At 41.5% G+C, this 71323-nt stretch overlaps 4 protein-coding genes across 17 annotated transcripts; 2 read left to right on the plus strand and 2 right to left on the minus strand.

Moving 5' to 3' along the window:
- The first annotated feature begins 8898 nt into the window (after positions 1–8898).
- Positions 8899–11024, plus strand: LOC111845814 (hyaluronan synthase 1-like). The gene is made up of 4 exons (XM_023815494.2): positions 8899–9576; positions 9707–9932; positions 10052–10184; positions 10349–11024. The coding sequence occupies exons 1-4, from the start codon at positions 8899–8901 to the stop codon at positions 11022–11024; spliced, it is 1713 nt and encodes a 570-aa protein (XP_023671262.2).
- Positions 11025–27135: 16111 nt separating this feature from the next.
- LOC111845788 (guanylate-binding protein 1-like) lies at positions 27136–42687 on the minus strand. Of its 10 annotated transcripts, none has more exons than XM_023815446.2 (12): positions 42560–42687; positions 41048–41242; positions 40829–40956; positions 39730–39839; positions 39194–39405; positions 37396–37638; positions 36885–37159; positions 36591–36803; positions 36074–36176; positions 28249–28373; positions 27565–27976; positions 27136–27418 (listed from the first exon to the last, which is right to left on the minus strand). In XM_023815446.2, the coding sequence occupies exons 2-12, from the start codon at positions 41214–41216 to the stop codon at positions 27345–27347; spliced, it is 2064 nt and encodes a 687-aa protein (XP_023671214.2). In that variant the 5' UTR covers positions 41217–41242; positions 42560–42687; the 3' UTR covers positions 27136–27344. The 10 variants fall into 10 exon arrangements, 7 of the variants coding, with proteins under 7 accessions (XP_023671214.2, XP_023671217.2, XP_023671216.2 ...); XM_023815449.2 differs by having other exon boundaries at positions 27541–27976; XM_023815448.2 differs by having other exon boundaries at positions 41048–41239; positions 42560–42662.
- Positions 42637–59184, plus strand: LOC111845789 (guanylate-binding protein 1-like). 4 transcript variants are annotated; one of them, XM_023815453.2, is made up of 12 exons: positions 42642–42779; positions 46326–46369; positions 51595–51788; positions 51936–52063; positions 52834–52943; positions 53156–53349; positions 53495–53737; positions 53950–54230; positions 54882–55094; positions 55190–55292; positions 55552–55745; positions 55858–59184. In XM_023815453.2, the coding sequence occupies exons 3-12, from the start codon at positions 51599–51601 to the stop codon at positions 56074–56076; spliced, it is 1875 nt and encodes a 624-aa protein (XP_023671221.2). In that variant the 5' UTR covers positions 42642–42779; positions 46326–46369; positions 51595–51598; the 3' UTR covers positions 56077–59184. The 4 variants fall into 4 exon arrangements, with proteins under 4 accessions (XP_023671220.2, XP_023671221.2, XP_023671219.2 ...); XM_023815451.2 differs by having other exon boundaries at positions 42657–42775; XM_023815452.2 differs by lacking the exon at positions 46326–46369 and having other exon boundaries at positions 42637–42775.
- A 2421-nt stretch (positions 59185–61605) lies between these two features.
- Positions 61606–64359, minus strand: cox6b2 (cytochrome c oxidase subunit 6B2). Of its 2 annotated transcripts, none has more exons than XM_023815463.2 (4): positions 64252–64359; positions 62675–62793; positions 62224–62324; positions 61606–61836 (listed from the first exon to the last, which is right to left on the minus strand). In XM_023815463.2, exons 1-4 carry the CDS (start codon positions 64311–64313, stop codon positions 61783–61785), a joined length of 336 nt encoding a protein of 111 aa, XP_023671231.2. In that variant the 5' UTR covers positions 64314–64359; the 3' UTR covers positions 61606–61782. The 2 variants fall into 2 exon arrangements, with proteins under 2 accessions (XP_023671231.2, XP_072572720.1); XM_072716619.1 differs by lacking the exon at positions 64252–64359 and adding an exon at positions 63725–63748.
- Between the last annotated feature and the right edge of the window lie 6964 nt (positions 64360–71323).

Consider the following 71323-nt stretch of genomic DNA (forward strand, 5'->3'; position numbering starts at 1 on the left):
AATTATAATACCTCTTTCATTTTTAAGCCAATCAACATCAAACCAAATTCACTGTGTTCCTATGGCCCTACCTCATCTTTCACACCCTAAGAGGAAATTTTCACACCCATCTATTTTCCAGAACACCAGCCCTATGTGTCCTAAAAACGTGTATCAATATTGCAGTTGGATAAATTGTAATAACTTTATCATTTTTGAACCAATCAACATCAAACCAAATTCTGTGTGTTCCTCTGGCCCTCTCTCATCTTTCACACCCTTTCAGGAAGTTTTCACACCCATCTGTTTTCCAGAACACCAGCCCTATGTGTCCTATAGCCGTTTACCATTATTGCAGTTGGATAAATTGTAATAACTTTTGAATTCTTAAACCAATCAACATCAAACCAGGTTTAATGAGTTCCTCTGCCCCTCCCTCATCTTTCACACCCTTTCAGGAAAGTTTCACACTCAACTATTTTGCTGAACAACATTTGTATGTGTCCATATAACTGTATGAATATTCATTTACTCATTCAGTTTTACTTTCCTTGGAAATAAAGAATAAGCAATATTTTCTGTAGTTATTTAATACAAAACACCCATTTTTCATAATGTCATCAACAGTTGACATCAAACTAAGGGGTGTAGTATGACCATGATAACATTCCAAAAGCCTTTAGTGATTTTGGTGGCTCTTCACTCTGACATTATCCGTTGTCGATTTGCACTTTGTAGACGGTCCCTAAGATCTCCTTAGCGTACTGCTCATAGGGAGCAATGTTATCCGTATTTCTGTAAATACATATTGTTTGGACAAAAATCCGGTTGTAGCTCATTGTCTACCTTACCACTGTTAAATAGACCCGTATACTATGTTGTAAGAACGTTTTGTTTAAGATTTATTGAGCCGCGAAGTTCGAATCTGCCGATGTCTTTCCAACTTTACCGAAGTAGGGTCATATACCGCGGTTACACGCAGCCTTCGTGAAGTGAAACAGTGATAAAGGTCTTATAAATGTGCAAAAGCAGTTTAATATTTCTGTTGCACATTTAGATTCACGGAACTACATCTTTCCCCTCTTCGAATCGAAGTAAAGAGCGGTGCGCGCTCCCGACAGGGGGTGCATTTCACTGCAGGGGTGCAGAATTCGGCACAACACCTGTTTAATTTTTTTTCTGTATTGCATATCGCTTTGGTCCGTGTGACCAAAATTGCATCCGTCACGATTTAAGGCAGCTCAGTTCTTAACTTGTTCAGGACCCAAAATCCGCAATGGCAGAATATAAACAGTTACTGAAATAGTTGCTTCAGATAATCTGAGTAAATTTTGCTCTTTATGGTCTTTCTCTCCGACTCCTTTGCTATGAACAATAAAAGAAATTGTAAGAACTGAAATGCTGAGAATGTCTTGCATTGGACGTTCATGGCGATGTGCGCACGCGCAATAATCACATCGCATATGTCGGCACTGCTTTGTGCCTTTGACACAATTCGGGGCAACACCACCAGCCATGAACGTCATTAGGTTATTTTAAGCATAGCCCCGAGTATTTTACCCACATTGCCATTCTTCCTTAAAAAAGGAAAAAAAAAAAAAAAAGGTCAAGCCCCAGGTAAACTTCACTTGGCCCCTCTCTTGATTTTTTTTCCATAGCTAGAAACACCCCTTCCACCAGCTCATTTGACACGCTATATTGGTATGCAATACCGTATACGTCCTATTTGGGTAGTTTATTTCGGGGGAATCTTTGTTTTGCGTCTTAGGAATTTGTCAAATGCTCCCTCCGTCACCCGAAGAAGCGGTTTTCAGCTGATGACTAAATACAGCCACTGCTCCCCGTGAGGGTATAAAACCTCCTGTAGTACTTCTTGCTAACAGTTAATCAAGAAGGAACTCATCGTCAATCTCATCATTGCCTGCGCACTCTTCTGTAAAGGTACAGTATTGAATCAAGACTATGAGCTGTGGTTTCGTAGGACTTTACTATGTTCTACTTAAAATTTAATTTAAAAACTAAAATTGTTCCTGCTTCGGAGCTCCAAAATTCTGAACAATAGTAAATTACCACTTTCTCGTTGTCACCGATTGATCGTTTTGGTACCACTTTACAATAAGGCTCCCTTTTACCACTTGTAAATGGTAGTAACTCATTAATAAAAAGAAAACTGTTTTATAACTTTTAAATTTAAAATTGTGTATTAATAATTTACAAAGTGTTACAACCTAATTAATAACGAGATTATAAACCATTCATAAGCTCTTTGAATGGGTAGTCTTATTGTAAAGTGGCACCATCATTTTCTTTAGCAAAAACTGATGCTCATTCACAATACTTAAGACACTTATCAAAAACTGTTAATTATTTAACAGATACTTATTCACCTGGAAAACACCAGGTTCAACACCAGGCCAGGTTCAACATTGCAAGGCTCTACATTACAGTAGCCTATGTAAAGTTTACTGGCAAGAGAGAGCACTCGCATACACATGTAACTTCTTCAGATCTCAAGATACAGTACAATAGCAAACAAAAAAGTCACACATCACTGTATAACACAAAAACAACAACAGCAGCAAAATAAAATCACGTACTGTGGGAACGAAAAAAAAACAACAATGCCTTATCACTGCAATTTAATGAGTATATTTTGTAATCATTTTTAAAGCTTGGTTAATTGTTTCGCGTGTAGTGGCTAACACGATCAGTGGCGTCTCTGGTATATCAATATTCCAAGTATTTGTTAACTGAAGCCTAATGCAAAACACTTGATCAATTAAATCTAAAGCACGCTTTATTGCAACAGGGTCGGGTGTAAGCGGACATGGAGACAGAGATATGAGTGGCTTTATCAATAGCAGCATTTGAGATCACAGAACTGGTATATTGCCCTGTTGTACCGTATCGATATGGAGTTCTATTTGTGCTCAATATATGTCAAGATGCGCACTTTCCAGTTCGATTTAACATGTAACAAAACATTTGTCTGTGTCTATTCAACTTTGAACTGAACTTCAGCCGTGACAATATTGTAGTCTCTGAAGGTCTAGGGGTGTCCAGGTGTTTGTTATAGGGAAGTCCTCCTCGCCGTTTTCAGCCAATCCCTGGGGTGTTTCAGAGATACCGGGAATGGGGGTACCTGGGGAAAGAGGTGTCGGTCTCCTCACGACCCTACTGTATATATATACACTGGGGAACACCTGGGGTGTGGTGCAGGTAGGAGACAGGTCAGCGAGCAGTTAAATGACAGGGTTAGTGTTCTTCGTTCTGCTTCGTGTATGGCCGGACCCCACGCCAAACATGAAAGTCCATTAAGGTTCTCTCTTTATGGCACGCCTGTCGCGTGTTCATTACAATACCATTTAGAGAATGAGATTCTATATGCTGATTGTATATGTTGACTGCGTCGTTATGCATGTCATCCTGATGTGTTGTGTGACTGTTGTTATGAAGGTCGTCTTGATGTGTTATTTGTCTGTGCTGTTATTGTAGTCCTGCTGCATCATTCTCCCTGTTGTGTTTTGTTCTGCATATCGTCTTGTAACATTGTCAAATACACCAATCATTGTCCAATACGCTTTCGTTTTTCATAGGTATTCAGCGTTCTGTACCATGGTAAAGTTAGGCTTATATCTGATATTCAATTTTCTGGATTTAATATTTTTTAACAGAGACATGGTATGCAGTTCCCAGAATTTTGATGATCAGTACACAAACATCGATGCCCACCGATTACTTTTTGCGGTTCGAGCCATTTCGCAGTTTGAGCAAAATCTTGTTAATAACTAAGAAAAGTATAATTAAAAAGTACAATAATTAATTACTTTTACAGACACAGATAAACCAAAAATCCAAGGAGTTTGCATTTTCCCCTAGAATCCGCTGATCAATGCACACTTCACTAGATGTACTTATCTTTAGGTTTAAAGTTACTAACCCATTGCTGTATGGTCCCATTGCACGCTACGTACACTGTAAAAAAATCTGTTAAATTTACGGTAAATTACTGGCAGCAGTATGGAGTCAGAATAGTGCCATATGTACTTGTATGTGTACTTTCCAATTTGCACCCGTAAAAAGAAATTTGCTCGCACTGAACACAATTTTCATTCGCAAAAAAAAATATTTTGCAAATACACGTCAATATTTTTTGTAAATGCGAAACCAAACATCTTCATAAAAATATTTTTTACAAATAGAATGGTTTTCAAGTTCAAAACCTGTATTGCAAATCCAAGTCCTCTTGCAAATACCAACCTGCGAGTGCAAATTTACACTTGCGCACATAAATAATTTTGGCACTAACTTGCCTAGCGCTTTGCAGATATATATTTGCTCGCGTAGCCACCAATCAAATTAATTCATATTCTAGCCAATCATAAAGCTGCAGGTAAGGTAACAACCAATCCTGGCCTTCCAGTAAAAAAACATGCTGAAGATGAAGGTCTTTATACCAGAACTTTATACGGGAAGATAGTAGTCAGAATTTTGAATAAATCCAACGATTTGATATAAATTGTACTGACGTACATAATAAATTAGCTACGCTAGCTGTAATGATATGATAACGCCTTATCAATCTATGATGCAATTCTGTCATGACCTGCTCTTTCGATCCTCCTGTGTGCCACGCCCCCCTCGTTGCCTCGTGTTAATTCCCGATAGTAATCACAAATTGCCTGTTCTGTTTGGCCTATCGTGTGTATTTAGTCCGCGTCTGAGTCAGTATTCTCCAGATCAGTCATTGATGTCTGCCGTATTGTCCTGTCCGCTCCAAATAAACCCCGTTTCTACCTGTAATCACGGCTTGACTCGCCTGCTTCCCAGCTTGCCCGCACGCGACGCAACAAATTCTATTTTTAGCTGGGTATTTCAGCTGACATTTTTTTAAAATTAGCAATAAACTTTTTTGAATGCTTATAGGTTACTTGTTAAATAAGTGTTTCATACCAATTGAGTCTATTAAGACCGTGAATATGTTTTGTTTTTTAGTGTCTTACAACGTACGTAGCTAATCTAATAATAATAATAATAATGAATAGATATGTTGTTAAAAGGAGTGCTGTAGTATTTTATTCTAAGTTCTAATTAAGTTACATGAACATATGAAACAAGTAATTCATGATACAGTAATTATCCAGTAGTACGGTTATGGTATGCAGGACACCAGTGGTTTTATGATTGGCTAGAAAATGAATGAATTTGATTGGTGGCTATGCGAGCAAATATTTATCTTCAAAGCGCTAGGCAAGTTAGTGCCAAAATTATTTATGTGCGCAAGTGTGAATTTGCACTCGCAGGTTGGTATTTGCAAGATATGGAAGCCCATTTCCGCCAGTAAAAGAAAAAAAAAATGAAATAGAAAGTCGAAATAACGAGATACAAAGTCATAATTACGAGATACAAAGTCATAATTACGAGATAAAAAGTCGAAATTATGAGATACAAAGTCATAATTACGAGATACAAAGTCATAATTACGAGATAAAAAGTCGAAATTACGAGATACAAAGTCATAATTACGAGATAAAAAGCCGAAATTATGAGATACAAAGTCATAATTACGAGATAAAAAGCCGAAATTATGAGATACAAAGTCATAATTACGAGATACAAAGTCATAATTACGAGATACAAAGTCATAATTACGAGATAAAAAGCCGAAATTATGAGATACAAAGTCATAATTACGAGATACAAAGTCATAATTACGAGATACAAAGTCATAATTACGAGATAAAAAGCCGAAATTATGAGATACAAAGTCATAATTACGAGATAAAAAGCCGAAATTATGAGATTAAAAAATCGAAATTATGAGATGCAAAGTCATAATTACGAGATAAAAAGCCGAAATTATGAGATACAAAGTCATAATTACGAGATAAAAAGCCGAAATTATGAGATACAAAGTCATAATTACGAGATAAAAAGCCGAAATTATGAGATAAAAAAATCGAAATTATGAGATGCAAAGTCATAATTACGAGATAGAAAGTCATAATTACGAGATTGACGCCAATGAGGCGAAGACAGCTCTTCAGCTGGACTGGAGCGCATGCGTACTTCCTATCTCGTAATTATGACTTTGTATCTCATAATTTCGGCTTTTTATCTCGTAATTATGACTTCCTATCTCGTAATTTCGATTTTTAATCTCGTAATTACGACTTTACATCTCGTTATTTCGACTTTCTATTTCATTTTTTTTTCTTTTACTGGCGGAAATGGGCTTCCATAGCAAGAGGACTTGGATTTGCAATACAGGTTTTGTACTTGAAAACCATTCTATCTTTGTAAAAAATATTTTTTATTAAGATGTTTGGTTTCCCAATTACAAAAAATATTGACGTGTATTTGCAAAATATTTTCAGTGCGAGCAAATTTCTTTTTACGGGTGCAAATTAAAGTACACATACAAGTACATATGGCACTATTCTGACTCCATACAGCTGTGGTTGCCAGAATTTCACCGTAAAAAATACAGTAGTACCGTTTAATGTAATCCGGTACATATTATTATTCTGTATAAAACTGTTTAGTATTTTTCCAAACATTTTCAGATTAAAATATGTTTTTTTTATGTAAAACTAACAGTTTAAAAACGTAAAAACTACAAATGGTAACTGTAAAATGTACAGGTATTGATTTTCTACTGTAATGTAGTATTCATTGATTCTGCCATGATACCACGTCAGAAATATAATCTGGTGAAACGTCTTTTATTCATAGACCTCAACAAGACTGTGAATCACACCCATCACCACACCACCCGTTTGTATAATAACATATAAGAACAGGCATTACTTTTAAGTGGAGGAACAGGGAGAGGGTCACTGTACGAACAATGGGAACTACACATGGTGGGTAACTTATACACAGTCAAACACACGGGGATAAGGCTTAAACTTAAGCAGGGCACCAGTGAAGAACACACAATGCATGGAACCTGGAACATTAACTACATGCATGACATAGACAGCGGCCATTGTCAGCACGGCAGTGCGGCATGCTGGGACACATGCAAATAAGCCAGACGGCGCTTTGCTCACCGACGCTACAGTATAAATTCTACTGTAAAATTTCAGGAGCACTGCTTAATGTATAACGGTATACCTTGTTTCCATAAACTGTAGAACTACATATTTAAAACTGTATTTTAAGACGTATTCTCATGTCATTATCATGTTACAGATTACACCAGTAACTGAAGAAAAAAAAATAATGTTACAACTAAAAATTGTATTAAATAAAGATAAATTTTATACTTACTGTCAGGGTGCGGGGCAAGCGAGCCGGAAAGCAGGGGAGAGGAGCCAGTAGGTAGGGCAAGACGAGGATTTAATCAGATGACAGGACTAACCAACCAGGAACAACGCATGACACTACAATGACGGATCTGGGGAAAACACTAGACTCAGACTAAATACAAAAGACTATCCAGAAATAACAAGACACAGGTGATCACAACCAGGAATTGACACGAGGTAATGAGGGGGCGTGGCACACACAAGGATCGTACAGAGCTGGGCGTGACACTTACAAATATTTTATATATTTTAAAAAGTGTTTTACCTGATTGATATTTACTGCATTTTGCCGTTATTTAATGTATTTTTCAGTATTATTTACATAATTGTATTAAATACAGAAATATTTTGTATTTACATTTACGGTTCTTTTTCTGTATTTGACACGGTATTTTACCTGATTGTTTTTTTACGGTATTTTTCTGTCACCATTTAAGGTATTTTTACCGTATTTTTTTACCGGCATTTTTTTACAGTGTATGTCACGCCAAATTGTCTTGGTGATATGTGGATTCAGGCAAACATTCAAAGATGAATTAAAATTCATTAATAAAGAAATCTGGAAAACCAAGAGGTGTGCAACATTTGCCATGAACCAATAAATTGCTAAACCAATTTCTCGTTACAGCTGAAGTTACCTATTTTCGTAGCTATTAACAAGACTTTGCGTAAATTGTGAAATGGCTCAAACTGCAAAAATAATCGGTGTGCATCATTGTCTATGTACTGGACACCAAAATTCTGTCATCAAGAACTGCATATCTTAAAAAATGTTAAAATTGGTGCTGGCTATTTACCTACCATGTAGAGAAAAGGAACGTGGTTTAACAGATTTTAAATCCGCTGATTTTTAATTCTGTCATTGTCCGACTTGTCTAGCTGACCGCATTAACAGCGGCAGTGACATGCTGCCATTTGACAAAATTTTTTTGGAAGACCAGTTGGAAAGTGTTGTATTTAAGTTAGCAGGCTATAGTTAGAATTTAAAAAAAAATAGCTTTTATATTTCCATTATATATTTGTTGGTGGTGTTGAGTGCTGTGTGCAATCCAATTTGTCCCTTGGGGACAATAAATCAAATCAAATCCAATCCAATCCAATCCAATTTAATATAATCTTTTTATACCATCCTCATGATTTTTTCCAATTTTACAGTTTATCTGTGTCACAACCATTGGGACGAAGGACTTGGGGGCAGGTGTGGTGGAGAAAGAAAAATGAGTTCTACAGAACGCAATAACCAAGGGCTGGAAAGGAACAGGATTGCAAGGGATCAAAATGGGAGGACTGGAACAAGGTAGGGCTCGTGCAACAGGAAGGTACAACATCAGTGATTGGACTGGGGAACAGAGGACTGGGAAGCATGTATATATAAGACAAATGAGGGAGCTAATGAGAGGCAACTGGGAGTGATTAACACGAGGGTAGGAATGAGAGGTAAGACAAACAGGAAGCAGGCGTGTCTTGTTAGGGTCACGCTAGGGAGGAGACAGGAGGGTCAGGTGGACGTGGTGGGCAGGATGTGACAGTCTGGTCATCTAACCATATACAAAGTCCTTTAACAGTTTATAATCTCTGACATTGTTCTGAATTCTTTAACAGGGAGATGCAAGTTAAACCTGCACTACAGAAAGCTGTCACGGTTTTCCGGATTGTGATCACCCACTTTTTTTCCATTCTGGTTCTGGCAGTGATGGTGTGGGCTTATGTCAAGGGATTCAAGCTGTCTAGTTCTTTGTTCAACATTGTCTCCTTTGGCTTCTATGGTCTCGTCCTCACCTTCCATATCTTCATCCAGAGTCTTTTTGCCTTTGTGGAGCACCGACGTATGAATGCACGGCATGAACCTTGTAGCTACAGGAAAACTATTGGCCTCACTATCTCCGCCTACCAGGAAGACCCTGCCTATCTGAGAGAGTGTCTTAATTCCATACGTGCTCTTGCATATCCACCTGAGCTCCTGAAGATCATCATGGTCGTGGATGGCAACACAGAAGATGACCGCTACATGATGGAAATGTTCAGGGAGGTGTTTGCTGATGAGAATCCTGCCTGCTATGTGTGGGACAACAATTATCACGCATGGGACCCCAACAAGCAGACCAACAGTTTGCCAGCAGGGGATGCTGGCATGGAAATTAGAGGGGAAGATCCTCAGAGAAACGTGGTGGAAGATTTGATCAATAGCAAAAGGTGTGTGTGTATAATGCAAAAGTGGGGCGGCAAGAGGGAAGTGATGTACACGGCCTTCAAAGCATTGGGGACATCAGTGGATTACGTCCAGGTAAGTGGAGGAGTATTAATCACTCAATCACAGCTTGTTTCTAAATGGCTACTATATTAACACCCTAGTACATATGCTAATCATCACTAACCATGTTGTTGACTAAAACCTTCTGTTTTATTCACCACAGGTGTGTGATTCAGACACCAAATTAGACCCTTTAGCCACAGTGGAACTGTGCAAGGTGTTGGAGAGCAATGAAAAATATGGAGCAGTTGGGGGTGATGTGATGATCCTCAATTTGAAAGACTCCTACATTAGCTTCATGAGCAGTCTCAGATACTGGATTGCCTTTAATGTTGAGAGATCCTGCCAGTCTTTCTTCAACTGTGTGTCCTGCATCAGCGGTCCACTAGGTGAGTGATTCACCCCTAATGGTTCATAGCTGAAGGGAATGTTAATATTTTTGTACAATATCATTCTAAATGTGCCTTCATCTGTTTTTTTTCTTTTCCCTTTCGCTATCTGGGGTCAGGTCTCTATCGAAATGACCTCCTTCAGAAGTTTCTGGAGTCCTGGTACAACCAGAAGTTCCTGGGCTCACATTGTACCTTTGGGGATGATCGACACCTCACAAATCGTATGCTGAGCCTGGGCTATGCCACAAAGTGAGTTCCTTTCAACGTGCATTGACCCACTATTGATTACCTTAGGAAAAGTCTGAAGCCTCATGTGGAGAATTAGGAATAAAAATGACATCTGGCACTCAAAAGAGAGATACTGTATCTGCTTCTGCCTCACGTTATCTTTTTAATTGGCCTCACTCTTTTAGGTACACGGCTCGATCCAAGTGTTACACAGAGACTCCAGCCCAATTTTTGCGATGGCTGAACCAGCAGACCAGATGGACCAAGTCTTACTTCCGTGAGTGGCTGTTTAATGCAATGTGGTGGCATAAACACAACCTATGGATGACCTATGAATCTATTGTGGCTGGAGTCTTTCCATTCTTTGTCACTGGGACTGTTATTAAGCTGTTTTGGACTGGGACCATTTGGAACATCGTCTGGGTCCTCTGCTGCATTCAGATCATTGGCCTAGTCAAAGCTGTCTATGCCTGTTTCCTCCGGAGGAGTGTAGTTATGATCTTCATGTCATTGTACTCTGTGCTGTACATGACCAGCCTTCTCCCTACTAAGTATTTTGCCATCCTCACTATGACCAAGAGCACCTGGGGCACCTCTGGCAGACGTAAGATAGTGGGCAATTATATCCCACTTATTCCTCTTTCATTGTGGGCGGTCATTTTGTTGAGCGGGCTCGGGTACAGCATATACCACGAGACCACCCGGAACTGGAAATCAGAGAAGAAGCAAATGGAGATCAAGTTCTTGATTTATGGATCTGCTGCCTATATCTGTTACTGGATCTTCATGATATTTTTGTATTTTGCCTGGATCCGAAAATTATTTCGAAGACGGTCACAGAGTTACAATGTAAGTGTTTAGGAAAGTGTTTACCAATTATGTGATATTATTTTATGATGTATTTTATACTATTTATTTTCAATTTGTAATTTATTAATTTTACCATGCACATTGTAATGTATGATAGTTGACAGTTTATGTATAGTAGCATTAACAGTTGAAAAGTGCTCTGTATTGATGGAAATTCCGGCTCTTTTTAGTGAGCCAGATCATTTGGCTCAGCTCAGAACTAAGAGCTGACTCTTTTGGCTCCCAAAGGCTCTTCATTTTGTACTACTTCTGGATTTTATAATTGAAATTTAGTAGTGTTCTGACCTATGACTGATATGTGTGCATGTATATCACTTAAATATATATTATATATGCAATTATATTAAACCTCATAATTTCAAGAATACCATTATTTAACATTGTTTGGTATAAAGGCATTAATGTAAAAATATCAAACACTATTACACTTGTGTATTTGTTTTATTTATATTGAACATTGTAAATTAGTGTTTTGCTTTAAACACTAAACAGTGCATACGGTCCTTGTGCAAAAATCTGGGTTGTTGTGTCTGTCATTTAACACAACTGTATAATAACAATTCCGACTTGGACCAGAGTGCCGTCCTTTTTATTGCGGTCCATACATTGCATTTTAACAGTGAAACTATTTTATTTAAATGTCACATAATGCTGCTATGTCTACCTCTGCTTATAAGTACTGTTACTCTTCACATGCATTACACTTCCTCTATACTAAGATTAATGATGAAAAAATTTAACATAACTACACAACCAGCCAGTGAAGTGAACATCATTTCCCACAAAGCATTATACAACAACTCAGGTGAGATCCATTCAAGACCACACATTTCTCTTCAAAAACAGCATTGCTGGAGTTTGGTTGGTGGTAGGAGGGACAGAATTCCTGTATGCAAACAGAAACGTATCTATCTTGCTGTATCTGCTCCCAAGGTTTTTTCTGGCACAGATTAGACCATGCTTTGACTGATGTTTATACAGTATTTATTATCTTCCTTCTTAACTCCAACACCGTGAAAAACTGGAATAAAATAAAATATGATTCATAAACAAAAGCATATTTTATCTATACACAAAAATCTTCACAGGGCTATAATCATATTTACATTAACGTTGCAAAATAAAACATTTCCCTGGGGTCCCTCGCATGCTCCTTGGCTGGTTGGGCACGTGGTTGTCTTTTGGGCATGTGGTCGGGGCCCTTTGTTCTGGGGACAGCTGGGGACCCTCTTGGCTTGGTTTGCAGTGGCTTTGGCCGGAGGCTTGGGGTGGGGGGTGTTGCTGCTGCCCTGCACATTAACTACTACATCCATGGACAAATCGTTACATCTGCATACATACATAAATACATACATACATATAGGTACATAACCAAACACACCTCTATGCCACACACGTGTACACACACATAACCAATAGGACACACATACAAAGGCGTACGCACAATGTCATCACAGATGCACCTGCAGTTGTTATGAATGTTTTTATTACTGCTGTCATTGCCACTGATCTTACTTCAATATCCCTATTATTATTATTATTATTTTGTTTCTCAGTTTTGTGTTTTCTTTGTCTTTTTCAATGTTCTCCTTTCTTGTGTTCTCCTTTTGTGTAATTATATATTTTTTTTGCAATGGAAATTAAAAATAAAGCAGGAATATAAAAAAAAAAAATCAAAAATTCCCATGACTTCCCATCACTTGTGTTTTAGTGGTATACCTTCAAGATTGTCGTATTAGCCTTTTTGAAGGTCTGAATGAATCTCTCTCCTATACCATTACTGGCAGGAGGGTAAGGAGCAGAGGTAGTATGTTTGATACCATTGTTCTTAATTTTGAAGTTCATCATTACATGAAAGAAGACAATTCCCCACCCATATGCAAAACAAATTTAGTGTAAACTGCTTACAGTCATCAAAAACCTTGGGACTGAATCATTTTCGTATAAACACTGTTTCAAATAATTTGCTTATAGTCCTAAAGTAGTGCGAAAAATGAACCACCAAGATGCAGCGGCGAGATTACAATAAGCTGTATTTTATGTTCAGTACTGTACATAAGAACATAAGAACATAAGAAATTTACAAACGAGAGGAGGCCATTCGGCCCATCAAGCTCGTTTGGGGAGAACTTAGCTAATAGCTCAGAGTTGTTAAAATCTTATCTAGCTCTGATTTAAAGGAACCCATGGTTTTAGCTTCCACTACAATAGCAGGAAGACTATTCCTGCTATATATATATATATATGTACTGTATTATAGCGTATTTGAATTGTTACAGTGATTTAATTTGTACAGTACTGTAATTTGAGAAGTGTTTGAAACAGCTGTACTGTATTCTGATAGATTTGAAAGAGTCAATAAAATTCAGTAAATTGTGATGCTGTCCATTGTTTTACCTTACATTCATTTATTAAATATACAAATGTCAATTATATGGCAATGGTGTTTATTCAGTTTTGACCCTGATGGTGTTCCATCAAAATACGCATAGAATACACATAAAATACACTTACAATACTACGTGTTGTTAACATGTATTCTACATGTATTCTACGTGTTACAATTATTGTGTTTTTGACATGTTTGATGTTCCATATTTATTTGTGCAGGTTTTGAGACTAATTAAATGCCATAAAACTGTTACATACATGTAAATGCGTGTGCAGACTTGTCTCAAATTGAAAATCTCATGCCAGTTGTCACGTCCAGCTCCGTCCGATCCTCGTGTGTGTCACGCCCACCTCGTTACCTCCTGTTTCTGCCTGATTGTTCCCACCTATGTCTAGTTAATTCCAACCTGTCCTGTGTATATTAGTCCACGTCTCCCACTATCCCTCAGATCCGTCATTGTATTATCATGTCTGCTGTTCGATGTCTGCCCGAATCCCGTAATAAACCCTGTTTTGTGCTTATTACCGGCTCTGCTCGCCTGCTTCCCGGCTCGCCTGCTCGACAACATGACAGAATGACGGATCTCTCGAAAAGCACAAAGCGGCAGACCGAGCACCACCGGCTCGGTCTGCTGCAAAAATTTGTGTACTGGCGGTCCCAGCCCGAGGTCCAAGAAGACCCCGGAGCCCTGGAATCGGCCAACAGGGGCATGGACCTGCTCGCGGAGGAACGATCTCCCGGGCAGGACTATCCCCTCCGTAGAGCAAGAAGATGCCTCCGACTTCTGAGGCAGCGCATTACGGAGCGCGTTGCCTGGAGCCTGGGCAACTTACCCGAACCGAATCCGCCTTCCGCAACGTGCAGCCGGAAGAAGCGGGGAAGGAGAGACAGAGAGCAGCAGGAAGAAGCTTCCACGCTCTTCCTGGGAGCGTGCTCTCTGTCCCCCGCCTGGGAGTCGACCAGTGGGCACAGAAGCTCCCCGCTTACCTGGGGAGACACCGCCCCAACCCGCGTGGACTCTGGGGGATCAGGGCTGTATGGGACGCCATTCCCCGGGTCCCTAAAGCCCTTAAAGGGGCAGCTCCAGTCCAGTCTGCTAAGGACCTGCCTGCGGCGCCCCCTGCTGGCCACGTGTCGGCGACGCCCGCGGAGACGCCCCCTGCTTCCCGCACACCCGAGGTGCCTACTGCAGCACCCCCCAGGGTTCCTGAGCCACAACCCTGCCTGGAGGCTATAAGGAGGTTTCGCCTCCTGCAGGAACTGTACTGGCGGGTGATTGGGGAACCCGCTGTGAGAGACTCCCCAGAGGCAGCTCCGCTCCGGGAGCAACTCCGGAGGGAGTTTGCCACCGTCGCCCCTGACTCCCCGCTCCAGCAGCTAGCCCAGGTGGAGGAGACCCTGAGGCAGCTGCTCCGTTTGCGGCCTGCTGCCGCCGCTCTGCCCGCGGCACCGCCTGCTGCTGCTGCCGCCGTACTGCCCGCGGCACCGCCTGCTGCTGCTGCCACCGCACTGCCCGCGGCACCGCCTGCTGCTGCTGCCGCCGTACTGCCCGCGGCACCGCCTGCTGCTGCTGCCGCTCTGCCTGAGGTGCCTTCTGCAGCGCCCTCTGCTGGCCACGTATCGGTGGTGCCCGCCGAGGCGCCCCCTGCGGGCCACGTGTCGGCGGCGCCCGCCGAGGCACCCCCTGCTGGCCGCATGCCCGCCGAGGCGCCCCCTGCTGGCCGCACGTCCGCTCTGCCCGCCGAGGTGCCCCCTGCTGGCCGCACGTCCGCTCTGCCCGCGGCACCGCCTGAGGCCGCCGCTCTGCCCGCGGCACCGCCTGAGGCCGCCGCTCTGCCCGTCCAGCCCGGCTCTCCTGTCCTGCCCGTCCAGCCCAGCTCTCCTGTCCTGCCCGTCCAGCCCGGCTCTCCAGTCCGGCCCGTCCAGCCCGGCTCTCCAGTCCTGCCCGCGGCTCCGGCTGCACCGTCTGCTGCCACGCCCGCGGCTCCGGCTGCACCGTCTGCGGCCACGCCCGCGGCTCCGGCTGCACCGCTTGCTGCCTCGTTAGAAGCCCTGACTCCAGTCCCCCCAGCTCAGGTCCTAGTCCCTGAGGAGGTCCCGGACAGCCTGACTGCCACTCCCACCCCCATAGAGGAGGAGCTCGAATGGGACCCCTCAGGGACCTTCCTTATGACTTCTTCTCCCTCGCCTCGATGAGGGCGACCCCAACTAGGACCCCGCCTATCTGTGTCCCACAAGGGGAGGGGACATAGACGTCGGCATGGCTCGCCCTCGCTCGCTTTGGCTGGGGCCCGCCTGCGGTTCCTCCTGCTCCGGGCCGGCGGTCGCCTGCGGGTCCCCCTCCGCGGCCTCGTCCCCCGGCCTCGATCCTGCCTCCGACTCCGCGTCGGTTGCCTGCGGGTCCTCCTGCGCCGGCGCGTCGGCGGACAGCGCCTCCGCCCGCTGTGGCAGCGCCTTCGCTGACTGCGGCTTCCCCCTTCTACTTCCCTTTGCCGTTGGCCCCTCCGACTCCCTTCTTGTCTCCTTCGTCTGTCCCTCGTCCTGGCTCCTTGTTCCCTTCGTGGTGCCCTCCTGCTCCCTCCTTCCTGTCGCCTGCGGCCCCTCCGGCCGCCGCCCGTCTGGGCTCTCTCGGGCTCCCTTTTGTTCCTCGTCCATTCCTGTCTGGTCTCCCCTGTCTGTTCCTCGTCCTTTCGTCCCACCTGTTCCTGCTCCTTCTCCTCCTGTTGTTCCTCCGTTCAATCCTGGCCCTTTTGTTCTGCCTTTCTCCCCTTCTCCTGTGTCTCCTTTTTGTCGGCGTTTCCTGTTCTTTGTTGGGTTTTGTCTTTCTTCTGGTCCCTGTTCCTGTTCAGTGTTTCCGTTCTGTTTCTGGTTCCCCGTTAACGTCTTGCCTTTTGTCTTCCAGGTCCAGTTCCCTCCTCTCGTTCGTCGCCTCCCCTCGCACTCCGGGCGCGCCTTTGGGGGGGGGTTCTGTCACGTCCAGCTCCGTCCGATCCTCATGTGTGCCACGCCCACCTCGTTACCTCATGTTTCTGCCTGATTGTTCCCACCTATGTCTAGTCAATTCCAACCTGTCCTGTGTATATTAGTCCGCATCTCCCACTATCCCTCAGATCCGTCATTGTATTGTCATGTCTGCTGTTCGATGTCTGCCCGAGTCCCGTAATAAACCCCGTTTTGTGCGTATTACCGGCTCTGCTCGCCTGCTTCCCGGCTCGCCTGCTCCACAACGTGACACTAGTCAGTTGGCAACGCAATAATATTAGATTTAATAACATTTTCTGTGTGTGATATCTGCAGCAATGACTTCCAGCTCTCCCCCCCCCCCCATCAGGTAACCCTAAACCTTGCAATACATTATGGCGATTTAATTTTACAAACGTATACAACACTGAAAACAATGCTGGAATTCTGGAGTTAAGCTGCTGGCTCAGAGCAACCCACACAACGTCAGAAGGAACAGCTATACAGCTATTCATGACAATTTGATCCTGTGCTGTCTGGACAACCTCTATTTTCTCCTTGCTGATGCAAGGATTTTTGGGCATCTGTTTTAAAATAAATGGAAATGACTTCAGTATATGTATGTATTTTATCTGTATATATCAATAACTACTCGTTACTTTTTTCATTCAAATGTGTAAAAGAGCTTTGTGCTTGACCTTTTTCATATTTCACTTGAATGCTTATGTAGTCAGCTGTCTCATTATATTAATGACTTATGTCTTCATATGGTCTTGATTAATGTCGATCTCAAGCAACATTTTTTTCCTATTTTTTAAAGTGGTTGTCACGGCTACGTCACGCGGCCCAAATGCCATGCTTAAGGAAATGGGGGCAGTTATAAAGCAACACTGCTTTAACCCAATGGGTAGCCTAATCACGAAGCCCCCCAATAACCCTTGAAAGCCTCGATTACGCCACCTGATGTTACAATAGGGCACCAGGACCCTCCAATTTGGTTCAGACTGGTTGTGCTGGTATGAGTCGCTCCACACACATCCAAACACCTGACGGTTTGTGTTTTACCAATTTATTTTACAGGGAAATAAAAATACACCCTTTAAAAATACCAAGGCTAGCCAATGGCATACAAGGACATAATAAAACTTAATAAAAGTTTAAGTAACTATAAAAATAACTATCGAATCAGCGGGGCCAGGCGATGTCCGTGCAGTAGATGGTCCCCACTAGTGATGGGTTCGTTCATTTTGAACAAATGTTTAATGTGACTCAGGAAGAACGAGTCGTCTCGTGGGAGTGATTCGTTCAGTCGCGCATGCGCATTTGCGCAACTTCCTATAGTTTTTGTATTGGAATTATTGATTCACCTGTTTCGAGTCTTTGGGTTTTTCGAGTCGTTTGCTCATCACGTGACAGCCCCATAAGCTTAACCTAGTATGCAGTCTGAGCTGGAAACAGAATTGATTAGTTCATCTCTCGAGTCTTTCGAGTCGTTCTTTCTTTTGTCACGTGACCACTTACCGGCTCAGTACCTCAGTCAAATACTAACGTAAAATTCCATTTGTTGTATGTTGGATCATATTTAGAAATTATCATAAAATTATCAAAAATATCTAAAACGCATTTTCTTATAAATAAAAAAGGTCTGTCAATTTCTGTCACGATGATTTTGTTACTGTTTCTTGAGGATCTGTGGTGTGTTATTTTAGAAATAAATAATCCTGTTACAAATAAATTATTGATTAATTTGTCCTTTCATTGTCTTTGTCTATCAGTAAACAAACACTAGGCTATATAATAAAATAATCCAAGCCTACAATTACAAAGTACTTATAGTTAATAATCGCACACTATTCTATAGCAGTGCTCTTTTTTACTCCAATTTTGAGTTTCCTGGTATAATAATTGTTTTTCCTATGCAGACTTAACATATTGATGTAATATTTGTATAAAAAGATTGTTCAAAAAGGACATAATGACAAAGTAAAAGCAAATAACATTTTGAATTTGAATGATTAAGGTTAGTTTAAAATATTAAGGTTATGATAACTTAAACTAATTAATAATAATAATAATAATAAACTATGCACCCGTTTGTAAGGAAGGTTGTAAATTAGTAACTCATTTCTATATCCAGTGCTGTCACGTCACATAACACAAGAATAAACGACTCGAAAGACTCGAAGGAATGAACTAATCAATTCTCTTTCCGGCTCAGACTGCATACAGTAAGTTAAGCTTATGGGGCTGTCACGTGATGAATGAACGACTCAAACCCGAAAACTTGTCAGATAAGAGGCGAGGTGAGCGAATCATAGACTAAAGACCTAGGTAAACAGTGAATTCATATTTTCTGTTTCTTATAGCATTGTAGTTTTGTCTTGTTTGTAGTGTGATCAACATTTGTGTAAGCAGTAGATGTGTTAGGGAGGTAACAGGTAACATTTTAATTATATTTTGCTAAAATGAACGAAATGACTCGAAAAAAAGATTCGTTCATTTTGCTGAACGAGACTCAAAGGTCCGAGTCGGTAAAATGATACGAACTTCCCATCACTAGTCCCCACTAGCCCGGTTCCGTTCGCCCAAGCCTAAAAGGGCGACACACATACAGGGCGAGCAAAAACAGATTCCGCCAAGGCACGACCCACATTGGGTCCCAAAAATCTGCCATTACCATCTTATAGTAGGTATAACAGAGTGTAAGCAGACTTATTTTGGTGAATTTTTACTGTAGCATTTTTTAATAATCACCTCCTAAACTTGGCACCAACACTCCATTCTATATGGGTCTGATTGCATTTTTCATCTATTTTTACAGGCCCCTGCTCTTTCATTTCAAAACGTCCCAAAAATCTGCCATTACCATCTTATAGTAGGTATAACAGAGTGTAAGCAGACTTATTTTGGTGAATTTTTACTGTAGCATTTTTTAATAATCACCTCATTCTCTATGGGTCGGATTGCATTTTTCAGCTGCTGCATGCCCAGCTGACTTGAGGCTATGGCACTAAGGGTCACCCCATGGAACCTGAAGCTGCAGACTGGATTTTTCTAAAATGTGCAAAACCAAAAACACAAGAAGACAAACAGTCCATAAGGTGGAAGAACAAGCTGATTATGTTTTTGTGGTAAAAGACTGCTTAGTGCAAAATAAACTAACTATGCCTGGGAGGAGTGAACACAGAAATGCTTATAGACTCGGAGGCAACCTGTAACATAGTTGATGAAAACACATGGGAAACACTGAAGAAGGAAAAGATCAAATGCAGGTCATATGTCCTAGTGTCACACCCAGCTCCGTCCGATCCTCGTGTGTGCCACGCCCACCTCATTACCTCCTGTTTCTGCCTGATTGTTCTCACCTGTTGCTCGTTACCCTCAGCTTGTCTTGTGTATTTAGTCCACGTCTCGGTTAGTTTTCCCCAGACTTGTCATTGACGTTTGTAGATGTGCTACCCCCGGTCCAGTCTTCAGAATAAACCCCGTTTTGTTGACTTCCTGGCTTGGCTTGCCTTCTTCCCCGTTTGCCTGCAGCACTTTACATGACAGCTAGATGCTGACAGGAAATTGTATGCATACTCATCCAACCAACCTCTTTCTGTAAAGGGAGCTTTTAAGTGTGAAGCAAAAATCGGACGTGCTAGTGAATGTGCTGAATTCATTGTCATCAGAGGATGAGGGGAGCCATTACTAGGAAAAGAAACGCCAGTAAAACTGGGAGTGTTGAGAATCGGAATGGATATTGCAACAGTACAAGATCTGAAGCAGTCGCTGAGGGCACAATACCCTGACGTGTTCCAAGGTGTAGGAAAGCTAAAAACCAAGCAAATTAGCCTTTACATCAATCCTGACATTCAGCCAGTGGTGCAGCCTTTAAGGCGGATACCATTTAACTTGAGGGGTCCTGTAGAGAAGAAGATAAAAGAACTGTTAGACATGGATATAATCGAACCAGTCAACGGGCCTACTCCATGGGTCACCCCAGTAGTTATCGTGCCAAAAACAAATTCAGAAATTAGGCTATGCCTGGACATGCGTCAAGCAAACCATGCCATAATAAGAGAAAGATACCCTATACCTACTGTGGATGAAATCCTACAAAGCATGAATGGATCCAAAGTGTTCAGCAAATTGGATCTGAAGTGGGGCTACCACCAGTTGGAGCTGACCCCATCATCACGGCAGATTACAACATTTGCCATCCACAATGGAGTCTATAGATAGAAATGACAGATTTTTGGAGTATCTTCAGCTAGCGAGCAGTACCAGCATAAAATAGGTGCTGCACTAGCTGGAATAGAAGGGGTTGAAAACATCTCTGATGATATTGTTGTTCATGCGGCGGAACAAGAGATGCACGACCAGCATCTACATGTGGTTTTGAAGCGCCTACAGCAATGTGGACTCACCCTGAACCCAGATAAATGTGAGTTCAATATGGATCGCTTAGTTTTCATGGGAATTCTGCTAACAGATAAAGGAATTGGACCGACAGAAGAGAGGGTCAGAGCAATAATGGAGGCCAGAGAGCTGGAAAATTCTTCAGAGGTAAGAAGCTTATTAGGTCTTGTGTGCTACAGCAGCCGGTTCATTCCAGGATTTGCAACAGTATCTGAGCCATTGAGACGTCTGATAAGAAAGGACACTAAATTTGTGTTTGGTCCGGAGCAAAGAAAAGCATTCAATGCACTCAAAGATGCCTTGGCAAAGGCTGGAACTTTAGCATACTTTGATAAAGATGCAACAACACGAGTGATTGCAGATGCTAGCCCAGTAGGTCTTGGTGCTGTGCTTGTTCAGCATCAGCAGGGCTCGATGGTTCCTATATGTTATGTGAGCAGGAGTCTGAGTGATTGTGAGAGAAGATACTCGCAAACAGAGAGGGAAGCTTTAGCCCTTGTATGGGCCTGTGAGAGACTTCACCTGTATACATGTATATGGCCGACAATTCGAGCTGGTCACTGACCATAAACCCCTAGAGTCAATATACAGCACCAGATCGAAACCCTGTGCCCGGGTAGAAAGATGGGTTCTGCGTCTGCAGCCATACAACTTCAAAGTCGTTTATGTGCCAGGAAAAATAAACATCGCAGATCCATTATCACGCCTATTGGGGAAGACGGCCATGCAGGAAAAGCACGCACATGGATCGGAGGAATATGTGCGGTTTGTCACTGTGAATGCTACCCCCAAAGCTCTGACAACAAAAGAGGTGGAAGAAGCTTCAAAGACTGACCTAGAGCTGTCAGAGTTGAGAGCTGCTATAAATACAGGACACTTTGAGAAATGCATGGCATATGCTGCTGTTGTGAACAAACTATGTGTAATAGGCTATATTGTTTTACGGGGTACGCGCATTGTGCTTCCAAAAGCTCTACGTATCAGAGCACTCATGCTTGCACATGAGGGGCATTTAGGAATTGTAGGAACAAAGCAACACCTCAGAAGTAAAGTCTGGTGGCCAGGCATTGACAAAGCAGCAGAGAAATACTGCAAAGCGTGTCATGGGTGTCAAATTACATCACGGCCAGACACACCTGAACCCCTAAGGCCGACGTCAATGCCAGAGGGTCCATGGCAAGATTTAGCTATGGATTTACTCGGACCCCTACCATCAAAACACTCAGTCCTTGTTGTGGTGGATTATTACAGTAGGTACTATGAGTATGACAAAATGACCTCTACAACAACTGAGAAATTAATTGACAGTCTCGAAAATATTTTCAGCCGACATGGACTTCCGGTGACCCTGAAATCTGACAATGGGCCACAATTCAAGTCAGATGAATTTAGGAACTATTGTGCAGAAAATGGAATTGTACATCTTAAAACAACAGCAAAATGGGCCCAAGCAAATGGCGAAGTAGAGCGCCAGAACGGTTCAATAATGAAGCAAATCAGAATTGCGCAGTCTGATGGATTGGCAGAAAGAACTCAGAAGATATGTCACTGTGTATCGAGGAATTACACACAACACCACAGGGAAAAGTCCTGCTGAGTTGTTGTTCTATAGAAAGATGAGAGGAAAATTGCCTGAAATCACACCAACTCTCTTGGATTTAGAAGTAAGAGACAGAGATGGCGAACAGAAAGGAAAATACAAACTGTACGCAGATGAGCAGAGGAATGCTGGATACTCAGATGTGGACGTGGGAGACAAAGTCCTGATAAGACAAGACAAAGTGGATAAGTTCACCACAACCTTTAATAAAACACCACACACATTGGTCAATAAAAAAGGAAACCAAGTGACAGTGGAATCACCTGATGGAGCTCAGTACAGTCAGAATACAACCAGTGTGAAGAAATATCTTATAAATCAACACGGGACTGAGGAAGTAGAAGAGGGGAATGCTGGGTCATATCCAGAACACCAACAAGCCACAAACTCTTTCAGCTGCCTGGCTGTGCCATCTGGACATGACTATATAATGTAACACCCCTTCCTAGGCCTCAGAGACAACGAAAACCACCAGAAAGACTGAAAGACTTTGTTACTTGTTAAGGTGTTATAAATACAATAAAAAATGGGGTTTCGAATTAAACACAGTGTTTGGTAGTTACTAGATAGTGTTTAAGTCACGGGAATAAGTAATGTTTACAGCTGCGTGTTGCAGAGAACAGTGAAACAGTTAAAGTGTTAAGGTGAAGAAGATTAAGATTTGTTTCTGACATTAAGTTGATGTCCAAGTAAAGGGGGGGATGTCATATACTGAATTGTATGCTGTTACTTTAAGTGGAACCACATGTTGAACAGATAAGGTATTGGGGAATATGTTTAAGGAAATAAAAGAAAAGAGGTGCGTTCTGAAAAAAAAGAATTTGGTGATTAGATTCAGTAAGACCGAAGACGTGAATATAAATTCACAAAATATAACAGGTTCCTCCCCAAATTCTTCCACACAGAAAGACATACTGAAATACCTCTATTTAGTTTCAAATCAGTATAAAAAAACAGCAAATATGGCCAAAGCACTACCCCAATCTCTGTTAACAGGTAAACCCAGCATAAAATACCATGCCTACACAAGCTACAAAGTAGCATTTCCAAATGAAATGTACGAAGCTCCACAACAGCTATTTACCCTACCAGAAACCACAAAGGCGTACCACAAGCCGTGATGCAGGCACTAAAAAATCATGCATGCATTAGCCACTATCGTAACCAGTATAATGATTTGCCATTCACACAATGCTCTGTCAAACTTGTCATGAATTGTCACAGTTATTTTCTTGTTAGTTTAATTATTAGAGCAACCCCAGTACCTACTAAAACCCAAATTCTGTCTCAACCTATCTAGTCTTCAAAGGTGTACCAGGCTCACGGCGACATTAAACGCTCAAACTTGTAACAAATAGCTCCAAAAAGAATCCCTACCTGGGATAACCTACAAAACAAAACAAAACAAAAGAAAATAACAACTAGTCTTCGGTTGGAAGGCTTGCATTAATGCAATCCAGCTGGAACACTAACTAACCGGAGTTCTCTCCTTAATCAGCACACTCAAATTTTCCAGTCAACTTACCTACAACTCCTATCAGTAATCCAGACGATCATCCCGGACAAGCACCTAATTTATGTTACATACCAGCTGGTATGATCCGTAACATAAAGGGACAAAGCACAAAAACTGCAAAGCAACCAATATTTATTAAGGAAAAGCCAAAGATAAACAAGGATCAGATTTTTAAGAACATCAAATAGGAAAAACAAACTAACAAAGAAACACATCATGAGCAACTCCTCTGTGCACAGTTACAAAACGAGAGCCAAAGCACCCACAACACCCTTTTTATTAGCCACCCACTACCTAAGTGGAAATGACTAGAATAAGGAACCACCAGCCCTTTTGCAAAGCACTGCAAGACCAAATAGGAGTGAAGTGAGACGCGATTGTAACACAATACAGACCCTGAAACTCTCGTATATGCCCTAATCTCCAGGCCTGATTACTATACAGACACTCTTCAACTTACGAATGAGATACGTTCCAAACGGCCGTTCGTAACTTGAAATGTTTGTAAGTCGTTATTCAACATAATTTTAAGGGTATATGCAAGAACATAGAACAAAGACGCTGGGGGTACGACGCTACGCTGCTGCACAGCGGGAGTAGCAGCCAGAAGTTGTACTAGGCGGAATTGGCGCGCACAAAAAAATTGATGTTGCGGACAGGAAACGGGAGCCCAATGAACACAATTTGGCATTACAGTCCTCTTCGTTCGAATGTCTGAAAGTTTGTAAGTTGAAAGTTCGTAAGTAGAGGAGTGTCTGTATTTCCCTATTTATGGCTTCCTGCTAAGACACAAACTAAATTACAATATATACAAAATTCTGCAGCTGGAGTTCTCACTATCAATAAAATATCTTAACATATCATCCACCCCCAATGTAAACTTGACTGGCTACCTGTCACTTTCCATATAATGTAAACCCTTTTGTGGTTACACCACTTGACATGTTCAGGCACACTCAATCTTACCTTTTGCAAGAAATGGTGCAAATGTAATTTCAAATGACATGAAACCAACATGAATATGAAATGTACATTTTTTTTCTCTCTGAGGGATCATTTAACATGCTGCATTTTGAACACAAGTGTTTAATGAGTACTGTGTGCTCCTAGAAATAAGAGCATTACAGTAAGTTAATCCCTGAATTCAAAGGATGGCTGAACCCAAATGAAGGCTGTGCTTTATCATAGGAAAAATATTCTCTCACTTATAAGTATATAATTCACACTCATACCTTCTCTTTAAATTACTCAATATATGGACAAAAGTACTGGGACACCTGGCCATTACACCACAGGAACTTTTATGACATCCCATTGTAAATCAATAGGCATCAATAAGGAGTTGGTCCCCCCCTTTGCAGCTATAACAGATGCCACTCTTCTGGGAAGGCTTTCCACATAGTTTCCATATAGTGTATCTATGGAGATTTTGTCGGGTGATATCCTGGTTATAAAATCAGAATTAAAGCAGTGACTGCTGGTTAACATGTAGTCTTAATGGCCAGGTTTCAGTCACTTTATCATAGCAGTTCTGATGTCTGACAGTAGAAACAGAAAATGAGAACAGCTTTGTTGGAAATTTGGCTGTATCAATATACTGTATAAAGTGGAACCACAGTTTGCGGACTTCATCCATTCCAGAAGGCTGTTCAGAACTGATTTGGTCAAAAACCGAATCAATTTTTCCCATAAGAAATTATGTAAATTGGATTCCAGACCATCACATTTCAAAAATATTGGCACAAGGACAACAAAAGACTGGAAAGTTGTCTAATGCTAAAACAAAACACCAGGTTGAATATCTCACAACTAATTATGTTAATTGGTCAGTAAGATGATTGGGTATAAAAACAGCCTCCCAGAGAGGCAGAGTCTCTGCAATGAAGATGGGGAGGGGCTCACCACTCTTTGAAAGACTGCATGGACAATAGTGCATCAACTTAAGAATAGTGTTCCTCAATGTAATATTGCAAAGAATTTGGGAATTTAGATATTCTCAGTTTCAACATTTGATTTGTCATCTTTGTTCTATCTTTATTTAAATATGGGTTGTATGTTATGTTAGCGAAAAGCATATGGTCAATACTGTCGTCTATTGAAATATTTCTGTGAACCTCCACAGGGCAGAATGATCATACATTTTCACCACTTGTACAAATACAGAGGAGTTCTTTAGTTTTCACATATCCTATCTTGCTCTTCTTTAAGACATACACACATACAGACGTGAGAATAAGGCTTGGGGTACTAATCCTGTGCTCCTGGAGCAGTTTTTGGGGTTCAAGGGCCCATCCATCAATCAGTGTTATGCCTATAGATTTTCACAATATATCTTTTCTGCGCAAAAAGAGCATGGTCAGGACTGAGAACAGTTTGATAGTGTGATACGTTCATGTGCACTGGAACGGCTTGAGTGTCAGCCCTCTCTGTCCACTGGATCAACCCAGTGATGATGTTATGTGTACATACAGCAGCTCCCAAACACTGTCGAACTGAACACACCACAGGAGGTGACCTCTCTGTGTCAGCAGCCACAGGCAGAGCAGTTCCTCCCACTATCAATGATAGAAGGGTACGGGGGGGGGACACACGCTTCAAATCCTGTGATTGGCATAGTGAGCTTGTCATTGGGCCCTTGAGAAAGGCCCTTAACCCTAATTTCTCCAAGGACTGGCTGACCTTATTTGATCAGTTGTACATTACTTTGGATACAAATGGCTGCTAAGTTAAAAAAAAAAAAAAGGAGATAAAAAAACTATTACCCCAGATAGCCACAAATCTATTTCAGTATAGAAGCAGGGGAAGGCAATAGAGAATTTGAACAGAAAAACAACAAACCATTTTGGAGCGATTATTTCAAAGTCAATTGATGATCAATGCCCGTTAAAGGATTATTTTTTTTAAAAGATTTGATTTTTTATGTGGAAATCTTGTTAAAGTTCAGCAAATCATCAGGATGTAGGTTTGCATGGTTTTATTGTTTGTTCTGCAATGATGTGGGTGTTACTTCAGAAAGTAGTTTTTTTTAAGAAATGCTTACTGCATTTAACTAAAAGAGTGACAGTTTTATGCAATCAGATTTGAATAACTCATTTTTCATTTAGAGCAGGGGTCTCCAACCTTATTTATGGTGTGAGCTACTTCTACAAAGAATACAATCTGGGGAGCTATGCATTTCATACAAGATCATATCAATTCGGGGGGGCGGCACTCAGTAATTGAAGTTGAATTCTCATGCATTGAAGTTATTTTATTGGTCATGTATGAGTTTTCATTTTTACATAGTTCCACACAATTTATGTTCTCCAAGGCAAAGTATTTCTCCTGACCATAGATGTGGGGAGTTATGTCTCCTCTGTCTTGCACCTGTCCTTTACTCATGTCCACGAAAGCAACCATCTGGGGCTCTTTCTTTTCCTGTGAGATTTCCCATCTTACTTATGATATGGGGTGACCTTCAGTCTGTGAGGTCGCTTGGGAGTCCCAGGATACGTCCGGGTTTCCCGAAGACCCTATACAGGATAAAGAGTTATGAGTGCTTGGGTATTTCAGGCAGGTATTTCATGTTGACTTATCAATGAAACATTCCTATAATTTGTAATCTGGGAAAAGAAACTGATGCAGAAAACATTACTTCTTTGAAATCACACAGAAGTACCATCTTTCTGGCTCGGTGTCGACACCCCTTGGGCTGACTTATTTTGGTCAGATGACCCCGACCCGTTCTTTGTGGGGTTTGTGTCCTGCCTTGGGGTCTTTGCTCCCATAGTGCTCATTTGATGCTTCTGTTCCAGCAGTTTGCGCTCTTCACAGGTTTTTTTGTAACCGTAGTAAGTGTTTAAGCCAGTGGAGATGACAGTCATGAAGTCTTCGACCTTTCCCATCAAATCCATTTCCTGTCTCTGCTTGGCCTCGTTGATCCCCACTTGCAGCCTCTGAATCTCCTCTTGCATGGCTGCTTCCTTGGCTTTGAAGCCTGTAGCCATGAGCTCATTCTGCTCCTGAAGCTTACTCTGCAGAGCAAGCTCCATTTCTTGCTGAGCTTCAGCTGCCTCACGTTTCATTTTTTCCTTTTAACGTCACAGAACAAAATGTGAGTGACATTTCTGCTGTGCTCAGCCATTCGTTAGTGTTCTCTCAATCTCACAAATAAGAATATCTTTTGAATTATTTGACTATATCGGTTTAAATGATCTATAGTACCACTCAGGAGCTCTAAACATTATAATGTATAGATGACTATACAGAGTTATTATCTAGTCTGATACTAAATTTGTTTTACCTTTTCAGATTAAAATATCTCCTTTACTCTACAAGACTAAAATTATATGAGTAAATGTACCTTCAGATGATGCATGGTTTCCTGGTGACGTAAACTTTGCTCCTCAAGCATTTGTTCTGCTATCTGACGTTCTTGAGTTTTCGTTCTCTTCTCCTGCTCCAACTTGAGAGATCTCAGCTCCTCCTCTGTTACAATACAGACAAGAACTGGGAATGACTGCCTCTAGAATGGAAGAAATCCATCCTGATGGGAGATAAAGAATGGGTATTGGCCAGTATTTGTGAGTGTGACAGAATGCAAGTACGATGGCTACCTGTACTCTTTATGAACAATGGGAAAGAATAACATTGAGTTTCTTAAAGCAAATCCTGAACAAAGACGAACATTCAAATATGTAAATAATTTCCTGAAAAGAATCATAAATACACAAATAAACCATTACAAGTGAGATTTGAAGAAAGTTATTTTATTGATCCAACTTGCTGTTAGCTACAATGTTACTGTTACTTCTCAATAAAGCAAATGATGAGGGTACAAAGTTATTTTTACTTAAAAGATTTCTTCAATAACTTGAACTGTAAGATAGTGCTGCCTGCCTGGAGGGCTCTATCAGCAATTGGCAAGAGATAATTTGTAAACCAGTTGCCAGAGTTGTTTTGTTTGTCTTTCTCTGCTTTCAGGTTGTCAATTTCTTGTTTCATTACTTCTGCCTTCTCCTTAAAGCCTTTCTCCATAAGATCCCTCTGCTCTTTAAGTTTGCAATCAATGGCCATTTCTGTCTCCTTCTTTTGGCAGGCTAATTCATCCTCCATTTTCTCTCTAAGCATCTGAAGTGCCTTCTCATGGCTTTTGCGTTCATCCTCGAGGGTCTTCTCCATCTCTAAACGTTTCTCCTCTTCAGCTTTTGTCTGCTGAGCCAGAAGTGCAGCTCTCTCTCTTTCCTCTGTTCATTCAGTCATAATAAAGTGGGGAGAAGATGGGAATTGAATGGACAAGCAAGTATTTCACCTTCATTTTTATGCAGCCTGTGAGCCTGTAATTTCCTCCTTTTCCCCCACCAGTGTCCTGCTTTTACAATACTTTTACAATGATCGACAGAGGATGCAAAAAAGTTTTAATGTAATTGTCAAAAAAGTTTTTTTTACAGAAATTTACATTTAATACACATTTTGTACTCTAAGTCAATATTACAGAAATTCTGAATCAACATTAGAAAGTTAGTGATGGAAGAATTCTAATATTAGTTTGAAGGAGCAGTAGATGGCGGTGCAGCTCTCAAGCTTGTGCTTGTCCTCCCATGGACCAAAACATATGAGTGATGGATTTGGAAATTTGAATACGGCCAATGAGTAACTTTCATTTCAGGTTATCAGCTAGGTGTCATTTGCCTAGATTTGTTTTTCTCATTTACTTTGCTGCTGGAACAGAAAAGGGCCTTCCCCAAATTGTTCCCACAAAGTTGGAAGCATAGAAGAGTTCCCTTCAAGAGTTCCATACCATTCAGTAGTTGTACTAAACTGCATGTACTGTAATAAAGAGAATTCTGATTCTTTTACCACTACTACTACCACTACTCACAAGAAAATTCACCCAAAGTAATCTGTGCTATTTCCAACCCAATCAACGCTCAGGAAGCGGGCCCAGCCCGACCTCTCTTTATGCTTTTATTGTACAGTGCACATATAGTAATTAACAGAAAACATACAAAGCCCTACACAATTATTGGCACCCCTTCTAAAGATCTATTAGCAATAGAACACCAAGAATAAGCACTGGACAGTAGAACCAAAGAATTAAACAAAAATAAAATAGGTTGGAAAAAAAAATAAAAAATTGAAATATGGAAAATAGAGGGGTGTGATTTACGCTGTGTAATCAGTGTGGAATGGTTTTTGTATTTCTATCTAATATTTTATGTTTGAAATTTCACCACATCTATTTAAATGTGTTTTCTTTAATACAGGGTAGTTATTTAGTTTTCACTATAGTTGTTTTAATAAAGCACCAAGTGCTGAAGTCTCTCAGTTCGCGCTGTGAGGACTGGGAGATGGTGCATGAAGTTTCAGAGGTTGCAAAAAGAGTTACTTTTGAGTTATAATGTGCCGGGAAAGTTGTGTTATGGAGTTTTGTTTATGGTTAAATCTGTGAACATGTAATCATATCTCATTGTATGTAGCTTTGTTAAAATGCATTACTTTGACGGGTATGTCACTGGGGATTTTGTGCGTCCTTTTTTAAGGAGAAGACCCTGTAACCCACCTGTTTGGTTTAGGGCTGCCACTAACAACTATTTCTCTATGGATTAATCTATAGACTATTTTAATGATTGGTTGATTAATCTAAACAATTAATTTTCCTACATAAAATCAAATTTACGATTTAGATTAATGGATGGCAGCTTTTTGGCACTTTTCGGACATTATTTTTGGCCACATTTCGATAAGCAGACTAGTAGTATGTCTAAAATATTAATGAGATGGGTATTGTGATGCCCAGATGCTGGTAATCTGTATAAATTCGTCTTATCTTTATGCTTATTAGATTTGGTCAGTGAAGCGAATCATGAAAGAAATAAGCACTGAAGGGATAGCTTAACAACCACATGGTCTTTTAAAAGTGCCGATATTGTGGATAAACAATGTAGAAAGATACTGGTGATGTGGTGGTACTTTTTGCTGATTATAGTCCAACACGTTTTTGTGGTAAATGCAGTGGAAACCATACATAGTGATCATATCTGTCTGGGTGAAATTGATCACTATTTACTGAATCTTATTGACTCTTTCAAATTACAGTACAGCTGTTTAGAACGTTTTTCAAATTACAGTACTTTACAAATTAAAATTACTGAACTGTATAACTGAAATACACTATAATACAGCACTGTCTATAAAATATAGCTTATTGTGGTTTTGCTGCTGCATCTCAATATACTAGATTTGCTGCAGGCTTGGATCTATTACTGCTCAGGTTGGGGGGCGGCAGTTAGAAATTTTGGGTGGGCAGTATTTCACACAATGGACCATACTACATTGCCATAGTGGCTTGTGACCAGAGAAATATTTGGGGCACATGGACATCTTCCTATTTTATGTTTGAGCTATTTATGACCCCTACATTAGGCTCTCATGGACATCTCTCTATCCAGGAAAGACAAATCTATTATTATTATTTGGATGGAAGTGTCTGCTAACCAAACATAAACTTAACAAACATAAGCTTATCTACTGGAAAGGCAAATTTGGAACTCAAACTCATGAACTGGTATAGAAGAGCATAAGAGCAGAACATGTAATATAACATGTAGGGAGCAGAAATATAAAGTACAGGTATTTTATGGGACCTACTGAAATAAAGGTAGCTGATTATGAGAAAGACCTTGGTGTGTATGTTGATGCTTCCATGTCTCATTCTCGCCAGTGCGGGGAAGCAATAAAAAAGGCCAATAGGATGTTGGGGTATATCTCCAGGTGTGTGGAGTTTAAGTCAAGGGAGGTAATGCTAAGATTATACAATTCCTTGGTGAGACCTCACCTAGAATATTGTGTACAGGTTTGGTCACCATATCTTAAAAAGGACATAGCGGCCTTAGAAAAGGTGCAGCGTAGGGCCACAAGAATGATTCCTGGTCTTAGAGGAATGTCATACGAGGAAAGGTTATTTGAGCTAAATCTGTTCAGCCTCAAGCAAAGGAGACTGAGGGGGGACATGATCCAGTCTATAAGATTCTAACAGGTTTGGATGCTGTTCAACCGAATAGCTACTTCAGCATTAGTTCAAATACAAGAACTCGTGGCCATAGGTGGAAATTAGCGGGAGAACATTTCAAACTGGATTTAAGGAAGCACTTCTTTACACAGCGTGTAGTCAGAGTATGGAATAGTCTTCCTGATAACGTAGTGCAAGCTGAATCCTTGGGTTCCTTTAAATCAGAGCTAGATAAGATTTTAACAACTCTGAGCTATTAGTTAAGTTCTCCCCAAGCGAGCTCGATGGGCCGAATGGCCTCCTCTCGTTTGTATAGTTCTTATGTTCTTATAAACAGTAATATAGTGGAAGGATGCTCATTAAAGAGAAAAAGCATTAAAAAATAATTACCAAAACACAAACAAACTGACTTTGCAAATAAAGGTGGAAGCGATCTGCACTGCCTTGGTACGAAGTGAGCCGGGAAGGTGTAACATTACTGCCTGAACTTCCCGGAGTAGCGGCCCACTTGGTTTGAAGGCACCGGTCCTGAAGCTTGGTTATTCAAGCTAAAAGGCAGCTGTAACTGAACTGCTGGTAGCAAGCTCTGATTTGGGAAACAAAAATTGTTGCATGTTGTTTATGGTTGTGTATGACTAATTTAAGTAAGTTATAGCACGTAATCTGTCTAACCAGGTAACTTTATTTATACTGAGCACTGACAAGTAGCTAACTCACACGCATCTAGCATGATACTTTCAGGTTTCACATAAGAAGACTGAAGGCAAATCTACAGTATATTCCATTATAAACCTAAAACTAGCTACATCGAAAGCTTTGGGGTAGTTTGCAAACCATACGGAATATAATTTATTGATATTTTTATTTATTAAATAAACTGGTGTATGAATGTGTGTATGGATGGGTGAATGTGAGGCATAAATTGTAAAGCACTTTGAGTACTTGTAGGAGTAGAAAAGCGCTATATAAATGCAGTCCATTTATTAACGTAATAAGACTGTCACACACATGTAAATACATGTAAACAGCGTGTTGGTGCACCCACCACACAAGAAGCCACCTCAGGGATGAAAACCTGAATGCAGCTGGTGATACCTCAGCACCACATTAGTCCAAATGGACCGGTGGGATTTTTGTCCAGTGGCTGGAGTGCCAATCCTGTCGCCAACCCCCAAATTTTCCCTATAAGTTGGAGAACCTGCTTGCAGGGCTGGAGGTAGGAGAAAACAATTGCAGGTTAAGGGCCTTGCTCAAGGGCCCAACAGAGTAAGATCACTCCTGGCATTCACAGGATATGAACCAGCAACCTTCTGATTGCTGGCACAGATCCCTTACCTCAGCCACCACTCTGCCTCTGTGTGTGTCCAGACTTTTCTTGAATTGAAAATCTCACTCCAGCCATTTGACCAAAGTTGGCAACCCTGCGCTGATGTCATCGTTAGCAAACTGTCAATACAGTAGTGCACCCGTATCCACATGGGATACAGGTGGATAGTAGCTATAAATTAGTAGCACTAAAAATTTGCCCACTTCTAAATCTGGTCGTGATTTGCCTTAAAATTTCTTCCGTGAGCACGAGAATCAAAAGAGAGTTGTGAGAGAGACAAATATAAAATGAATAGGAGAAAACATTATGTGCCACTTTTTATAACTTTTTGAATTATCCATTCCCCACTGTAATAATTAAAATCGGTTGTTTTGGTATTTATGTTAAAGCGATGCTTTTATTTTATTACCCGTGTGGAATACCAAATCTCTTGGTGAGGTCATATCCTCTCATGGCTTCTCTTACCACTGCTATGCAGATGACACTCAACTCATCCTCTCCTTCCCTCCTTCAGACACTCATGTCTCCACTAAGATATCTGCATGTCTAGCTTGGATGATCTCTCACCAACTGAAACTAAACCCTAGTAATACGGAACTGCTGTACATCCCCGCTGACTCATCCCCCCTCCTGGACCTTGCGATCTTCCTCGACAACTCCCTGACCCGTCCTTCAGTTACTGCTCGCAACCTTGGGGTTACCATGGACAATCGTCTGTCCTTTTCCTCTCATATCGCCAACGTTTCCCGCTCTTGTCGGTTTCTCCTGTTTAATATCAGAAGGATACGTCCATTTCTTTCCACACAGGCTACCCAGATACTCGTTCAGTCCCTCGTCATCTCCCACCTTGACTACTGCAACTCGCTTCTAGCAGGTTTACCACTGAGCGTCATTCGTCCCCTCCAACTGAATCAGAATGAAGCTGCTCGACTTGTTTTCAACCTCCCCAAGTTCTCCCACACCACTCCTTTGCTGCGCTCCCTACACTGGCTTCCTGTGGCTGCCCGCATCAGATTCAAAACACTGATGTTCGCATACAAAGCCAAAAATGATCTGGCTCCATCCTACCTAAAAGACCTCATCACACCCCGCACTGCACCACGATCTCTCCGATCCTCCAGCACTGCTCGACTGGTCCCACCACCCCTCAAGGCACAAGGAAGACACACCTCTCGGCTCTTCTCTGCTCTGGCACCAAGTTGGTGGAATGAACTCCCCCTAGATGTCCGAACAGCTGAGTCACTGAATGTCTTCAAAAGACGACTTAAAACACACCTTTTCCAGAAATACCTGAATTAACACTTCTGGCATTATACTCTGTCTTTTCCTTTTATATAATAAAAAAAAAAGCACTTTCCCAAGAGAGTATTAGATTGATGGTATTCATAGCCTTGGTTTTATTGAGCTAGTATTGGGAAAAATTCATTGTAGAGTCTTAAAGCACTTATGTAAGTCGCTCTGGATAAGGGCATCTGCCAAATGCTGTAAATGTAAATGAATTAAGATTAATTTCACAAGATTAATCAATTGAAACCAATACTTAAATCAATGAGTCCTAAAATATATGACAAATACGACTGTATTATGGGTTTTACGTCTTTTTGGGGGTGACAGTAATTCTGCTGCTGTGGGGTTTACTGACTCTTCCATTGTTTTCTAGATGGGTGAGCAGCAGGCTAATGCGACGGCTCATTAACATAAACCAAAGGTTGTGATACATGTGCTGCTGGCAGTTGAAGGAGGTCGTGGCAGAAATCTTACCATGAAATAAGTAGGTAATTCACTAATAGCTCAACAGCAGTATCAATATTTTTTCGCACCACAAATGTAAACCTTCTCCTCGGGTTTCACGTGTTTGATACTTGTGAGCGTATACAAAGTCACATGACTGGCACGTAAAGAGCACGGCACTTCTGATTGGTGAGAAGGACTGTCACGCCAGGAGCACAGCATGAATTCATAAAACTGTTCTCATGACAGTTTTAAACCGTGGGTCAGGCATGCTGTGTAATGCATATCCTAAATCGCAGCATTTGTAATTTATTGGCGTTGTTTCAAATTGCAATTTCGATTTGAAATCGATAAATCGTTCAGCCCTACTGTAGTTGCTGGTTAACTTGTATGTTCTTGTCAAATAAAATTATTTTTCTTTATAAAGGTAACATTTGCTATTTCAAGAACTTTTTCCCTAAAAATAGTGGGGGTCGTCTTCTAATTGGTTTCGTCTTGTATTTGGGCCAATACGGAGATTCCCTTGTAAGACCTCACCTTGAATACTGTGTCCAGGTTTGGTCATCTTACCTCAAAAAGGGTATTTCTGCTTTAGAAATGGTCCAACGCAGGACTACGATTCCTGGCCATAGGGGGATGTCTCAACAGCAGAGGTTGGCATAGCTGAATTTGTTTAGCCTTTAGCAAAGAAGACTAAAGGATGACATGAACCAGGTATATAAGATTCTAACAGGTCTAGATGCTGTTCATCCACACTGTTACTTCAAAATAAGTTTTAATCCAAGAACCTGTGGCCACAGTTGGAAATTATTGGAGGAACCGTTTTGTTTGGATCTGAGAATGAACAACTTCTCACAGCGTGTAATTAGAGTATGGAATAGTCTGCCCGAAGAGGTAGTGCAAGCTAAAACCCTAGATTCTTCACGAGGTCCCGCCAACTTTAAATTACTAATTTAATTCCCTCCAAGTGAGCTTGATGGGCCAAATGGTCTCCTCTCCTTTGTAAGTTTATGTTCTTATGAACATATCCTCCGTAACTAATGATTATATACATTTAACTGAGGTGCTCAGTGAAAACAGCTCAGACGTTTGTTCCACATAGCTGTAATAAAACCTTACCATGGATTTTCTTCTCCTTCTCAGTGAGTTGTTTATCAGCCTGCATGACTGAGGTAGATTCTGCACTCTTTTCCTTTAGAAAGTTCTCCAGGACTTCTTCTGCCTTTAAAATCCATCAGGACATGAAAAGATCATAACAGACAAATAGACTTAAGACACTGATACTCTATGGTTTTATGACTTTTTTTCCCCATTTCAGCAATACAGATACAGACCTTATTGCTTTGCATATTCAGCCTGAAACTTACCAATTCCAGGAGATCCTGAACATATTATCACTTATGGTTGGTAAAATTACTTTTGATACAATTTTATTGCACTGCAGAGTAAGTTCAGACCTACAGCACCAACCCATTTACCTTCAACAACAGATACTTTTAAGAATACCTTTACTTAACGCTGTAATTCAAAGAAATAATTTTCAACATTTTAATGTGTTCAGATTTTGTAAGGCACAGAGCACATGCATAACAGCAAGTCGTTTTGGGTTGTAGACAGTTTTATCTGTAGTTCTTACCTTGACTCCTTTGTTGGGCTTTCTGTTGTATTCATCCAGTAAGGCTTGGCGGTCCACACAATAAAGCTCATACCCACCAGGTTTAGCATAGGACCCGTTCTCCAGTTTCGTGGCCATTGGCTGAGAAAGCTGTGAAAGCAGCTGTCTGCAAAGTTCTTCTGAGGCTTCCTCGTTTTCAGTAAGAAGATCAGCATAAGCTTCATTGATGGCTTCCTATGAACACAGCACAGATTCTGTTGTGGTTTACATTCTTTCAGCAACCTTAAATCAGTATCATAAGTTGGTGAAACCTACCAGTAGTTTTTTCATGTATTCTCCCTTCTCATCCTTAAAGGATCGGCTTGAGAATGCTTTGATGGCCTGGGAATCCCAGTGTCTGTGGTGCTGGGACATCTCTTCAATGCCTACTGGGACGGTGACCTCCTTCATGCCATTTCTGTACACCTGCAATCCTTCCCGAACAGCTGCCTCGTTTTCAATCTGGGCCAGGGCCACCACAGCATTCTCCAGACAGGGAACACCACCACTAGCAATGGTCTCCACATAGGTCTTTGCCAAGTGGCCAAGCACTAAAACCAAACAGCAAGTACAGTATGTTAATCATGATTATTCAAAATCCATAGTTACTATGTAATATCCAATGGGAGTGGATTTAATCCAAAGGCGTTTGCCTTCCAAACTACTGTTTGAGGTCCAATTTAGATATTAACACAATCTCTTTACATGTAAAGTAATATTTTAAAACAGGAAATACAACACAAAGCTACAGATATTATGAGTGTTGATTGAGAGACCATAGACTCACTCCTTCCTGTGACTGGAAGTCCACCTTTCACTCTTTTTACTGGACTTTCCTGGTAGATGTAGTTGCAGAACATAAGAGAAACAGCTTTAAATGATGAACTGAGCTGACTTTCTTCCATGGACTCAAGGTGGGCCATTTTATCTGGAGCAGCCGGCGTTTCAAACACAAAGCATCTCCTTGCTGGGAAATAATTCCGAATGCACTCTCGAGGGAGGTTGTAGTCAACTGTCTTTCTGTCCCTTCCTATGCATAGAAACACATATCAAGACACACTTAAAATCTTTGTACTGCAGCACACAGGTGTCAGTTTAGCATGAAATGTGTACCCTAATAGTGGCCACGTACTCTAAACAAAATTGACAGAATTGATGTCACCATTTGGGCGCATCATTAGTGTTGGGCTAGAAGGCATTGCAATCATGAATGCTTTTGAAGGAAGACTCACTGATCGCAAAATTCGCATTTATATGATATTATATGATACAGGTCATGTTGAAATTTTTTAAAAGATGTATAGATAAGCTGTAATTCATAGGTAGAAATTGCAGATAAGCATATGTTTATTTCTGTTCTGTATCTGGGTCTGCTGCATCAAAAGCAATCGGCGCCCTCTAGTGTTGTTTTAAAGTATGTCATAGATTGTTTTCACCGGTGTTCTGTCTAGTTGAGCTACTTTGTCGAGATAGGCTACTGTAGTGCTAATCGATAGCCCTAACCCTAACTCTTACCCTAACCCTAACCCTAACCACCCAAAAACCCCTAAAACCCTTACCTTAACCCTAACCCCTAAAACCTAACCCTGATTCCAAGACGGTGGTACTGCACATGCGCCGAAAGGCTCGATAGCACGTTTCGATAGGTAGCTCAACTCGTCAGAACACCGGCTTGTTCAATTTCGTTTTGTTCAGACATCATTTGAAGTAAGCAGCCACCTTAAGGGAGGACCAATGTTATATCAAGGTTGGTCACTGGGTGGCAGAGATACTCCAAGATACTGTAAAAACTAAAAAGTAAATTTTGCAGTGAAGTGACTGCTGGATTAAGATTTGTTTTTCCGTTATTTGGTGGTGTTGGATGCGTAAGTTTTTAAGACATAATTTAATTTTTCACGTCACATGTCTACAGATGTATTTGTCATTTTAGATTACAGTCATATTGTCTGCATTTCACTTTGATTTCATGACTGCATTAACACCCAATTTAGGCCGACAAGTGTCAATGCGCTGCAAATTCAGAAAACAGTCACAAATCTGAAAATGCGAGCAAATCCATTCAAAACAATAGACGTATCCGGAGGACAATTAAACGAGACGTACAATTACGGCTGGGTAGTATATGAAATGTTTATAGAATATAGGTATATTTTCAAAACACGTCAATGGATAACTCTATACTATTATATGATATACTTTAACTGTGTGTTAAAACTTAGGGCTCCATTAAAGATTTTGAATAGAGACCAAGAATATTCCTTCCTGGTTGTAATAATGCGAACATAGTTATACCTCACATGTGATTTTGAGTATTACAGTAAATAAAAGTGAGTACGATTGTGCATGTAAGACAGTATACTAATGCTCTGTGAGACTATGATGATGTGTGTGAGACCAAGTATGAATTATCCCTCAAGGGGCCTCACATACCCAATTACCTCCTTTCTCAGCTGTAATCTAAATAAAAAGCTGATTCTCCACACTGGTCACTATTCATTTTGTGTTGTGTACCACCTAACTCTAGACACAGCAATGTCTCAAAAATTATGTAATTCAATGGTTAATCTTGATGTTTTATCTCTTACCTTTTTTAAGGGCAAGAGCATGTTCCAGATACTCTGCATCATTTACTTTCTTTCCATCAATTTCCAGCAACAAAGTGAAATCCCGCACAGCCCATACAAAACTGGGGAAGAACTGCACAAACTGGGCATCTGCCTCATCGTCATCATCCTCAGCAGATGAAGCACTGGCGGGCGATTTCACCTTGATCCGCTCTGTCAGCTCTGTGACATATCTGTACATGTTAAGAAATGGTGCCCTGTGGGACTGAGAAATTGAGTCCCTTTAACTGCCGCTAACATATACCATAAGATAACATAACATAAAGGGCCTAATAATGAATATCATTTCTGAAAAATTCAGTGTTAAACTACTTGTCTTTATTAAATACATCATAACAAACCAGCAGCTGCCTTTTCTCAAAGCCAGACCCAAACTTATATGCTGCTAATTAGGGAAATGTACCTGCTGTCTAATCCATAATTATGAACATGGCTTCCATAAGAGCCGCCGCTGACTTCAAATATCTTTAAGTTTCAATTATAGAAAAAAAGGATACTGTAAGTTTTCCACTGCTTGGTTGTCTATGGTTCCTCTGCTGTTGTAGACCAGAGTGCTGCTCAAAAGAATGGATAGAGCGAAGATCCAGGCATCATTCTTTTGGTCTCCCTGTAAAACATTCCCAATTCAATATTAAATTATGCCATGTATAGTTAGCCAAATACAAATATACTTAGAGCCTGGCTAACAATTTAGACTCAATTAATAGTGTTGCAAACATTTTTCTCTCTGTTGTCAATTAATAAACTGTTAAAAACAATTTCGATATCAAACACCTTGTAATTCGTGGACAGAAGGCCGAATGTATCTGCTTTTGTGAAGAAAAAGAAAGTCATTTCATTCACAAAATGAATTTTGTCAAGTAAATACATTCTTTTGTGTACAAAATGCATTTCGTAAGTGAATTTTATTTTATTTTAGCCTTCCAGTAATCGCTCAGTATTTTCGTGGATACGATTTTACACAACGCAAATTTAAAAAATACATATTTGTATACTGTATAGCTAATAGTATCTCTAGTGTCAGATTAATGTCTCCTAGTTTGATATCTGTTTAGTCTCTTGGTTCTGTGTTCATCTTTGTTAATTTGCTCGATCTGATTTCCCAGTGCCACTGTTTGTTCCATTTGTTGCTCATTGTCCTGCGCCCTCAGTGATTGGTTAGTTGCCTTACGTTCTTTACGTGCCCTCTGTTTTTGCTCTGTTCTCTAACCTGTCATTCTTCATGTTACTGTGCCTGTGTTACAGTGTGATTGTTACTCTGCTGGTTTGCCCAGTCCTGTCCCCACTGTTTGCTTGTTCCTTGCTTGGTATATTTCCCAAGTGTGTATTTAATAAACCGTTGTTGCCTCAGAACTGCAAATGGATCATCATCTTCATTTTCCGGACTGCACCATGCCACACTATGACAATTTTTGACTCAGGCGACTGGGGGGGGGGTTAAGAATGAAGGAAGAGTATGACTGTGAAAAAAGTCTGTGTCCTAAAAATTAATTATTAGGAAATCACCATCCAATTTTAATGCAAAATGGCTAAATAAACTGGACACCATGTTCGAACTGAAATGCATTAAACAGAACAAGTAGCCCTTTTGATCACCTTCTCCACGTCGCCCAGCCCCTCAGTGTCAAGGAGCACCAGAGTGTGGTCCTTTTTATCGGGGTGAGGTACACACCACATCCAGATGCCCTTAGTTTTGGATTGTATGGTGGCTCCCAGGGCAAATCCTATAGGAGACAATAACAAATAAAAGCTGGATGCCTGAGAACAAAGTAATGCAGGCTTGTGACAACCTTGCAATCTGTAAGCTTACTGTACCTTTCTGCTTTCCTGCCAGTTTGTTCATCAGGTAGGACTTGCCAGTACGGTACAATCCCACTATGGCCACAACCACGACGGGCTGACTGACCCCCATAAGATAAGACATTGCTTCTGGGACGACTCGCAAGGTCCCGGCGTTTTCGATCAAACACATTGGGGACTCCATTGTGGAAACTCTGGGCACAGAACCTGCTAAATTTCAATCACATATTATTTTTCTTATAACAAGTAAAAGAATCATATCATCCTACGTGAGGTCAATGCAAAGATAAGATGTGAAAACAGTGGGAATATTTTACAGAAAAACTTGTTTGTTCTAGTGAAACAGTGTCAATAGTTCCAGGTCCAAATTTTCCCAAGCGTTTAAGAAACTCGATCTTTACACTAAATAAATAAAGACACCAATACGCCTTACTTCCAGTTAGATTTCTGCTTGTCATTATTCGTTCAATATGGATGGCAGCTATGTTCTATGACATATGAAATGTATGTTATTTTTAGTTGATAAACGTAGCAAATACACAAATATGGCCAATGAAACCCTATAACCATAGACGGACTTTACTGAGAGTCTCAAAATAGATTATGAAATCGAAACATTTAGACACAAGCAGTAGAAGTATACAACAGTTACATTTCCTAATTAAGGACTTCGCCGGTGATTTAAAAAGCTTACAAGTGCTCTGTGTTTAACGTCTTTGCTACTCCTGGATGAAAATCGGCCAAAATCGAAAATAACGAGGTTTGTTTCTTTTTTGACAAAAGAAAGACACCAAAAAGTATGGCGAATTCGTACAGGACATGTTTCACAACCGAACTTCATGTGAAATCCTAGCCATACGGCGATCGGAATATTACACATAGTTTTCAGTTAATCTAATTCAATCCAATAATAACTTAACCTATTTTTTTAATATCCACATAAATAAGCCAGAAGCGCCCAGGCCGTTATCATAAAATTAATGCCGAAGCAGCAGCGATAACATTTCTGTATCTCAGTGTAGACGTTTCTGCTTTCAATGGTCAGATTGTTATAATGAATGCGGAACAGCTTAGAAGCAAACATGAAATATTTGGAAATTTTTCAAATATCATTCAGCAACAGTTGGAATAGTTGCATTTATTTTTTAAACAAAACTCGCTTTGATCTTGCTGAATACAGCAGCGTAAATATATATTACCCACAAAAACGTATAACATTTCCAACTTTTTTTCGGAAGTTGAAGATTCAGTCTGGACGAAAATTATCTAGATTTCCTGTCTGTAAAGATGGATTGGTGGATTTTAAAGTAGTGGTTTTAGTTCATATATCTAAGCCTAACTGAACGTATAGACCTGTTCACTTATTCAGCACTACATCAGGCAGCATTACAATATATAAACTATATGTATACAGTATAACATTATAGCACAACATAGGTCACAGAGATACACTGGTTTAAAGGTTACAAATACCAGTATCTATGGTCAATGTAATCAACACAGTTATGCCTATAAACTACTCCTTACCTCGGACTTTTTCCCCTTCTATCTGTAGCAAAGACCAAGTAGAAATGATGAGTTTAATAAAAAGCAGCTTCTCGACGGAGAGCCCTGCTACGGGAAACCGAAAGCATTTACACTTTCGATATGACTGATTAACAATCTCGACTTTTCCGGCGGACCGCCCTCACTACAAAACCAAACAAAACTACAAAACTAGAAATTCACCAAGCGACGACCAAAGTAGGTATATAACAAGCTTTCTTTATTTTATTTTCTGTTGTGCTTTACAAATGCAATTTTAAACATTAATGGCCTTCCGTAACAGTCACTTTAATGTGTTAATTTTAAAGCGATGACAAGCTATTTTATTCCTCATTCTTAACTTGGGGTGTCGGAGCCGATGCAACGAAGGTTTTAATTCGGGCCACGAGTGTAGACTATGGACAAGGGGATTTGAAAACGTATTACAAGTATAAAAAATGTTAAAAGTATAGTACGTGGTATTCGTATATTTTTTTGTGCTGGGGAGAGGTATACTAGCCTACTATCAACCTTAGCATGTAGAAAGTGAAACTGCATGGGAACCGCCATAAAATAAAATTTAAAAATCACTAGCGGGAATGAAGAAACAGAAGTTAGTTTCAATGGTAGTACAATGACATGTGATCCTGCTGAAAAAAAACAATATAGAGCAGAATGATTTCCTCGCGTATCTGTGCTGGTTTGGTGCTGGTGTGTATAGCTGTGCTGGTCAACTTGCACACGAAGCTGGTCCACCAGCACCAAAACACAGCATATGCTGGTATAACCAACCGGCATTATGCTGGTATATGCTGTTTTTTTTCAGCAGGGATGACCATTTAAATTCGGCTATCTACATGGTGATACAATAGCAGAATATCTGAAAGCTGTGAGCTAGTGAGGACATGCATGGGCCAAGCTGGGCGAAACACATGGCCTGGAAAGTTTGACAAGACGTGTTTTGTAGAAGGACTGCACATCTCATCTATTTTCATTGGTTTGTTTCTTTCAATATGTCTGTTCTTCATTATTTGGTGAATAACCCAGTACTGATTAACTATACACTGATTAACTAACCAGTAATGATTCACTAACCCAATACTGATTGACTACACAGAATGGTAGCTATAGTGTTTCTATAGTGTAACACATCGCCAGCAGGTTTACTTTCACAGTCAAAGGTTATTATCAGATATAGTTGATCTTGCATTATACCAGCAATCACAGAGAGTGCCAATACTGTTGTTTGTGAGAGTATATAAGGGATCCAATTAATACTTTGGAAAATGCACATTTTTCAGGTATTGCAGTCCTTACATTTGAAGATGATTTGTTATTGGCCTGTTTAAGTCGAAATTAAAGTAACTTACCACCATGTGGTACCAAGCCTAGCTAAACTCAAAATAAATAAATCGCAGGGCCCTGATGGCATCTTACCTATAGTTTTAAAAGAGATGAGGGATAATATTAGCCAACCTTTAACTCTAATATTCCAGAAATCGTTATCTGCGGGTACCTTCAGATTGGAACTTGGAAGCATGCTAATATAACACCCATATTCAGAAAAGGGGATAGAAGTAATCCAGCAAACTATAGGCCAATCAGTTTAACTAGCATTACTGGAAAAATAATGAAAGCTATAATCCAAGTGAAAATGGTAGATTACCTGGATGCAAATAATATTCTGAGGGATAGCCAATATGGATTTAGGAGAGGTAGATCCTATTTAACGAATCTACTTGAGGTCTTTGAGGAAGCTACAAGTGAAACTGATCACAAAAAGGCCTACGATGTGATCTACTTAGATTTCCAGAAGGCCTTTGATGTTGTCCCCCACAAACGGCTCTTGCTAAAGCTCAAAGCTGCAGGGATTTTAGGAACTGTGGCAGCTTGGATCGAAAACTGGTTAACCGACAGGAAGCAGCGAGTAGTTATTAGAGGCACAATGTCACAGTGGGCCTGCGTTCATAGTGGGGTACCGCAGGGTTCAATTTTAGGACCACTATCGTTCCTAATTTACATTAATGATATTGACACCAATACATACAGTAAACTGGTTAAATTTGCAGACGACACAAAGGTGGGTGGTGTAGCAGATACTGATCTAGCAGCAGAGAGGCTACAATGGAATCTGGATTTAATTAGCGACTGGGCTGATACTTGGCAGATGAAATTTAACACAGATAAATGTAAGGTAATCCATGCAGGGAGCAGAAATATAAAGTACAGATATTTTTTGGGTTCCACTGAAATAAAGGTAGCTGATTACGAGAAAGATCTCGGTGTGTATGTTGATGCTTCCATGTCCCACTCTCGCCAGTGTGGGGAAGCAATGAAAAAGGCCAATAGAATGTTGGGTTATATCTCTAGGTGTGTGGAATTCCTTGGTTAGACCCCACCTAGAATATTGTGTGCAGGTTTGGTCACCATACCTTAAGAAGGACATTGCTGCCTTAGAAAAGGTGCAACGGAGGGCTACGAGAATGATTCCTGGTCTTAGAGGAATGTCTTATGAGGAGAGGTTAGCTGAGATGAATCTGTTTAGCCTTGAGCAAAGGAGAATAAGGGGGGGGACATGATCCTGGTCTATAAGATTCTAACGGGTCTGGATGCTGTTCAGCCAAATGGCTATTTCAATATTAGTTTAAATACTAGAACTCGTGGCCATAAGTGGAAATTAGCGGAAGAACATTTTAAAACAAATTTGAGGAAGCACTTCTTTACACAGCGTGTAGTTAGAGTATGGAATAGTCTTCCTGCTAGTGTAGCGGAAGCTAAAACCCTGGGTTCCTTTAAATCAGAGCTAGATAAGATTTTAACAACTCTGAGCTATTAGTTGAGTTCTCCCCAAATGAGCTTGATGGGCCGAATGGCCCCCTCTCGTTTGTAAAACAAACAAACAAAAAAAGTATTCAAATATATATTTCAGTTCAGTTTATTTTTATGCTGCTTTTCACCACAGATTCGCCCCAAGGTGCTTTACATGGTTAGGCCTAATACATTCCTACATCATTTAGACAGATTAATTCAAAAACAAAGAAAGGAAAGAAAGAAAGTCAGATGACAGTGGAGGAGAGGAACCAAAACTGTCAAATAGGGAGGAAAAAAAACCTCTGGGGGGTCCAAGGTCAACTGGCTGTCCAACCCCCCCTGGGCGTGCTAACATTACCGGAAAAGAAAGAGTGAGCTTGCTTGCTAAAAGTAATGTATAAACTGTGAACAAGGTCAAAGCTAAAGCATTGACAAAAGGATGGGACCCAGGCTGGGGTCCACCCTGGACAGGATATCAGTACCTTGGTATAATGCTGGTATAATCAGAACCTTGTCAATGACTTCATCGCTACTCTGAATGGTCCACCCACCACCTTCGACATGGCAGCTGTTGTCGCATGTCCAAACAAAGCTTTGCTCACAGCAGAACATTAGTTCAAGAATAATCACCGCTGCTAAGAAAAGCGCTTTTATAACGGCTTGCTGCCAACCTCCCTACATATTATACCACCAGTCAAAACATTCCTGTGTGTTGACCTGCGTCTCTTGCCATTTCATCCTGTAACCCCTGTAATTTAACACTCAGAGATACACTCTGTCTCTTAGGGAGATTAATGGCTCCTCCTCGTCTGTGTCTTTTCTTGTCGTCTGTGCTCTAACTTGGTATATTTGGGTTAGATTCCGGTACGACTTTAAGTCATAGACCATGCGCATCCATTATCAAGGTATCAACCAGCCACAGCGTCCTTAGTGACCTTTGACCATTGTTTCCATACAGAGGCCTCATAAGGGCCCCCTCCCATGACTGATCTCACTCCCCAGGTATGTGGCCTGCTCTTATCAGTATTGTACCTTAGCTCTGGGCACCTCGTGCCCCCCTTTCACTAAGACCTTCAGCAACGGCATTGAATCTTGATGGCAATCAGCCAAGGTGTCAGCATGCAGTAGATCAGCTACGTATTATATCATTGTGCTTCTTAAATTCAGTCCATCCATATCTGCCCTAAGCCCCAAATTGAATATGTGAGGCGACTGATTCAATCCCTGCGGCATCCTCATGTTGGTGTACCGCTGACCCCTACAGGTGAACGCAAACAAAAACTGTGACTGTTCCGCTTGGGGAACACAAATCATGTTCCACAGCCGCAAACCTCTGAATCTGCTACTCTGCACTCCACTGAACTGTCAGCAACTTGCCTTTGGCAGCAGTCTGCACTCCATACTGCGTTGGTGCCCAAGACTGCCTGCTTTTCCATCTCATCATTTCTTCCAAATCCAACATAGATTATTAAAAGCTACTGCTATGAGGAGGGGCCCCTCATCTAATATGTCAGTAAACTTATTGCAGAAGGCTGTATTATCCACTGAGCACCACCGCCCGCCCCCCCCCCCCCCTTCTCCTCAAGCTAACACTTTCCTCTGTATGGAGGGTTAGGGGTGTCCAGCAGGTGTATCAGCCCTTCTGCATCATCACCAGTTACACCTTCTCCCAGCTTTTTAGCTCCACCTTTTCCCTCAGATCCCCCTGCTTTACCTTCCAGTGTAACCTCACTGCCTCACATTCTTTCCTCCACTGGCTGCCGCAGCAGGGAGCTCACTTCCTTGTTCCCATCTAGCAGCTTGGCCTTTCTTTCTTTTCCCTATTTCCTTCATTCTTCTGTTTCACCTCCCCTCTGAACTCTACCTTCCCTTCTATTACTGGAAACTAAACCTGGTATGAAGGAGGGGGGGCTTCCACTAACGGGTACTGATTTTGGTAGTACCCTTTTGGTACTACTTCTGCTCTGTTTCGCTTCTCTCTCCCCCCTGCTTCTCCTTTAACACCCTTCTCATCACTTTCTGCTCCCTTCTCCAGGCCTCTCTCTTTGCCTTGAATAACCTCAGACTCTCCAATTCCTCATTCCTTTTCTTTTTTTGCCATTCTGTGCTCTAATTAGCCTTATGATATTTTATCAAAGCCTCCACCTTCTCACACACTATTACATCCCACGTGCCCCCTTTAGGCCTCTTATTTACCAGTGTCTTTGTTCTATTCTCCGTATTTTTAGACATCTTTCCTTTGAGTAGGGGGCATTCCCTCCCCAGCCACTGTTTTGGCATCTGAGTGATTTTTACTGGAGCCTGCAATCTCACACTTCTCTGTGCTTTGCACTTTGCACTGGGGGCCGCTCTCCAGTCAGATATAAAGCATTCCACACAGCCAGCCCCTGTACTGTTATTTTTTACTTTGGGCCCTCTTCCTAGCACTACCCTCTAATAATATCTCTGGACTATTTACTTGTGTTCTATTCCCTCTCCTGGGTGAAACCTAACATTTTTGTCCTAACACTCAACTTATTTGTTAACTTCCTCTGTTTCAGCCAACTGTGCATACAACCGCTTTCCTCACTCCCTACCAATATTTCGCAATTGAACTATACGCTTTCTGGGCCCTTCCATTCCCAGAATACTTTATTTTTTCATAACACAATCAGTCCAACCCAGCGGATCCACTTCTCTTAACACAATATCCGCAACATTTACAACGCAGGCCTTCTCTGACCCTATCTACTTCAGCAATACTCTTGCTTGTAACTCAACAATACCTTACCTTAAAACAGTACCTGTGCTTCACGGCTTAACAACATCTTTGCTTCACAGTGTAACCGTACTTTTGCCTCACAACTTAATACAAACAGATTACCTCTCTTTAGGGGAATATAACCATTTGCTTCACAAAAACAAACAGACCCCCTCTCTCTTGGAGAATACACAGGCCCCCACTAGCCTTTGCTGCACAGATAGACCCCCCTCTTTCTAGGGGAATACACAGGCCCTCACTGGCCTTTGCTGCACAGATAGACCCCCCTCTTTCTAGGGGAATACACAGGCCCTCACTGGCCTTTGCTGCACAGATAGACCCCCCTCTTTCTAGGGGAATACACAGGCCCTCACTGGCCTTTGCTGCACAGATAGACCCCCCTCTTTCTAGGGGAATACACAGGCCCTCACTGGCCTTTGCTGCACAGATAGACCCCCCTCTTTCTAGGGGAATACACAGGCCCTCACTGGCCTTTGCCGCACAGATAGACCCCCCTCTTTCTAGGGGAATACACAGGCCCCCACTGGCCTTTGCCGCACAGATAGACCCCCCTCTTTCTAGGGGAATACACAGGCCCCCACTGGCCTTTGCCGCACAGATAGACCCCCCTCTTTCTAGGGGAATACACAGGCCCCCACTGGCCTTTGCCGCACAGATAGACCCCCCTCTTTCTAGGGGAATACACAGGCCCCCACTGGCCTTTGCTGCACAGATAGACCCCCCTCTTTCTAGGGGAATACACAGGCCCCCACTGGCCTTTGCCGCACAGATAGACCCCCCTCTTTCTAGGGGAATACACAGGCCCTCACTGGCCTTTGCTGCACAGATAGACCCCCCTCTTTCTAGGGGAATACACAGGCCCTCACTGGCCTTTGCTGCACAGATAGACCCCCCTCTTTCTAGGGATATACACAGGCCCCCACTGGCCTTTGCTGCACAGACAGACCCCCTCTCTAGTATTGTCCTAAGGTTACATTCACTAAGTGAATACAGTGCTAAATAATATTCCATAGGATGCCAGTCCAACCTAGGGGACACACACTAACACTCACTCACAACAGGCAACTCCAGTTCACCTAATTGCATGTTGTTAGACAGTGGAAACCAGAGTAGCTGGAGGATAATATATGAACTTCACACCGACGGCACAGGGGTGGGATGTGCATAGATGGCGCTGTCCCCCTCATTACCCAAATTCAATCCTGCTTCTCTATAAAACTGTTATTGTGTTTCATTTGTATTAATAAAGAAATATTAAGGACTATAAGAACTGCAATGTTTAACTATAGGACTAGAGAAGTAGCAGAATATATGATAATGGCGAGAATTTTCAAGTTACAACAAAATACTGTTACTTTTGCAAATAATCATCAGCAGTAGTAATATTGTTGTGATGTACACTCACCTAAAGGATTATTAGGAACACCTGTTCAATTTCTCATTAATGCAATTATCTAATCAACCAATCACATGGCAGTTACTTCAATGCATTTAGGGGTGTGGTCCTGGTCAAGACAATCTCCTGAACTCCAAACTGAATGTCAGAATGGGAAAGAAAGGTGATTTAAGCAATTTTGAGCGTGGCATGGTTGTTGGTGCCAGAAGGGCCGGTCTGAGTATTTCACAATCTGCTCAGTTACTGGGATTTTCACGCACAACCATTTCTAGGGTTTACAAAGAATGGTGTGCAAAGGGAAAAACATCCAGTATGCGGCAGTCCTGTGGGCGAAAATGCCTTGTTGATGCTAGAGGTCAGAGGAGAATGGGCCGACTGATTCAAGCTGATAGAAGAGCAACTTTGACTGAAATAACCACTCGTTACAACCGAGGTATGCAGTAAAGCATTTGTGAAGCCACAACACGCACAACCTTGAGGCGGATGGGCTACAACAGCTGAAGACCCCACCGGGTACCACTCATCTCCACTACAAATAGGAAAAAGAGGCTACAATTTGCACGAGCTCACCAAAATTGGACAGTTGAAGACTGGAAAAATGTTGCCTGGTCTGATGAGTCTCGATTTCTGTTGAGACATTCAAATGGTAGAGTCAGAATTTGGCATAAACAGAATGAGAACATGGATCCATCATGCCTTGTTACCACTGTGCAGGCTGGTGGTGGTGGTGTAATGGTGTGGGGGATGTTTTCTTGGCACACTTTAGGCCCCTTAGTGCCAATTGGGCATCGTTTAAATGCCACGGCCTACCTGAGCATTGCTTCTGACCATGTCCATCCCTTTATGACCACCATGTACCCATCCTCTGATGGCTACTTCCAGCAGGATAATGCACCATGTCACAAAGCTCGAATCATTTCAAATTGGTTTCTTGAACATGACAATGAGTTCACTGTACTAAAATGGCCCCCACAGTCACCAGATCTCAACCCAATAGAGCATCTTTGGGATGTGGTGGAACAGGAGCTTCGTGCCCTGGATGTGCATCCCACAAATCTCCATCAACTGCAAGATGCTATCCTATCAATATGGGCCAACATTTCTAAAGTATGTTTTCAGCACCTTGTTGAATCAATGCCACGTAGAATTAAGGCAGTTCTGAAGGCGAAAGGGGGTCAAACACCGTATTAGTATGGTGTTCCTAATAATCCTTTAGGTGAGTGTATGTTATATCCATAGAGCATGCCGGTTTGATTGTGCCAATGATTTCGCCTCACCCTTTTATACACTGGTACTGTGAGTGTGCCAGTGAGTGCATTCTGCCCAGCTGATTCTGGGGTTCATCAGGGGTGTGTTCTTGCTCCTACATGTTCAGTGCTTGTATTAACTGGGTGTTGGGCAGGGTCGTGGGGTCCAGTGGCTGTGGGGCATTTGTTGGTGAAGAAAGATTCACTGATCTTGACTTTGCCGACGATACTGTGATCTTCACAGAGTGAGTGGAGGCTCTGTTCAGGGATCAGGTCATGAGGTCACTGGAACGGGATGTGCGGCGCTCCCAATATCTTTGCAAGAGGACCAAGGCCCAAGTCTTTAGAGTCCTGGTGCTTCCTGTCTTGCTGTATGGCTACAATCAGTGACATGAGACTGGACTCCTTTGGTACTCTGTCTCTTTGGAGCATCCTTGGGTACCACTGGTTTGACTTTAACTTGAACGCTAGTTGCTAGAGGAGTCCCGAATGAGGCACATTACCTGCATTGTGAGGGAGCGTCAGTTATAGCACTGTGGCCGTGTGGCACGATTCCCTGAGGGTGATCCAGCTCGCAGGATCCTCATTGCTGAGGACCCGAGCAGCTGAACCTGGCCAAGGGGAAGCCCACGTAACATCTGGCTGTGGCAGACAGACAGCCATTTCCAGAGGGTAGGACTGGACCACATGTCTGCCTGGGGCGGTTGCCAACCGGGATCCCAAGGTGTTTATTTGTGTGGTGGTGAGTGCAGCAATGCACTGCACCAGTATATGCTCTGCAACCTGACCTGACCTGACCTTTTATATGCATGTCTGCTTGCAGCATAATGGCTGGATTCTCCATGGCGGAACCGATGTGTCTGATTGAAAATGGCAAGGATGGCAAGCTGTGCGTCCAGCCTGAAGCACTCCAGATCCTGGAGCAAATCGGACAGCGAGTTGTGGTTGTGGCAGTGGTAGGACTCTATCGCACTGGCAAGTCTTACCTCATGAACCAGCTGGCTGGAAAGAGGAATGGTGAGGGTGTCCCGTGTCTCAAAAGGTGTTAACCATATAGCACATGTCTCCACATCTATTTCAGTAGTAATGATTTGTGTTAGTGCAGAATTGTCCAATCAGCTTGTTTGCCTTAACCATCCTCACATGTCATTTTGTTTGTGTCAGGATTTGCCCTGGGAGCCACCATACAGTCCAAAACTAAGGGCATCTGGATGTGGTGTGTACCTCACCCTGTTAAAAAGGACCACACTCTGGTGCTCCTGGACACCGAGGGGCTGGGCGACGTGGAGAAGGTGATCAGAAGTGGTGCTTGTTTCAGCATTTAATTTAATGTTGAATATGCTGTTCAGTTTTTTGTTTTTTTTTACCTTTTGCATTAAGCATTAATTGCAATGAAATTCATTTACGATACAATTTCAGTAAGTTTGTAATACATTTAGCATCTTCAGAAAAACAAATGTAAAAATCAATTTACACTGAATGTAATAAATAGAGGCGGCACGGTGGCACAGTGGTACAGTGGTTATCGCTGCTGCCTCACAGCAAGAAGGTCCTGGGTTTAGTCCTGGGTCCTTTCTGTGTGGAGTTTGCACGCTGTCCGCATGGGTTTCTGCTAGGGGCTCTGGTTTCCTCCCATGGTCCAAAAGTGTGTGGGTAGGCTGATCGGCGAGTCTAAATTGGCCCTGTAATTGTGTGGCTGTGTGAGTGTGGCTGTGTGAGTGTGGCTTTGTGAGTGTGCCCAGGGTTGGTTCCCGCCTGCGCCCCTTGTTTTCGGGATAGGCTCCCCCCCCCCGCGCGCGCGTGACCCCAGTTGGGATTAAGTGGTCACGGTGATGGATGGACAGATGGATGGATGGATGGATGTAATAAACAGGCACGTGGTGGGGGGGCTTAGGGTGCCTGAGGACCTGGCCATTTTTTCTGAATGATTGGATTGATTTGGTGGCCAAAATTTACAGAGGGGTACACCCCTCCCCCTCGAGTCAGGCAGCTGTCCCTCGGAAAGTCTCTATTGTACACAGATGTTTTATGTCTTCTCCAAACCAAAATTCTCTCTTCCCAGGGAGATCAGAAAAATGACACATGGATATTTTCCCTGGCTGTACTGCTGAGCAGCATGCTGGTGTATAATAGTATGGGAACCATCGATAACGACGCCCTGCAGCGCTTACAGTATCCTTCTGATGTCACCACTGGGCCCTTGTGAAAGGCCCTTAACCCCAGTTGCTCCAGGGTCTGGCTGATCTGGCTCTTTGATTCTTACCTCTATCTCACCTTGAAAAAAGCATTTGCTAATAAATAAAAGAATGTAAAATGAGATGATAATTTTGTAAACAGAGGGTCTCTTTTTCTGGAAGCTTCCTCCTGAACATTGGCATGTATAGCTATGTCACAGAACTGACAGAGCACATCAAGGTGAAATCACAGCAGGATGAAGATGAAGATGAATCCACTGAGTTCTTACGAGTCTTTCCCTCCTTTGTATGGAGCGTCAGAGATTTCACTCTTACTCTAGAGCTCGATGGGAAGCCAATTACCGCTGATGAGTACCTGAACAATGCGTTGATGTTAAAACCTGGTGAGGACATCAACACAAATAGTCACTGGTATTGCTTTAATATGAAGAAAATATAAAGCACTATAACTAAGAGATGGCATGATACAATAAGCCTAAAAAAAGACTGTAACCAGAACTTCCTGTCAATTTTCTTTTTCGTTGAAAGGTCATTCAAAAGCTGTCCAGATGTACAACATGCCTCGCAGCTGCCTTAGGAATTATTTCCCCACCCGCAAGTGCTTTGTGTTTGACCGTCCTGCAACGACAGAAAAAATGCGCATTCTAGATACACTTTCTGACGCAGACTTGGATCCCAGCTTTGTGAAGCAGGTCAGGGAGTTCTGCTGTCATGTCTTCAGCACCGCTGAAAGCAAAACTCTGAAAGGAGGTGTCCATGTGACAGGCACATGTGAGTATTAAGTCCATCTACTGCTGCCTTTTGCAGTGTGTTATTGTCTTTCTGTTTCAGTTTTCTCTTCATAGTAATTCAAAATGAGAATCATTTCATTCATTCTTGGATAAATTGTAAACCTGTGTTGATGGATGATGGATAAATGTAAATGTGTTTCAAGTGGAACCTGATGATAGTAATAAAGCAAGCTGACCTTATCTGTCCCTTAGCGCTGGGGAACCTGGCAAAGATCTATGTGGATGCAATCTGCAGTAACCAGATCCCTTGTTTAGAAAATGCAGTGCTGAGCTTGGCACAGATTCAGAATGCCAAAGCAGTTGTTCAGGCCATAGATCACTACAATGCGCAGATGGCGGAGAGGGTTGCCTACCCGACTGAATCACAAGAGGAACTGTCACAAATTCACCACGTCGTAGAGAAGGAGGCACTGAAGATTCTCATTGACTGCTCCTTCAAGGATGATGATCAGAAATATCAACAAAAGCTCTTGGTATGGGAGTAACTGTAGGAATGCTGCTTATATGATATCTTGCAGTTGCTACAGACTGATCAAAAATATTGAAATCTATAGAGTATTTAGTGAAACCAGTCATTGCAGAAATGTATGTGAAGCAATACTGTGCAAAAGTCTTAGGCAGGCAAAGGAAATTATGTTTAAATGATCTTCATCTTCGTATAAAAGTGGTGTTAAGTCTGTCAGAGTGTTAGCTCAAAACATCCTAAAGATCCTAATGTCAGTCTAGTGTTGGCAATAATCATATACCCATGTATTTGTTGACCAATACCACAGCATGTTTGGCTAGACGGTATCTCATACATTTACTTAACTAATTAAGTTAATTTGGTGAGCTGATAGTGAAATTTAACAAATACATGGAATAGTTGGGGTACCCCTGAGTAGAGGTTTTGGGAAGTGAAACTGTGTTCATCTAGCCATCCAACAATTTATCCATTACATTTTGGAGAATAGAAGAAATTCTTGTTACTGGTGTCACTGTTCATTTGCATATATTGTAATGTTAAATTCTATTTTATTTTATTTTTTCTACACGTAATACCCAGATAAATTCACTTTTCTGTTATTACTCATTGGCTGACTGGTTTGTAGTCTGTAGCAACCAATGAAATTTTTGTCTTTCAGCAAAATCTGGACGAGATATATGCGGAAATCTTGATCAAAAACATAGAGCAATCCAAGAAAGTTTGTGAGTCCATCATCAAGCATGTTTTCCAACCTCTAGAAGATCAGCTTAGCTCTGGCCGCTACGTGTCACGCGGAGGGTACAAAACCTTCTGTGCTGACATGCAGAGATTCATCAATCGGTACAGATCAACACCTGGCAAAGGGGTGCAGGTAACAGTGGAGTAGCCATTGAGATCAGTCAACATTGTGAAATTAAGTGAGTTTATCTGACCGCGATCACATGTCCTGCTCATCACTGCGTACAGGCTGAAGAAGCCCTGAAGAAATATTTGGATGGGAAAAAGGCCTTTCAGGACTCCATACTGACCGCTGACCAGTCTCTCACTGAAGCTGAGCGTCAGATCCAAGGTGAAGTGTCTGTTATGAATATTGCCATCATTTTCATAATATATTCAAAATGAATTATTGTCGACAGTGTTGACTAGTTTTAATTGGCAAAGTTTATTTGATGTGGGATGTAATGATGTGATTATTGTATAATTAAAGATGGTTGGTTTTATTCATTTTTACACTATAAGGAATGCATAGCAAATGTAATGATATCTAATCATATTTTGCTTACACCACCTCAAATGTTCTATATGTTTTCCTGCTTCCCCTTCTGCAGCTGAACAGGCAAAGGCTCAGGCCCTTGAGCAGCAGCATCGTGCTGAGAAGGAGATGAATAATATGTATCAGAAACTGTTAAAGGACCAGGAGCAGAGCTACAATGAACTTAATCAGCAGCTGATGCAGAAAATGGAGGAAGACAGGCAGAATGCCGCAAAGGAGTATGACAGAGTACTGTCAGCTAAACTGAAGGTAGACGCATTGACGTTAACCACTACTAGACCTGGGGCTCTCCTTCTGTCTTTCACATGTTGTTTGTCAGGTGACTGAGCATGAGCATGATGGGCTGTGTTTGTTATTGCAGGAACAAGAGGACCTTATCAGCCAGAGCTTCAAGGAGAGAGCAGAACTTATGCAACAAAGCATTGATACCCTCAAGCAGGAGAAGAGAGCAATGGAATCAAATAAGCCTTCAGTGCTTGGCAACGTTCTAGATACTGTAGGAACCATTGCCATGTTTTTACCGGGGCCCATTTCAAAAGTCGTTGGCGTTGCTTCTTCACTGTTATCACGATTGTTTTAAATAAAGTTGCTCCCCAGGGTTTGGCTGACAGTCCTATTAAATTTTTGACACAGTAAGATTAATATTATGATCAAAACTGCAATATTTATCATTTTCAAATAGTTATAAACATTTTTTTCTTATACAGTGGTACCTCGGTTCTCGAACTCACTAGAACTCGAATTTCTTGAAAGTCGAACAAACCAGTTTGACCTAGAACTCTATCTGAATATCAGAAGTGGATCCGTGAACGCTGACCTAATATAAGTTGTACGCGCCAGGAAATGAGTCATACTCAGGGACGGATTATGGACCGGGCCAGCGGGGCCACTGCCCAGGGGCCCTTGGGGTGCAGGGGGCCCGTGGGGCCCCTAGTCCAAAACAATTTGCAACGCTTATCAACAATGTATTTTCGTTTGTCTATTTTAGAGGGCCTACATTCTTTGATCCTCTGCCTACAAGGGCCCCTGACCCTATAGGGCCTCTGATGGAAACATGGAGGGAGGGCGTTTGGCTGCCAAGGGCCCTTGAATTGTGGTGGTTGTGGTGGTGGTGCTGGTGGTGGTGGTGGTGGTGGGGGGGGTCGGTGCTTTCAGGGGGCCCCCGGCCCTGCTATAGGAACTTTAAAGGGAAATGGGTGCATGGGAGCCTACTTTTAGAAGGCTCTCTTAGGCCCTCCTATTATGGTCCTGGCTTCTGGCTACCAGGGGGGTCCTAGGGAGGATAGGGGCTTTTAGAGGGCCCTCTGATTATGAGGGCCCTACTAGGAGGCCCTAGGGAGGAGGGTGTAGTGTACCTTTAGAGGGCCATCTGATTACAAGGGCCCCTACCATGGGGCCCCTGGCTTCTGGGGGGAGGGGAGGGGGGCGTGTTAACAGCCTTACAGAAGGCCCTCTGACTAGGGAGCGGTAGCATGGTGGGATGGAGGCGGTTAACCTGCCCGCTGAGTGGGCCCCAGACCAGTGTAGCAGTGTAAGAGTTTGACCAGTGTAATCACTCCCAGGGCTGTAGTGGAGGCTAAACGCAAGTAAACACGGTTTACCCACCTCTGAAATTTCAGAATTAGAGTTTACCCACTTCTCAATTGATCTAAATGCACATCATAGTATAGTTTATGCACAAAATGTGATCACAGAATTCGTAGTTCACCCACCTCTTATTTTACCACTACACCCCTGATCACTCCGTTCTGTAAGGGGATATGGTACACAGGTGGATTCTGGCATGATGGTATGATCTGGTTGTGCTACGTTGCTACCTGTCTCTATAAACAGAGATGGGTAACCTGGTGCTAACATTAACGTGAGGTAATGGCATTAGGCTGTACTGATTATAATTTGAGATCCAACTTACTGTATCAACTTAAGCCACTTTCTTTTCACTTTTTCCGAGGTAAAAAACGGCAAAAGATAGTTTTGTCAACATCATTCTGCTTTTACAACACGGTACGCCACACTAGTTTGGACCCACAAGTGGCATGATGACGTAGCAACTAGCCATCCCAGACAATGCTGGCGTTTTTTTTTTTTGTTTTTTTTTTGAGGGGGGGGGGCTCGCGAACGTTTTGCCCAGGGGCCCACACAACCCATAATCCGTCCCTGGTCATACTACAATGCAATTCTTACTTGAACAAACCAGATTGACCTAGAACTCGATCTGAATAACAGAAGTCGAACCGTGAAGGCTGACCTAATATAAATTGTACGCGCCAGGAAATGAGTCATACTACGATGCAATTCTTACTTGAATGCCTTCTTCACAGACTGGACGATTAACCAAATAAAGCAGCGCAACATTACAGTAACTAACAATAAATAAACCACTAACTTACATGTACTATTAGAGCATTTATGTAATTTATTTAAACTTTATTTTACCAGGTAAATTAACTGAAAACCAGTTCTCACTGCTTTACGTGATATTCGGGAGAAATAGCAGATTACTCATCGGAACTGGCTGGGATACAAACGTCGTGTGTGTAACTAAACTCTTCAGCCAATAAGGGCAAAGGTGTGTCGTCACGGAGGCGACCAGTAAATCCAACAAAAATCTGCTGCCAAGTCAATCAGTACTTGTACAAGGAAAACTCTCACTAAACAACTTTTCCCTTCTCAACTAAAGAGAAAACATATGTTCAGAGATTATAGCTCGAAGATTTTGACTGAATATCTTTCTTTTCCAATTTCACCCAAAGCAAAAGAAAATCACTTTAAAATTTTAAATGATATATATCCGTCCAAGGACTATCTCCACAAGACATTTATTGCAGATACGAATGCATGCACTTTCTGCAATACTGACGTTGAAACTACAGAGCATCTTTTCTATTCATGTGAATATTCCAAATCTTTTTGGGATTATTTTCAGTACTGGTTAACCTCTAAAAACATTGACTGCCCTTCTTTAACTTTTCAAGTAGTTAAATTTGGCCTACAAACAGTAAATAAAAAAATAGAATTTGGGATTAACAACTTATTCATAGTTGCAAAATTTTACATTCACAAATGCCGCTTCTTGAAGATTACTCCGTTTTTTGTTGGCTTTAAGAATGAAGTTCTCCTGTGGACGGCATCATTAGACAAATGTAACTTAATTGTGACTCACACCTTACTTGAATTTTTGATGCTGCTTTTCGATTGAGGTAACGAGATTGTATGTACGTACTTATATCCTTATATGATAGGTCACTTTATTGTACTTGTATGCTGCCTTGTGGTGTTCCTGACCTATACTATTCTTTTGATGCTTTTTTTTTTGACAACTGCTTTGTTCTTGGCCATTTATTCTTGTGTACTGCGATTTGTTGTATTGTAAATGCACTATATTGTTATCTTGTTTGAGAAGTTAAACAATAAAAAAATAAATAAATAAATCAGTACTTGTACTGATCGCTTGCTCCATTTTGATCGCGGTTCCCGAAGAGAACTCTATCGGCAATCTATGGCTCATCCTCCCAGCCCCGGATGTGGAGGTTGAATTTCGGATCGTATTACCACTGAAATTGTGGCAGCGTATTTGAAACAGCGAAAATAACGAGACTGAATATTGTAAAGCAGAAATAAGAGGACTGAATGTTACTGCTTGAATAATAAAGATGCGAATAAAACACATGGAATATTTTCAACTGAATTTGTTCTTTTGAAATTTATTTTGAGGCGAAATTAAATGAACGGAATTCATGTGGTTGAATTATAAACATGCACTTTAAAATACGTATCTTTTGGAACTGAATTTTGGAAGCCGAATATTTTTGTACTGAATATTTAAGCAATGAAATTACGATTGAAATGTTTTCAGTTGAAATGTTCAATGTTTAAATGTATGCACATATTAAATTACAGTCCCCAAAAATTCAAAGCGTCATTAATGCAATGCGTTTTTATTCGATAAGTGTAATTCAACGTGTTTTTTTTCATCAACGACTTTTGTCATTAATTTACTTCCATACTTATGAAGACATCACATCATAATCAACATACGAGATACACTAGATCAGGGTTCCCCAAAATAGTTTAGATTTCACTGCTGATACAAATCTTAATTAGCTAATTATGCCTACTAAAATGTGAATCATAACATTCATCTTACACATCTAAATAAAAATTATGGAATAATGCAGCGAGAATAACTTTGGGGTCTAGGTGGAGACAAAATCTTTATTGTGTGAAGGTTTGGGGAGGATTCACAGTGCAGCAGCAGCCCTAGATTAAGCCTTCAGAGCCACTCAGCACACATCACAACTCAGTTCATCAGAAATATGTGGCCCCTATAGACTATAGTAGAAAACATAAGATCACTGTGAACTATGAACTGAGTTCCAAGAAGTAGGTTCTTGTTAGGTAGGTTTTGGGTTACCTACCTTTTCAGCCCTCGGCTAGACTCACGACTCCCATTTTGACCTTGGGGTGGTTCTCCCTCAGTAGTTTTATTGCTATTAACCAGTTGCAGTTCCAGTTACAATAGAGCCCCACACCACCTCCACTTTGGGAACCCGAGGCAGGCAGTGTCTTTTTCAACTTGCAGTGACCAGTAAAATATGATTAAACACACCCTTAGTGTCATCCATTTTATCTCTCTTTCAGCCAGTACAGGGCCATGGGGGTGGGGAATACCCCAGAAAGAAGAGGTTGCAATGCAAGTAACACTCTTGCTTGTAGCAAATCAGTGTAATACTGTGGCATCACACCTCCAGGGTCAGGGGCTTGATTATAATTCCTGCATCCGTTTGTATGCGTGTTCTTACCATATTCTCCTACCTTAGTCCTCCTGGGGCAGGGGTGTCAAACTCCAATCCAGGAGGACCGAAGCCCTGCAGTTTTTGGTTTACCCTCATTTAACACACCTGATTCAACTCCTTGTGCTAATTACAGCACAGCTCTTGAACTGAATCATTTCTGGTGGAACAGGGAAAGAACTAACACAGGGCTCCAGCCCTCTAGGACTGGAGTTTGACAATTAATATTTGTGAGAAACAGCAGCTACATAATAAAGTTTGATTGTATATGAATGCACACATGAACTGTGAGGGAATGGAACACAGAGCACCCTGTGCTGCCTCCATGCTATGTCAACCTGCACGAGGTACAGAAAATTAACCAGTGTATCGGTTAAATCACTGCAAATGGAACAAAACCCTTAGAGCAGAAAAATCAAAGGATAAGCTGTTCCTTCCAGTCTCTCCTCAGGGAACAAATGCACATTATCTGAGCACAAAATTTCATGATTGTTGGGGTGTTGGCAGGTAACTGACCCATTTGCAAAAAAATTTAAGAAACACATGCACATGCAAGCAACTGATAATCCAGGCCTTCCTCAAAAGAGGGGGTGAGAAAATAGTCTCTCTGAATATGAATGATGACCATTTCTGCCATACAGTGTTTAATCCAAACACATTACAGACAGTCTTGATAATCTGATAGGGGGGGTTCATTTCTCCATAACGATCTCTGCAAGGTTCATTTTAAAGTTTGAACAAGGACTTGCGAGTATCCACTTGTGGTACAAACACCCAACCATGAAGGCAGCCAATTCCAATGGGGGAAGTCCCTAAAATGAAGATCCCTGCAATGAAGATCATACTCAAAACGAAGACGGTGTCAACTTCAACAGCAGCATGCAAATTATTGTCTGGAATGTTTTTATTTAATTTAGAAGCAAAATGGGACATTGTTTTTCTCCTAATTGACCTTTTCATTTATTTGACTCCAATTTCCTAGCTTCTCTTCGTTTTCTAGTCACATTTAGTCTCTCTTATTGTTCAATCTCCATTTTTTGTATGTTTCTAGCGTGTTTGTTTTGTTTCCTAATTTGTGTTGCCACACACAGTTAATGGATTCAAAAGAACATAGGAAGACAAGCAGCTAGGACGAAGCACGAAGCTTTAAAAAAATAGAACCCACCTCACAATATAGGAAAATGAATGTGGAAATTGCATACATGACAGAACTTACAAAACTTGTGACAACATCCCACGTTCATTAAAATGGAAATAAAATGTCAAAGCATGTTGGCAAGACACTGTGTTGTATTAATGACAGTGGAAAATGTTACTCCCTTTTGACATGGGTTTATTTCAACAATTTACTGTGAGGCTATTCAAGGAAGAAAAAAAGGACAGAGGCAAATGTATTTTTACTATCAACAGATACGTTCTATCCTCATAGACAAAAATTAATCAATCATTTATAAGAGGATCAGTGAACCTTCATCTCTGACATTCACTGGTCTTCAAATTTTCCCAGCAAAACTCCCATTCTCAACTTGGTCGTTCCATTTTTCAACCTAAAAAAAAGTGAATATAAGAGTATGAAGTTGTCAATGATTAAACTGAACACCATGGATTTCCAAGGTTTCCAAACAGTTAACATTTGTTTAATGTTTAATTATCGTAACTAATGTTGGCTATAAAATAAAATCAGGGCAATCGCATGTCACAAATCTGGTAACATACATATAAATTACCACCAAAATACCCAAACAATTATTATTCTCCTTCTAAGCACCTAAAAAACCCTTTGAAATCACTAGGAGGCATTCAGTAGAATCTCATGTTTAAAGTAAGTTTATGCAACTTTCCCCCCCTATGTAAATCTAAAATGATGATGTAGTTACATCACATGTAACAATTACATTTTAAAAGTCTTTATTCAAAACAGAATATTTACATACCCAGGCCACAGGACAAAGACTTTTGAAGACCTTCTGGTACCAGTCACAAGGTGTCACATCAAGGCCTTGAGCAGAAAGGGCTTTGTTACACCTGTGGTAATCTGGAAAAAAAAACAATTGTTACATCAGACCTGGCAAGGTCTTCAAAACATACCAAGACCTGAACCCAAAATATAAACTGACAGTACCAACCAGAGAACAACTTTAAGCATCCCGTAACTATATATAAAAAAAATTATTTACAGCCTTCACCCTCAATAAAGAATATGAGCACAAACTACCCTACATTTCACTGATGTGTAGCATCAAAAAAATAAAAAATAGCTGCGCAAAATAATTTTGCTTTAAAAGGTGCTACTATGTTGTAGGTACAAAAAGGCATGCTTATTGGCATATTGGACAATATTGGTACAGTTGCTTTTTTTCCTGACCAAGTAACAGCTCAAATTACCGAGGTAGTTCTGGTAGCAGTTGCGCGTCTGGTTAGTGTTGGGGAAGCGGGCATCAAAGGGAGCAGTCCTGTAGTTCTGCATCTTCGCCTCCATCATGTCCGACATCTTGTTGGAGAGTCTAAACAAATGGCAGCCAAATTTGTAACCTGATGTGTGAACCCCTACACACCAGATGCAAATGTTTCATATGGTGAATCTTGTCAGCGCTAATTAGCAGAATAATTTCAGCGTCTTTTTTTCTGGGGAAAACAAGATGTATCTGCTGGCCAGATTTCATAAAGAATTATAAACGTTCAGGTCATATAAAACCGTATCGCGGGCAGCTATAGACCTCTTCTAACTAGAGTTGGCAGCCTCCAATAACTAAGAAATGACCAAACTACTTTATGCATCTCCCATGTTTATTTAACAAAGGTTACAGTGCCTTGTGCGTTAGAAAGCAACACATGAAAATGTTCCCGTTGTCAGAGGTGGCAATTTCAGGTCCAGAAAGTAAAAATCCAGACCATGATTTTGTTTTAACCAACCAGTTGAGCATAAATAGTCAATCACAGAATACTCAACTGGTTGGTTGAAACAAAATCATGGTCTGGATTTTTACTTTCTGGACCTGAAATTGCCACCTCTGCCCATTGTCGACAGCCTCGTAAACAGGCTCCTGAACTTCAGTTTTTTTTTTCCTCCTGTTTAGTGCTGGTCAGCTCACAACGATTACACTGTCCTGCAAACCATTTGGTTATACGATTTATTGACAGCACAGTGATCCCGCCCATCATTGGGTTCAAGCCTCGTTTATCGTATCATTTCTCTTCAGCAAACACAAAAATTATGAAATTAGCAATTTGGGATGTTCTGTCATAAGGCTCATCTTCTCTTAGAAACATTTATAAGCCTTTAGGAATCAAGTCAGAAGTTGTACATAAGGCTATCCTGTCACTACACGGCAACGTGGCTGTAAATTACAAAGACTTGAATAGTGGTTAAATAAGAGCTTATAAGGTGTTTAATACATGGTACAGTTTAAAGTAAAGAAACTGGACAGTACTCGCCTTGTTCCTCACGTATCTGCCCAGCTAACGAAAATCGCTGAATTAGTAACTTGGCCAAGAGGCTTTTCTACATTAGGAAAACCGAGTCGTGCAACTTTTAATCAGTTCCCCTTAAAATTACATTTTTATTTTCTTAATTCTTTGTAAAAAATTTATACGAGTTAGAGACAATGTAGATCCAGCCCTCAACTAATGACTTATCACCTGAGTTTGTTTGAGGTCGTAACAGAAATAAAGTGGTTATTTTTTCACTTTGTCAAGCGAAAACCTATTTACAAAAATTAACCAGAGTAGGATTATATTCGCCAGTACACTAACGCTCCATTATTTCAGAGAGGAACAATAAAGTACAAAGGATCGCTATAAAGTCGATAAATCTACCAGTATAATCGGCAATTTCTACACGAAACCGAACAAAGCGGCAAACAACACCTACTTAAAGTACAACGTATGCGATTAATAATTCCTACTAGCAAATGGGTCACAATAAACAGTGTTTTAGTTGAATTTGGAATTGTGCGGCCTACCTCTTCAGTGCGGCGAACAAGACGGCGTCCTTAGATAGGAAACGACGAGCCGCGCAAGGCATGCAGGGATAGAGGGGCGTATATAAGGACCGGGCGCCTGATTGCAGGAGATTCAACGTCTCCGTCATAATAGTAATGAAATAATAATAATAATAATAATAATAATAATAATAATATAGCTCTTTGGCCCGTTATATTTGCTACTGCGAAACGCCTGCATTTTTCTTTGAGCTCAATAAAGCTTATCCCTGAAGCAATGGGCACAAGGCAGGGAATTAACCCAGGACATAATACCAAACCCATTCTCACCTAGACGATTTGGCAACCAATTCACCTTAGTATGGTTTTGGACTCTGGGGGTCAACCGGACCTCACATGCAAACTGCACACACATAGAGCTAATACCCAGTTTTAAAAATCTTCTATTGCATATTTGTTTATCAAGGTAATGCATTTATTTATCCGGGTAATATATATCCTTATTAAAAACGCACATTTTTATTTCTTATTTATTGTTTCAGTATTTTCAATGACTGTGCAATCTGAATTGCTGTTATGTTTGATAAGCATCACAAAGTATCCAACAGAATCAACGGGGTGTATTAGGTTACATGCGTATTACGTCACGATTTGTGCGTAGCGGCCATTTTACCAGGAAATGTCGGAGACGTCCGTCGCACAGATGCATAAAGTTGTGTACCTTATGGGAGGTATTTTCTGCAAAAAATAAAATTTAAATTAAAATGATAAAAAGAAAATACAATCTCCACTTTGCCATTTACTTCCCAAAGTCTGTGCGTAAAAATCCTGCACAAATTAAAATTAAAATGAAATAGCACTATTTGCATTTTAATTTTCCACTCATGTATGAGTCAGATGTGAAAAATTGAAAAATAAAATTAAAAACTGCACAGCATGTGCAGCTTCGAACACTCCCCTATAAGGAAGCTGCAAGTAACTTAAGCCCCGAAATTAGACGCTACGAATAAGAAGCTAAATGAATCGGAAGCTGTAGCTTGTAGCTAACTTAAGCCGCGTGTGACTTTGCCATTAGTTTGGGCGACATGGGAAAGAAACACAAGCAGAAAGGAATCGGCAAACGCACTGAGAAGCGCAGCAGTGATCAGTAGCTCCGCCCACCGCCCCGCTCCGATTAACATATATATGCATGTAGTGAACTTGAAAATGAAAAGCCAAAGTAGGAAATGAAAAGTCAAATTGGAAAATGAAAAGACAAAAAGGGTTTTTCATTTTATTTTTCAATTTTTCACATCTGTTCTCGAACTTAATCCGTTCCGGACTCCAGATCGAATCCTAAAAAGTTCGAGTTCTGATCGAATTTTTCCCATAAGAAATAATGGAAAACCAATTAATTGGTTCCTGGCCCCCCAAAATTACACCTAAATTTTTTTTTTTTTAGCATTTAAACACAAAATGAACAGGATAAAACAAGAACAACATTTTTTTTCTTAATGGCTTCCAAAACGATGAAGATCTTATCCCAACATTACCCCTGTCCTGCCCCAATCGTCAGCTCCTTCCGTGTGCCACGCCCCCTCTCCTCTTGTTGGAGCTCCTGTGCTGCTGGCTTTTACAATCATTCTGCTCACCAACTCTGGGACAAGGCCATTGAGGCATTTGAATGTCAGTTTTATAAAAAAGAAGTTCATAAAATTGTCAAAACTTAGGAGATTGTACTTCTCCTGTATTTTACAGTGGTGCCACTTTATCGGTTTTTGGTTCAAGACTTTTAGGGCTTGTTTGTACAGACACATCACAGGTCTTATAGCAGATTGAGTTGCTTGGCTCCAAACAATTACACAGTATGAGAGGTGAGACAGAATCATGGCATGCAGGTACAACTGGGCAGCTTTTACAGATAGATATGGTCTTATCAGACGGAAACAGTTAAGCTTGGTCTTAATGGTTCTGGACACTTTCCTGATGTGAGACTCAAATTTAAGGTGAGAATCCAAAACAACACCCAGATATTTAAACTCATCCACTTTCTCAATTTCTCTGTGATCAATGACAATAATAAAATTACAGATTTTACATCTGATTGTGAAACACATGGATACGGTTTTGCTGTGGTTCAGAGTCAAAAAATTATTATTAAACCACCGAGATACTCCCACCATCTGTGTGTTCAACAACTCTGCAGCCTGTTTTGGAGTTTTTGCAGTAACATAGATGACGGCATCATCTGCATACATTTGGCACTGAACACTTTGTTTTTGTGACAAAGAAGTATCTGTTCCAATCACTCTATCAGAGAAAAATCAGAGTTGTAGAAATAACGTGAAACTCAAGAGAGCCATGATATTATGTTTTTTACAAATGTATGTAAACTTTTGGCCACAACTGTATAAACAAAACAGCAATGGTCCTAAGATGGAACCTTGTGGAACTCCCATTGTGCAGTCTTGAAAGCTTGATTTAGATCCATTAACTCTGACACACCGTTCTCTGTGTTCTAAATATGACCTGAACCAGTTAATAGCTGTCTGAGAGAAATTTAATTTATTGAGTTTATGTAAGAGCATCTCATGATTCACTGTGTCAAAGGCTTTTTTCAGATCTAAAAAAACTGCTCCAACTACATTACCATCGTCTAGAGATCTTTTAATATTTTTGGTGAGGTAGGCGGTAGTCAGTTCTGTTGAATATCCTGAGCGAAACCCAAACTGCTCTGAACAAAGGAGCTGATTTTTATCCAAAAAGCTAAATAATTGCTCCGCTACTGATTTTTCAATAACTTTGGATATGGCTGGTAAGATAGTGATTGGTCTGTAGTAACTAACTTGGTCAGAGTCGCCAGATTTCAGGATTGGAGTAATGAGACCTTTTTTGAGGTTGTTGGGAAATTCCCCTTTTGCAAATTTTAAGTTTATTAAATGGGTTATAGGGTCTGCTAGAGCAGTGTGTTTCTTTATAAGTTCTTTATCCATTCCAAATATATCTTTAGCTTTTGATTTTTTTAGTCTCTGTCTCTGTCAGGTCTGTCGGTTTGAAATTAGTTGCCAACTCTTCTACTGATTTAATAAAATAGTCATTGATAGCATTTGCCATTGTCGTCAAGTCAGATGTAATGTATCCATTGATAATCAATTGGGTCAGTCCTTTCTCCTGGCTTAAGTCTTTTTTCAGAAGTTTGTTGATGTGCAACCAAAGAGATGAGCTGCTTCCTCCTGATTGGGCAATCAGTTCAGTAATGTAGGCTGCTTTTGCTTTCCTTAATGAACTGACCACTTTATTCCTGAGGCCTTTAAAAATGAGAATGTCTGTGTTAACTTTGTAATCAGAGATTTTTTTAATGCCAAATCTCTCTTCTTCATTAGCTGGTATATTTCACTATTAATTCATGGCAGTGAGGACTTTTTGTGGTTATTCTTAATTGGTTTTGTAAATTTTTTAATTACCTTTATAAGAGAATCTGTAAGAATGTTACAACAGGTTTTTGAGTCATGTGATCAGCTGTTTCTGGTTGTTGTCATTAGTCCTCTGTATTAAGTCCGCGTTTCAGTTTGTTTCCAGAGTCCGGTCATTGGGTGCTTTCGACTTGCTTACAGCGCTGGCTTAAAGCAACGCATTCTGAATTCTGATCCGGACGCAATGCATTAGTTAGATGCACTGCGACTTCTCACCCGGCTGCACAAACTAGAACGGCCTCCGTGACGACACACCTTTGCCCTTATTGGCTAAAGAGTTTAGTTACACGCACGACGTTTGTATCCCAGGCAGTTCCGATGTGTAATCTGCTATTTCTCCCGAATATCACCTAAAGCAATGAGAACTGGTTTTCAGTTAATTTACCTGGTAAAATAAAGTTTAAATAAATGACATAAATGCTCTAATAGTACACAAAAGTTAGTGGTTTATTCATTGTTAGTTACTGTAATGTTGCACTGCTTTATTTGGTTAATCGTCCAATCTGTGAAGGCATTCTAGTAAGAATTGCATCGTAGTATGACTCATTTCCTGGCGCGTAAAATTTATATTAGGTCAGCCTTCACGGTTCGACTTCTGTTATTCAGATCGAGTTCTAGGTCAATCTGGTTTGTTCCACTTTCAAGAAATCGAGTTCTAGTGAGTTCGTGAACCGAGGTACCACTGTATTTCTTTTAAATGTTAAAGAAAGTTTCATATAAACTAAATGTATAGCGAGTGCTCAGGACTATGAAAAGCTGTATTTTGTTCAGGCAAATAGGACTGAGGCATTTCTTCGTATCATTTGAAGGAAGCAATCTACCACACAGTTAACCATAAAGTGTAAATGTAGGCGCAATGAGGCGCCGCAACACTTTCTTAAATGATCAGAATGCGTGAATTCCCAGCTTTGTCTTACAGTAGGGTGCCAAACATAAAGTCAAAGAAACTGTTATTTAGATATAGGCCTACAGTCAAAAAATACAAACTGTCTGTTGAAATTAACTTAATTTAGAATGCCACTAGCCTTAGGAGGCTAGCGAGTTAATTTACAAGTTCTAGAGCACAGTACTGCTGTTTGCTAATCGTCCTATACTGACATCAGCAATATTTTACTGCATATACTAATAGGCAATTTGCGCCGATCACCAAAGCAGCTTCTTTCCTTGGAATAATGCGAAGGATGGTGATAGGCTGTATTCAAAAGTCTGTAAGCCTAGCAATGAACGTTCTTAAAATACACAGTATTTAAAATACACAGAATACAATCTCTCAATCTATTTTCTTTCAAATGAGCCTACATCTGTTTTTCCCGTCCAGCAAAATACAAATTACAAAATGCTCAAAAGGAAATGAATACGCATTTTTAATGCATTTAACTGAAATACTGCCCATTCTCAGAACACAGAACGTGCTACTTCTTGACATTATCATCGTTCAAGTTCTTTCGATCGATGGACCTTAGCCAAGTTATCTGTAGCCTTCCGGCAGCTCTTCGGTCTCTTTGCCTTGATTTGTACGATCCGAAGGTATACAGAAGAAACGATTCGGGGTTTTCTTGCTGCTGTTGTCACTCGCACCCTGGTAAAATGGCCGCCGCCTCGTTTTCATTTATGCGTACCTTGGACAATGACGTCAGCTTAATACGACCCATTGGTAACATGCAAGTCTGTAATTTGGAAAGTACACTCAAGCTGAAATGCTGCAATATATTTCATTAGAAATCATGAAGGTGTTGCCGTCTCTTTTTTGCAGTATGTAAATATTTCATGCCTAGCAGACGGAGAAAGTTTGTTACAGTTGAGTATAGTAAATCTGCAGTAAAACTATACTGAGTGTTTTACTGTAGCAGAAACCAAGGAGCCATGTTTTACTGTAATGTATAAATACATGATAAATAAATGAATCACAAATGCAACAGTGTAATTCAGTGGACTTAATTTTTTTTGTCCACAATGTGCAATATCTACTGTATTACACCCCCCACCCCAATATATAAATAAAAATACGATCAATTACACCAACAAAAAATACAAGTCCTGTATATCAATGGCTCAGAATGTAGAGCTGTTGGACTGGGCTAATCCATTCTGTCCTCAGCATTTGGCTATAGATTTTCGTCGACATCACATCAGATGTTGTCCTCTGCCATACACCTAGGAAAGAATCTCTTAGAGTGTCTTATCCAGCCCTGGATGTTCTCTGCAGTTATGTCCATACACCCAGCCACCATTGCCTCTAGTAATGACATATGGTCATGTGGGCGGTGGTCATACACTTTCTATCTCCATGCAGAAAAAAAATCCTAAATTGGGTTGAGGAAAGGTGAGTAGGGTGGCAGGAATAATGGCATCATCCTGGGGTGGTCTGTAAACCATGCAGTGACTTTTCGAGAGTGGTGAAAGGCCACATTGTCCCATACTGTCACGTCACGGGATGAAGGCGAGCAGGGAAGCAGGGAAAAGGAGCCAGGAAGTTGAATTAACGGGGATTTATTCGGGTAAAGGACCGGGGGAAGCACAGGGACGAACGTCAATGACAAATCTGGGGTACATCGACTGAGACACGGACTAAATGCACAAGACTAGGCAAACGAAACAGGAAACAGCTGGGCACAATCGGGAAAGCACACATGGATAATGAGGGGGCGTGGCACACACTAGGAGCGGACGGAGCGGGGCGTGACATAACCCCCCCCCAAAGGCGCGCACACCGGGCGCGCCCGAGAGGAGGCGACGGACGGGACGAAACCGGGGAACAGGACCTGAAAGACAAAGCAAAACATCAACCAAAACCAGGGAACAAGACAGAGACACAAAACAGGAACAAAGACGAGAAAAACGACAAGACCCGACAAAGGACAGGAAACGCAGACAAGCAAACAGAGAAGAGGGACACAGAGGGGACACCCACAGGCGACACGAAGGGGCCAGGAGTGTACAGAGGAGGAACAAAGGGACGAGGAACAGACACAGGCGGGACGAAGGGAGGAGGAGCAGACAGGGGAGACCAGACAGGAACGGAAGGGGGACAAAGGGGAGCCCGAGGGAGCCCAGGCGGGCGACGGGCAGCGGCCGGAGGGGCCGCAGGGGAGAGGGAGGAGGGAGCAGGAGGGGACCACCCAGGGGCCAAGGGAACGGGACGAGGGAGTGACGGAGGGGACACGGAGGGAGCAGGAGGGAGCACCGGTGCAGGCAGGCAGAAGGGGGAAGCCGCGGCAGGCGGAGGCGCAGCCGAAGGCGCCGTCCGACGCCCAGCCGGAGCAGGGGGGCCCGGAGGCGGCCGATGTGGACCCGGAGGCGGGACCGAGGACCGGCACCGAGGATCCAGGGGGGGACCCGGCGGCGACCGCCGACCCCAAGCCGGAGAACCCACAGGCAGCAACCGAGCCACAGCCAGGGGCCGAACGGGCGAGCCAGGGGGCAGGGAGGGCGGGACCCGGGCCCTACGCCTATGTCCCCGTCCCTTGCTGGAGACGGAGAGGCGGGGTCCTGGGAGGCGTCGGCCTTGCCGGGGTAATGGCGAGGGAGTCAGGGCCTCAGGCGGGGCAGCCAGAGCCGCGGGCGTGGCCGCAAGCGGGGCAGCCAGAGCCGCGGGCAGGACTAGAGAGGCGGCCTCAGGCAGGGCCGCGGGCAGGACGGGA

Source organism: Paramormyrops kingsleyae, chromosome 9 (assembly GCF_048594095.1).
Source record: "Paramormyrops kingsleyae isolate MSU_618 chromosome 9, PKINGS_0.4, whole genome shotgun sequence".
In the NCBI taxonomy this organism is placed as follows: Eukaryota; Metazoa; Chordata; class Actinopteri; order Osteoglossiformes; family Mormyridae; genus Paramormyrops; species Paramormyrops kingsleyae.

Bases quoted from the DNA above. Each gene is read 5' to 3' on its own strand.
- cox6b2 (XM_023815463.2), bottom strand. From the start codon at position 64,313: ATGCCTTGCGCGGCTCGTCGTTTCCTATCTAAGGACGCCGTCTTGTTC. The intron at 62,794-64,251 runs GTAGGCCGCACA...CCATTTGTTTAG, and splicing joins TTGTTCGCCGCACTGAAGAG to ACTCTCCAACAAGATGTCGG. The intron at 62,325-62,674 runs GTAATTTGAGCT...TTTTTTTTCCAG, and splicing joins CTGCTACCAGAACTACCTCG to ATTACCACAGGTGTAACAAA.
- LOC111845789 (XM_023815452.2), top strand. From the start codon at position 51,599: ATGGCTGGATTCTCCATGGCGGAACCGATGTGTCTGATTGAAAATGGC. The intron at 52,944-53,155 runs GTATCCTTCTGA...TGGCATGTATAG, and splicing joins GACGCCCTGCAGCGCTTACA to CTATGTCACAGAACTGACAG. The intron at 55,095-55,189 runs GTAACAGTGGAG...CACTGCGTACAG, and splicing joins CACCTGGCAAAGGGGTGCAG to GCTGAAGAAGCCCTGAAGAA.
- LOC111845788 (XM_023815446.2), bottom strand. From the start codon at position 41,216: ATGGAGTCCCCAATGTGTTTGATCGAAAACGCCGGGACCTTGCGAGTC. The intron at 36,177-36,590 runs GTAAGAACTACA...TGGATTTTAAAG, and splicing joins AGCCCAACAAAGGAGTCAAG to GCAGAAGAAGTCCTGGAGAA. The intron at 27,419-27,564 runs GTACTTCTGTGT...TATCCTGTATAG, and splicing joins GACACCGAGCCAGAAAGATG to GGTCTTCGGGAAACCCGGAC.
- LOC111845814 (XM_023815494.2), top strand. From the start codon at position 8,899: ATGCAAGTTAAACCTGCACTACAGAAAGCTGTCACGGTTTTCCGGATT. The intron at 9,577-9,706 runs GTAAGTGGAGGA...TATTCACCACAG, and splicing joins CATCAGTGGATTACGTCCAG to GTGTGTGATTCAGACACCAA. The intron at 9,933-10,051 runs GTGAGTGATTCA...ATCTGGGGTCAG, and splicing joins CTGCATCAGCGGTCCACTAG to GTCTCTATCGAAATGACCTC.